This window comes from Sceloporus occidentalis, unplaced genomic scaffold (genome assembly GCF_023333645.1).
Source record: "Sceloporus occidentalis isolate IW3139 unplaced genomic scaffold, rSceOcc1.0.p SCAF_7, whole genome shotgun sequence".
Lineage (NCBI taxonomy): Eukaryota > Metazoa > Chordata > Lepidosauria > Squamata > Phrynosomatidae > Sceloporus > Sceloporus occidentalis.
Genome location: NW_028316987.1, coordinates 36,996,842 through 37,068,930, shown reverse-complemented (window position 1 = coordinate 37,068,930; position 72,089 = coordinate 36,996,842). Strand labels below are relative to the sequence as shown.

The 72,089-nt window shown below is 41.0% G+C and overlaps 1 protein-coding gene across 1 annotated transcript; it reads right to left on the bottom strand.

Annotated features, from left to right (window-relative positions):
* Positions 1–14,455: 14,455 nt before the first annotated feature.
* LOC149309520 (T-box transcription factor TBX20) lies at positions 14,456–66,189 on the bottom strand. Its single transcript, XM_089531277.1, has 8 exons — positions 66,060–66,189; positions 60,077–60,317; positions 55,689–55,853; positions 45,057–45,165; positions 41,238–41,396; positions 33,538–33,614; positions 19,149–19,261; positions 14,456–17,556 (listed from the first exon to the last, which is right to left on the bottom strand). Exons 1-8 carry the CDS (start codon positions 66,187–66,189, stop codon positions 17,216–17,218), a joined length of 1,335 nt encoding a protein of 444 aa, XP_089387403.1. The 3' UTR covers positions 14,456–17,215.
* Between the last annotated feature and the right edge of the window lie 5,900 nt (positions 66,190–72,089).

Below are 72,089 nucleotides of genomic sequence, written 5' to 3'. Positions count from 1 at the left end.
AGATTTTGCTCCAGTGACACAATTGCATTGTACTGATGTTTTATTTGCTGTCATTAAAATCTAGGTGGTTAAACCAAATACCTTTAATCAGCTGACAGGCTTACTTTTTTGTTATTTTGTAGTTAAAACAAATGTCTGTCTTTCAGACAGTTACAAAAGTGGCAGATATTGCTGCCAGTAACATTTAATGGATGTACGTGAAAATAACACCAACAGATGGCACTGAATGCTCAAAACCACCCAGAAATGCAGCCAGCCCTCCCTGTCCACGCATTCTGCATCCATGGCTTGAAAGATGCCTTTAAACAAAGATCCAAAGAGCAAACCTTGATTTTGCCATTCTGTATAAGGGACACCATTTTACTGTGCTATTGTATATCATGGGACTTGGTCTGTATGGGGAGTCCTGGAACAAACTCCCAGTGGATACTAAAGGCCTACTGTATGCACTTAATTTCTTTCATTGTTCTTCCTCTAGTAAGTCTAAGGAACTATTATTTTTAAAACATTTTTATTTTAAGCAATACCTTGGATTATGAAGAGCAATCAATACTTCATACACTTTTGTGCTACATTTTATACATAGATCTTGTAGCACCTCTGAGACCAACTGAAGGAAAGAAATTGGCAGCATGAACTTTTATAGTCTACTTCCTCAGATGCATTTGGTGGAGAAGAAGTAGACTGAAGTCCACGAAAGCTCATGCTGCCACTTTCTTTTGGTTAATCTCAAAGGTGCTACACGATCTCTCTGTACTGATTCTACAGACTAGCATGGCTATATATCTTTGAATTCATGACACATTTAAGTTACTAGTGTGTTTATTTATATTATTCTTATTTATTATATCAATTTATTTATTTATTATATTTTTAAAAAATCATCACAACACACAAAGTACTAGGAAAGCTGAAGGAGTATCTCTGACAGGTTTATGTTGTTGTGGAAAGAAGTGAAATAAGAAAAATATGTACTTTCTGCCTCTCAGAATATTAGCAATTGGAACTAATCATTTCTTCTGACAGTGAACACAAGTCACTAAGTGCCTATCATTTTGGAAATAAGACACGTTTTGATGTGTTAGCATACATGACACCCCCGCATTATGTATGGGATTTCACATTTTCCTGTTTTCATATCTGGAGCTAGACATATTTTGAAGAGGTCATGATGACCTTTGGAACACCAGGAAGCTTCCTCATGGGAAGAGCACTTGAAGACATGTGAAGGACCCAGGTAATATCAAGATAAAGGTTCAATGGGTTTCTGATTGATCTGTCCTAGTGCAAGAGGATATGCTTTCATTGCACTAAGGTGAGGAAGATCATATCCTCTACCTGCCCCTTGCCATGTTCCAATCCAACTTCCCTATCCATTTTGGAGTTGTCCTACATCCAAGCACTGTTTTGTAGAACTGAAGTTAAGACCATTTCATAATAGTCTGACCATTGGACTCTCTCAGCCTCAGAGGATAGCAATGACAAACCCGCTCTAAAGAAACATGCCAGGAAGACCCTATGATAGGGTCACCTTAGGGTTGCCATAAGTCAGAAACAGCTTGAAGACACACAACAACCACTGAAATTACCCTTTTTGTCAGTTCCGTGAGAAAGCACTCAGACTCTTTGTACTTGGTGTGAGAATGTTAAGTTCCTTTTAAGGCAAGGATATCAGCTATAATATCAGCCCCAGCTCTAGCCTTGTTTGTGCACAAAGAACCTCTTCCACTCACTGTGTTGCCCTGAGATGCCATCTGAGCCACATCCCACTTTCTGTGGATTCCTCTTCAGGGCTGGTAAATATCAGCTCTTCCTCACTCCTAAACCTCTGCTATCAAGTTTCCATACCTCTATTTTGTTAACTTTGAATGGTGTTTTCGTTGGGATTGCTATTGTGGGTTTGGTTGCACTCTTTCTTGCAGATTTCTAAATAAAAACCTTCATTATATTTATTTTATTATTATTTTATTCACGTTATTTATACCCTGCCCTTCAGCCCTAATGGCTCTCAGAGCGGCTTACAATTATTTTTAATAAGACGGTTCCCTGCCCTCAGGCTTACAATCTAAAAGACACGACACAAAAGGAGCCGGGAATGGTGGTGGGAAAGGGGATAAAGTCCAGTGGTTCTTCTCTCCCTCTGATGCCTGGACCAAGGCAGATGGACTAGAGGGAGGGCTCTTCTTCTTCAGGCTAGCCCTGGTGGAGCTGGGCCAGCCTATTCTCTCCCTCCCAGGCCGATGGATGACAGTTATGGAGGTAGGAGCCTCTATATTCAGGCTAGCCCCGATGGAGCTGGGCCAGCCTATTCTCTCCCTCACAGGCCGAAAGATGACAGTTATGGAGGGAGGAGCCTCTTTCTTTAGGCCAGCCCCGATGGAGCTGGGCCAGCTCTCCCTCACAGGCCAAAGAATGACAGTTATGGAGGGAGGAGCCTCTTTCTTCAGGCTAGCCTCAATGGAGCTGGGCCAGCCTATTCTCTCCCTCACAGGCCGAAAGATGTCAGTTATGGAGGGAGGAGCCTCTTTCTTTAGGCCAGCCCCGATGGAGCTGGGCCAGCTCTCCCTCACAGGCCAAAGAATGACAGTTATGGAGGGAGGAGCCTCTTTCTTCAGGCTAGCCCCAATGGAGCTGGGCCAGCCTATTCTCTCCCTCACAGGCTGATAGATATCAGTTATGGAGGGAGGAGCCTCTTTCTTCAGGCTAGCTCCGATGGAGCTGGGCCAGCCTATTCTCTCCCTCACAGGCCGATGGATGACAGTTATGGAGGTAGGAGCCTCTTTCTTCAGGCTAGCCCCGATGGAGCTGGGCCAGCCTATTCTCTCCCTCACAGGCCGAAAGATGACAGTTATGGAGGGAGGAGCCTCTTTCTTTAGGCCAGCCCCGATGGAGCTGGGCCAGCTCTCCCTCACAGGCCAAAGAATGACAGTTATGGAGGGAGGAGCCTCTTTCTTCAGGCTAGCCTCAATGGAGCTGGGCCAGCCTATTCTCTCCCTCACAGGCCGAAAGATGTCAGTTATGGAGGGAGGAGCCTCTTTCTTTAGGCCAGCCCCAATGGAGCTGGGCCAGCTCTCCCTCACAGGCCAAAGAATGACAGTTATGGAGGGAGGAGCCTCTTTCTTCAGGCTAGCCCCAATGGAGCTGGGCCAGCCTATTCTCTCCCTCACAGGCTGATAGATATCAGTTATGGAGGGAGGAGCCTCTTTCTTCAGGCTAGCTCCGATGGAGCTGGGCCAGCCTATTCTCTCCCTCACAGGCCAAAGGATGACAGTTATGGAGGGAGGAGCCTCTTTCTTCAGGCTAGCCCCGATGGACTAAACCTGAAGTCCTCCTACAGTTGGTACTGGTATACATAGAAAAAACAATCCCTTAGGTTACCCAACCTCTCTCAGGCTCCCTTGAGCCAAACAATTCCTCCACAACATTAAAGGATACACTTACATAGTTGGTGGGGACCCATTTCTGGGTAACAGATGGAAAACGTCCTTAGAGTCATATGTATTTCATTTGTTGAATTATTCAAATAATGGAAGGTTTCTTCACCACCACTACTTACAATTTATACCAATTATCCTAAAGCTAGGATTAGGGCTTGGACATGTGTAATTTCCCCCATGCTATACAGCAGGATGGGGAGCCCTGGAGAGTCTGGAGGATGCGTCTAGAATCATAGAATCGTAGAGTTGGAAGAGACCACAAGGGCCATCCAGTCCAACCCCCTGCCATGCAGGAAATCACAATCAAAGCATCCCTGACAGATGGCCATCCAACCTTTTTTAAAAGAACTCCAAAGAAGGAGACTCCACTACACTCCAAGGAAGTGTGTTCCACTGTCATACAGCTCTTACTGTCAGGAAATTCCTCCTAATGTTGAGGTGGAATTTCATTTCCTGGAGCTTGCATCCATTGTTCCCGGTCCTGTTCTCTGGAGCAGCAGAAAACAAGCTTGCTCCCTCCTCAATATGACATCCCTTCAAATATTTAAACAGGGCTATCATATCACCTATCTACTTTTTTTTTTTCATTTCCCTGGGCCCCCAAGGGCCAAATTTCAAAATCTTGAAAGATAGCTATTTGAGAGAGACCAAAAAATGTGGAGGTTGCAATGGTCATAAAATGGAAAATCACAACCCTTGGCACCTTCTGTAGGCATGATTTTCTATTTTGGGACCAAAATCGGTTTTGGCAACAAGGGTTTCTAGGGCCACTCTGCAGGTCCTGATGGGCCACATCTGGCCCAACAGGTCACACTGTTCTTACTCCTGGAACGTTTCAAAAGAAAAGAATGAAAGGACACCTTTTCTCTTTCCTCTTGAAGAACGCTGCTATATTGCTCTGGTCTGAAAATCCTGTAGTGCTATAGAGTCAGGTCAGAGGAAGAAGAGGTTCCTTTTCTCCTTATCCCCTCTTGAAGCCACCACCCAAACACTGAAGCCAACTGGTGACCAGGTGTTCTCCTTTGAGGAACTGAGGATACAATTATACAATTATTGAATTTTGACAGTTTCTTTGGATGAAAAGTTTTTAAAACGTTGTTGCTAGTCCCTTAGCTAGTTACATATATTGTTAGCCATGACAACTAAAGGTTAAATCTCTATATTCAGAAGCTGTTTTTGCGTTTACTAAATACAGTGGCAAAGCAATGGTGGATGCTTTGCTGCATCTTGCCTTATTTCTGAGCATTCTGGCCTGTTGGGGGAAGAATGTGGGCTAAATGGTCCTTTGATTTCATTTGCTAAGCTAATTCTTGTATTCTTGTATAAAGCCTTTGTTCAAAACAATACGTTTGAGATCCTCATATGTGGGGTGATTGGGGTAAATTGCAGGGGTGATGAAGAAATATGATGTATACATTTACCTCCGTTATATCTATTTAATGTAGTATTGACTATTGTATTTATATTCTTATACGTTTCATTTTTCTTTAACCTTTCATATAGAATTTTTATATAGAGTTGTATTTACCTTTGTGGTATTTTGAGACAGCCCATGGGCTAATCAATAAACATTGACTGATATATAACACTTTTGTTGAACACTCATTTTTTTGGAAAACGTTATATTCTGATGGAAAGGGCGCATTGGTTGAATGCTAGACCTCTGGTTAGCTGTGCATCTCCTGTGATGCAGCATTGCCACCATGTGGTTATTTTAAAGAAAAGCAGCTCCTTTATAGGTATTAAAATCATGCTGAATTACAGGGAGGTATGGAACATGACAAAAACAGATGTAATGTTCTTGTCAGGAGTGCAAATGTGTGTCTGAAAAAATGGGATCCGGTGAGATTTGATGGGACCTAGAGTGGTTTTAAAGGCAATGCAACAAGGTTATTGAAATACTATTCTGATTAAAAGCCTGTGTCTCCTCTCCTCAGTCTGTTTTCTTCGCAGGCAGTGTCTAGCATAGTAAGAACAGAGAATGCTCTGAACCAAACCACATGGGAAATGGAATCTGGCTGAGTTAATGCAAAATCCAGCTGGGATAACAGTGGAAGTATGGACCAGGGGGTAACATCTACAGTACACTCACCTTGGAAAAGTAGGGTTTTTTGGGGGGGAGGGGGGTACCATCTCTCCCAGATGGGGATTCTGAAACCTTTGGTCCAAAAAGTGACGGTTTTAAGCTATGGCCATACTACAACACAATATGAGTGGCAAAACCAGCTCCACATCATCTTACTACCATATTTATTCAAATATACACAGAAAATATCCGGCCAGAGAGAGGAGAAGAAGAGGAGCTGCTTGGCAGCCATTTTGAGACCGTGTGCTTGAGACCGTGTGCTCGTTGCTGAAGGGGCGGAGCTTCTGTGAGTCACATCTGTGAGTCACAAGGGGGCGGAGCTAGCAGACTAGCTTTATATACCACCTTCCAGAGCCTTCCAGAACAGTCTGGCCAGAGAGAGGAGAAGGAGAGGAGCTGCTTGGCAGCCATTTTGAGACCGTGTGCTCGTTGCTGAAGGGGCGGAGCTTCTGTGAGTCACATCTGTGAGTCACAAGGGGGCGGAGCTAGCAGACTAGCTTTATATACCACCTTCCAGAATTTTCATTTTCTTTAACTCAACAACTCTGCTCAAATGGCATCAGGTTAGAATCAGATATTGAAACAGAACCTTCCCTTTAAGTGTAAGATAGCAGCCAGTACTTACCTTTAAAGAAGTATTCCCAGTAGATTGACTCTTATATTTATTACTAAAGACTTTGCAGTATGGACAACGAGGGATCTGCCGCAGTCACCTGCAACTCTTGTGGGATGTTTCTCTTCTTGCCTACAGAAGTGGAGAACTTCACATGCACCAAGTGCAAGTTGGTAGCACTCTTGGAGGAGAAAGTGCAGCAGCTGGAGTCCAGAGTAGCTACACTTCAGCATATTAGGGAACAAGAGGATTTCCTGGACACAATAGAACTAACCATCTTGGATGAGTACCACGCAGAGGAAGATGCTCGGGTGGAAGAGGTCACTTGCCAAACAGAGGAGGCAGACAGCTGGATGAATGTCACAAAGAGAAGTAAGCCAAGAAGGAATTGTTCGGGGAGCTTGCAGCTAGAGAATCGATTCAAAGCTCTTTCCCTTATCAAGGAGGATGAAGAAGAGCAGCATGGACAGACTTCAGGGACAGAGCAGGGGAGCCTGAGAGTCCCACCCGAGGGAACAGTCGCTGCTAAGCCTCGGAGGAGGCATGTGGTCGTAGTGGGGGACTCCTTGCTGAGGGGTACAGAAGCAGTGATTTGTAGGCATGACAAGATGTCTCGAGAGGTGTGTTGTCTTCCAGGTGCAAAGATCCGTGATGTGACAGAGAGGCTGACAAGACTGGTCAAGCCTACTGACCAATACCCCTTCCTTTTGGTCCACGTGGGAACTAATGATACTGCAAGACACAGCATTCAGAACATCAAAAGGGATTACGAGGCGCTTGGTAGGAAGCTGAAAGGAATGGATGTACAGGTTGTCATCTCGTCTCTTCTGCCAGTTGAAGGGCATGGTCCAGGAAGGGAGAGGAAAATAGCAGATGTGAACAACTGGCTTCGCAGATGGTGCCGCCGAGAAGGATTTGGATTCTTCGATCATGGGCTGCGGTTCCATGAGGAGGGACTTCTTGCAACAGACGGGTTGCATCTCACGCCAGTTGGAAGAAATGTTTTTGCCAACAGTCTCAAGAACTTGATCAGGAGAGCTTTAAACTGAGTTCCGAGGGGAAGGGAGACAATATTAAGGAAGGCGAAAGGGATGGCGAAAATAGTCAAACTGACATAGAGGAAACAAGGCAAACAGTGCAAGGACCCAGCAGTGGGAGGCAAAAAAACTTGCACAGGCAGCAAGTAAAAGGGAACCATGGTCTGCGATGTCTCTACACTAATGCACAGAGCATGGGAAATAAGCAAGATGAACTCAAACTCCTAGTACAACAAAGCAAATATGATATAATAGGCATCACTGAAACCTGGTGGGATGAGTCTCATGATTGGAATGTGGAAATAGAGGGGTATAACTTTATTAAGAGAAATAGGCCAAACAGGAAAGTAGGAGGAATAGCACTATATGTCAGAGATATTTACACCAGTGAAGAGATCCTGGACATCAATCATGGAAGCCAGGTGGAGAGCATCTGGATAAGAATCAAAGGGGAGGGAAACAACAAGGGTGTTACGGTGGGAGTCTACTACAGACCCCCAAGTCAGACTGAGGAATTGGATGATATCTTTCTAGAACAGATGACCACACACTCAGAAAAGAGAGATGTAGTAGTGATGGGCGATTTCAACTATCCTGATATTTGCTGGAAGTCAAACTCAGCAAAATCCTCAAGGTCTAGCAAATTCCTCACTTGCCTGGAAGACAATTTCATGGTCCAAAAGGTGGAAGAGGCAACAAGGGGGTCAGCTATTTTAGATCTGATCCTAACCAACAAGGATGACTTGGTTAATGAGGTGCAAGTGGTGGGATCATTAGGTGGAAGTGACCATGTTCTCCTGGAGTTTGTAATACAGTGGAAAGGAGAAGCCAGGCAGAGTCAGACACGCATCCTAGACTTTAGGAGAGCGGTTTTCAGTAAACTTAGAGAAGTATTGAGGGCGATTCCATGGTCAGAAATACTAAAAGATAAAGGAGTTCAGGACGGATGGGACTTTCTCAAAAGGGAGATACTGAAGGCACAATTTCAAACAGTTCCAGTGAGAAAGAAAAACGGGAGGTGTCTCAAGAAACCAGGATGGATGACTAAGGAACTTTCAACTGAGCTAAGTTTGAAACGGAACATGTATAAGAAATGGAAAAAGGGGGAAATCACGAAAAAGGAATTCAAATAAATAGCAGGCATGTGTAGGGGTAAAGTCAGAAAAGCTAAAGCACAGAATGAACTCAGGCTTGCTAGAAAGGTTAAGAACAATAAAAAGGGCTTTTTTAGATATGTCCGCAGCAAGAGGAAGAAGAAGGAAACGGTAGGGCCACTGCGTGGAGAAGATGGCAAAATGCTAACAGGAGATAGAGAAAAGGCAGAATTACTCAACACCTTCTTTGCCTCAGTCTTCTCAGAAAAGGCAAAGGGTGCTCAACCTGAGGATAATGGAGCAGAGGACAGAATAGGGGAATTTCAGCACAGAATAAGTAAAGAGATAGTAGAGGAACACCTTGTTAATCTAAATGAATTTAAGTCTCCAGGACCAGATGAACTCCATCCAAGGGTATTAAAAGAACTGGCAAAAGTAATATCGGAGCCATTGGCAATCATATTTGAAAACTCCTGCAAAACAGGAGAGATCCCAGCAGACTGGAGGAGGGCAAACGTTGTCCCCATCTTCAAAAAGGGAAAAAAAGAGGATCCCAACAATTATAGTCCAGTTAGTCTGACATCAGTTCTAGGAAAGATTCTGGAGCAGATCATTAAACAGAGAGTCTGTGAACATCTAGAAGGCAATGTCATAATCACAAAAAGTCAACATGGGTTTCAGAGAAACAAATCATGCCAGACAAATCTAATCTCTTTCTTTGATAAAATTACCAGCTTGGTAGATGAAGGGAATGCTGTGGATATAGTATATCTTGATTTCAGTAAGGCCTTTGACAAGGTTTCCCATGAAATTCTTGCAAACAAGCTTGTAAAATGTGGGCTAGACAAAGGAACTGTTAAATGGATATGTAATTGGTTGACCGGCCGAACCCAAAGGGTGCTCAACAATGGCTCCTTTTCATCCTGGAGAGAAGTGACCAGTGGGGTCCCACAGGGCTCTGTCCTGGGCCCAGTGCTATTCAACATCTTTATCAATGACCTGGATGACAGAATTGGGAGCATACTTATCAAATTTGCAGATGACACCAAATCAGGGGGAATAGCTAATACCCCAGAGGACAGGATCAAGATTCAAAATGACCTGAATAGACTAGAAAGCTGGGCCAAAGCTAACAAAATGAAATTCAACACAGAGAAATGTAAGGTATTGCACTTAGGGCGGAAAAATAAAATGCACAGATATAGGATGGGTGACACCTGGCTGAATGAAACTACGTGTGAAAGGGATCTAGGAGTCCAAGTAGACCACAAATTGAACATGAGTGAACAGTGTGATGCGGCAGCTAAAAAGGCCAATGCTATTTTAGGCTGCATCAATAGAAGTTTAGTGTCTAGATCAAGAGAAGTAATAGTGCCACTGTATTCTGCTTTGGTCAGGCCCCACCTAGAATATTGTGTCCAGTTCTGGGCGCCACAATTCAGAAAGGACATTGAGAAACTGGAACGTGTCCAAAGGAGGGCGACAAAAATGGTGAAGGGTCTGGAAACCATGCCCTATGAGGAATGACTTAGGGAGCTGGGGATGTTTAGCCTGGAGAAAAGAAGGTTAAGAGGTGATATGATAGCCCTGTTTAAATATTTGAAAGGATGTCATATTGAGGAGGGAGCAAGCTTATTTTCTGCTGCTCCAGAGAACAGGACCCGGAACAATGGATGCAAGCTACAGGAAAAGAGATTCCACCTGAACATTAGGAGGAACTTCCTGACAGTAAGGGCTGTTCGACAGTGGAATGCACTTCCTCGGAAGGTGATAGAGTCTCCTTCCTTGGAGGTCTTTAAACAGAGGCTGGATGGCCATCTGTCAGGGATGCTTTGATTTGGATTTCCTGCATGGCAGGGGGTTGGACTGGATGGCCCTAGTGGTCTCTTCCAACTCTATGATTCTATGATTCTATGATTCTATGATTCTAATATCATATGCAAAGCAGGCTTAGATTTGGAGGAAGGAGTAAATATTGGAAGAAGAAATATCAACAACCTAAGATATGCAGATGAAACAATAATACTAGCAGAAAACAAGAAAGACTTGGAACAGCTACTAAGAAAAGTCAAAGAAGAATGTGCAAAGGCAGGTTTAATGTTGACCATTAAGAAAATGAAAATAACGGCCATGGAGGAGATTTACAAATTCAGTATGGATGATGAGGACACTAAAATAGTCAAAGACTACCCACATCTTGGATAAATCATTGTCCAAAATGGAAACTGTAGTCAAGTAATCAGGGGAAGACTAGGACTAGGAAGGGCAGCTATGAAAGAATTAGGCAAGATTCTAAACTGAAAAGATACATGGCCTAACACTAAAGTGATGATTGTTCATGCCACCATATTTCCCATCACTATGTATGTGTGCTAGAGCTGGATGGTGTTGAAAGCTGATAGAAATAAAATCTACTCATTTGAGATGTGTTGCTGGAGAAAAGTTCTGCGGATACCATGGAGGGCTTAAAAAACAAACAAATGGGTATAAGATCAAATCAGACTTTTCCTAGAAGGGGCTGTACAGACCGGCAAGAAATGCTAGTGTCATGGTGGAGTGAGAGCGTGGTGACCAGCTGCTGGCTGCTCCGACTCTGCCCCCAAAGCAGCATCACACCAGCTGCCCAACCAGACAGCGGGTGGAGTCATGACATTTCTGTGGTGCAATGTTTACACACACTGTGCTGAAGAAACATGGAGTTCTTGCCGCTACTGCGGCAAGGGCAACTTTTTTCCACCCCCCAAAAAAGTAGCATTTTGTCACTTCTTTGGGGGGCTGAAAAAATGCCAGATTGGAGCCGCGGCGTGTGGTTGCCGCGACCCTGATCCAACAAGCAAAGAGGCGGGACAGCAGAGCAGCTTCTTTAGGGCCATCTTTTTTTTTTGGCCTAAGACAACTAAATTGAGGCTATCATACTTTGGGCACATCATTTGAAAATATGATCCACTAGCTAATGCTTGGAAAGACAGAGGACAGTAGAAAGAGAGGAAAACCACACACCAGAGGGATAGACTCAATCAAAGAGGATACAGCCTAAGTCTGCAGGAACTGAGCGATGTTGTTGAGGATGGGGTGTCTTGGAGATGCCACATTCACAGATTTGCCAGAGGTTAAAGTCAGCTTGAGGGCAGTTAACAGCAACAAATGTGGTTGATGATTTAAAAAAAAAAAAAGAAATTTACTCAGTCTGTTTTGAAACAAACAGCTCAATGAGCTTACAAAAAGCAAAAATACATTTTAAAAACTGTTGTTGGTTGTTTAATGTTGGCAATACATTTAATTCTCTTTTTGTCATGGCACTGTCCCCTACAGCAACACTCAGCTTAGTATGTTAAAGTTTAACCAAGATAAATCATAATGAAATGACAATATATTTGAGGAAAGGATAGTTTTTGCTTGTTTTGCCAGCAATCTGATTATATTCAGGAGCATAGCATAAGGAAGTAGACAAGAAGATACTCTATCATCAGTGGTGCAATTGATGAATTCCTCCCACTCTCACTTAAGGCATTTAATAATAATAATAATAATAATAATAATAATAATAATAATAATAAATTGTTTATTTGTTAACCGCTTTTCCTGCGATCAATTTAGTGTCCTGAACTGATATTGGAAACATTCTCCTCATGTCCTAATACTCTCCCCCCACCCCTCCATTCCATCTTCTGAAGTTGACTAAGGACCTTTGTGCTGCCATCTGGGAAGCCTTGGAGTGCTGCGTTTTGAAGCTGCCTGGAAGCTGGCTTCAAGCTGCTCGGCTGCCCAGATGTGGGCCACCTTCCAGGCGCTCTGAGGGTGTGGCGTTTACATGGTCGCACACTTCTGGAGCGCCATGAAACTGGCCGTGGTGTGGGTGGCAAAGATGGGTGTTTGCTGGCCAAAAAAGGAGCGACTCTTTGCCGCTCCTTTTTTTAGCCAGCTTCAAGGTGGATTTGGGCCACAGCATGTCTTTGCCGCAGCCCCAATTCAGATCATCTTTATTTATTTTTCAAATACATAAAACAAGCTAGTACACAGTGCACATAATATTAATTTTAAAATCATATTAAAGTCTTGGCTAGTATATATGACCAGCTTCAGAAGGGGTGGTTTCAAGTTGGCCCTTCCTCCGGTCTGTTTCCCCCCTAGGTCTCCTGTGGTGGAGACAGGGCTGAGACATCCTGCTGCCATCATCCTTTGCTCCTACCTTACAGCTCTTGCCCCACTTTGCAAGGACTTGTCTTCCACCTCTGTCCTCAGTGAGGCCCATTTGTGTTGCTCTGAAAACATAAGAGATTCAATTGTCCTTCAATACAACACAAAGTAGTGCAGTCAAGAAAAGCAAATGAACATTATGTACATGTAAATCAGAAGTGGGCAGGTGTGATGTCCTAAAACATATTTTGTATCGAAAACTTTAACTTTTTCTACAAGCGCTATGGTTTCATGTTACAAAAGGTCGATTCCAAAAATAATGAAACCAGAAGTAGACATACAGGCATTTCCAGCTTGAGTGGGGAGTGGATTTTGGTGAATTTCTGGACCTGGTGCATCATATCACAAGTCCTCAGGGCAAGATAACGGAACACAGACCCTCCCACACTGGTTACCTTTGGATCTTAATATCAGGCTGCTAACACCTGGTCAATGTATTGTACCATAACTCTTTTCTTTTAAAGGGCCATCCCCTTCTCTGAATAGGGTGATAAAAGATGAGACCTTATCCTGGAAGATCCTAAAAGAAGCATCCACTCCCTCTACTCTCTTCACCATTGCTCTGCTTCTAGCCTTTTTGAATCCCTGACAGGAAAAATAGCAAGTCTTTGGTGTTCTCCATCAAAGTAGCACTTTTGTAAGTTGTTTGGGATTGTTTTCCTTAGCTTCAACCTTTAAATGCTTTATTACATGCACCTATGTTTTACCCTTGACGTAACCATGGGTCACGTGCAAAAAACATAATTTTTTGCACGTGACTTATTTATACACAAGTACATACTTGTACTTATGCACGAGAGTTACTTATACACAAGTACATACTGTATGTCTGAATATGTTTTTCCAGACCAGGGTGGCTAGTTTGTAAATCACATGAAAAGCTCAGGGCTGAATAAATTTATGAAAGCAAATTCACAGGTTCAACTTAGATGGTGGGAAATGTGAATTGGGTAATCTCACATTGAAATTAAAACCAAATGAATTTCTCACTCACTCCCATTCAGATGTATTAAGTTTTAAAACATAATGAGATGAACTTATGTTTCCAGTCCCTATGGGTTAAAATCCTCATTGCAAAAAGACCAGCTCTGCCAGTTTTTTCTCTCTTCATTCCCCACCCCTTCTTTCTGCCCTAACTTCTTTGAAGGACAGACAGGCTGTCTCATGACGTAATTGACAAGCTCTGGAAAACTGATTTGTCCAGGTGTTTTCCCATTAATGTTTGTTGTTGTTATATGCCTTCAAATTGACTCTGTCTTATATTGGTGACGTCTCCTTCTTTGGAGGTTTTTAAACAGAGGCTTGATGGTGATGTTGAGGATGCTTTCACTGTGTATTCCTGCATGGCAAGGGGTTGGACGGGACAGTACTTGGAGTCTCTTCCAGCTCTAGGATTCTAGGATTCTATGATTAACTTTCAACTAATAAATACATACATTTAAAAATTCCAATATTTTAATGAAAGAAAATGAATGTCCATATTTGCACTTATGTACAACTTTGTGATATATATATAATTATTTTAAGCTGTTTACAAATCACATTTAGTGCTTCAAATGTCACATAATGTTGATATTATATTTCTGGCAGAAATAAATATATTGCACTTAAAAAGATTTTTTTAATTGGATGGTTTTTCCTAATTTATCCACTCCTTTTCTCATAAAACATTTTGCCTTCCCCTCCCCATACGTACACACATCATTACATGGTGAATGTGCTCACACAATTCATTAAAACAATTTACACAGCAAACAAGAGAACAGCAATACATTCTGTTAAGAGAGACTATGTCCAGTTTTGTGTTTCCCTATACTTAAAGAAACACTATCTTCTTATTTCTTCAGTTGTTAAAGACAATAAATGCTTATTTTAAATGTGCCAGAGCTAAAATACAGGAACCTGTATTTCTTGTCCAAAATCCTTTTTAAAAAGTTATTTATAAGTTACCATCTTTATTTTCTGCTTTGGTTTTTTAAAAAAGTCCAACATTTAAAACCAGAAATTGAAATCACTGACAGTTTATCACTACTGTAAATAAAATCCTTATTTCCTTATTAGGAAATGGGAAATATCAAAACCATACTTACTGCAATAAGCAGAGGAAAACAAAACAACAACAAAATGAATTCACAATACAAAGAAGTTTGAATAACTGAAACGAAAGCATTTGTCTGCCCCAAACAATAAACACATTAATCATGATGCAATGGTTTCAGTGCTTGGATATGTACATGTAACACTGCTTGAGGAATGGCTTCACCATGTTCTTTAGTTAGATAATGTTCAGCATAAGCAATACAAATGAAGCGCATAAGACTTCTGAAGCAACAAGGCAACCACCATTTAGATGGAGTTCAAAATATGCATTGTACCCACAAAGTCTTCAGCTGCAGATCTTATTTTGACTAACCTAGTGTTGATTTCCATACAGTGGTCTTACTCCAGAACAAATCAAGTGCACCTAAGTTCTACATAAATAATTAGGTATTACATTTAGGATGAAACCATTCAACAGTGGCAGCTCTGATGCAGCAGATAACCACCAACTGCATTTATCTGATGAAAATATAGACACACTTATTTCACTGAACTACTTCCAAATGAGTGGGCTTAGGATCACCATCAAATGTTACTGTTCCTCTGGTGATCCAGACAATTTGATGAACATTTTGATTTTGTTTCTGTTTAGTTATTATGGAGTGATGATCCTCAAATACGTAAATATGATCGGTCCATTAAACAAGTACTAAACCTTGTGAGAACTGAATGTACAGATTCTTTTGAAATGTTGCTTCAATTATTTATTTTAAATCTGGCCTTTTCCTTACACCAGTTGTTTCTGAAACCATAGGAAGCTAGAAACTTGTCTCCTCTTTCTGTGACTAAAAGCTGCAGTGGTCAGAAGTCTAACAAGTGTGTGCAACTTGTGACCCTCCAGGTGGTGAACTGCAATTCTCCTTATCCCTCACGTTGGCTATGCTGGCTAAAGCTGATGTTACAGTCCAACAACACTGTAGCACCACACATTCCCTAGCCCCATTGAAGGCTACAATTTAAATAACAGTGTAGGCAGCATTGATTCATCTTTGTTATATACAGTAGCTTTCTATTCTTTGGGATCTTTCCATATTAAAAGTGCATCTTATGTTTCCATTTGGTGGTTTTAATTGGCTATTGCTAGTTGGCTTCTATTATCCTTCTGTGTCAGAGGTGGACCTCTCATGTTGTTGAACTGCTGTTTCCATCAGTCCTTATCACTGGCTCTGCTATTGAGGACTGACAGAAACTGCAGTCTTGCAAGAGCTGGAAGGCCACAAGTTGTTTGTCTTAACCCTCAATCTTCTAACCTTAAGCAAATACAGTGAGCCCTTCACATTTGCTGGAGTAAGGGGTGGAGGACCCCCATGAAAGTGTAAAAAACTCAAATAATTAAAAAAAAGTTTATTTTAAAAAAATGAGAGAACAACTCTCTAGGAATTTCTAGGTCATCCAATGCTACTCTATGGTTACCATCTTGCAGAAGATGAGCGTAGAATTGTGCTGAAGAGACGTGTTTGCTCTAGGAATCTCTAGGTTCTCCAGTGTGACTCTATGGCAGAGTTGTGCTGGAGCATCTAAAGATTCCTAGAGATAATATATTAACCAAATCTGTAAATAATTCCATCAAAGTCAAAGCTGCAAATGTGGAAGAACAACTGCATGTGTCATTTTGTTGTTGTTATAGAACCTACTATGTTGAATGTGTAAGAATGGCACATGGAGCTTTTTCATATTTCAAATTAACAAGTCATTGCAAGCAATTTGAAAACCAGTTTTTAAATTGCTACTCCAAAGAATATAGGGAACATTTATCAAAAAACATTATGGTGTGATTTTCTAATGGCACTTCTTAATTTCATATCTAAAGGATACAAAAAAAGGGGCATTTTGCTTTCTGGCTGAGATCAAAGAAATGTTGGTGTGGGACTATCTTCTCCACAAACAATGAAAAAGTTGTCCAAGAGCAGGTATTCTTCTTTTCCGTCTGGCACTCTTTTCCACAAGAACTGAGCAGGAGAAATGCCAGTGCATTGTGTCCAGTGTTCTTGGTGAACTGGGGACAGTACTTAAAATAAATGAATTAAATAGTGGGGAGGAAAGGATGGATAGTATTTTCCCATTATTTTCATAGTGAACTTAATGCTGAAGTAGCTCAAACATGCTCAAAACCAAACACTTTCCCCCATTATTGATATAAAGCAATGAAGTTATTTGCACAATATTGTCTCTTTTGCCTTTGTAGGGAGTGGAAATTTGGAGCCTGGACAAGTTGCCTTTTGAACTACGACTCTTGGAATCCCTCAGCCCTAATGGCTGCAGGAATTCTGAAGTTGCAGTTAACGTTCCCAGGCTCTGGGAACTTTCTCAAGTAACTTTCCCAAGCTCTGGAGAAATCTATACACAGTACAACTATACACAGCTATGTGAACACAGCCTCTTAGCTAGTGGTTATGATGCACCTTCCAAGTATTCAATATTTAATTACAGACTTTTCAACATCTGGAGTTCCTTTGGCTGTATCATACTAAAACCTCTGAGACACTCCATGCTTCACGTAATTCCTGATCCTTCAGAGGAGAAATCTAACTCCAAAGTTTTATGCAAGATGGTTTTCTTAGGATTTACTCTACTGTTCCTCTATTCATTTTTTTCATCAAGTCTGTCATTGCTTCTGTTCCAAGTCTTGGCTCCTCTCATCTAAGGGTCAGTCATACAAAAGGCGTCATTACCGCTGAGGAGTGACGCAGTCCCTGGATTGCTGCATAAGGCCCCTGCTGAAAGTAATGGTGGTACCGAGGCATGTGAAATGAAGGGAATGTTGGGCCAGTTCCCTGCATTGAAGTGGCAATGGCAGAAGGTGTCAGTGGCATCCCCAGGCGGCTGTATGGAGGCAGAGATCCTTGCATTGGGTGTGGAATAGGAGTGGCTATGGATGTAGTGCTGGAACCAAGGGCAGTCAAAGACTGTGGATGCTGGAATCCAGGAAAACTGGATGATGATGAAACCCAGGAACTGAGGGACAAGTTGTCAGATGTGGTAAAAGCAGATCCTGAAAAACAGGTCAAGAGAAGAAAAAAGAAAAAAAATGAAACTTTTACCATTAGGAGGAAAAAAGGTCTTAAAAAGCTAGTGAGGTTCCATGGTTGGAGAAAGAATGGGTAATTTCCATACCATTGAACATTTCACAGATAACAACCATGAAACATCTGGCTAAGTAACATCAGACTGTGGCCAAAATTGCAAAAGGTATTTATGAGAAGGTATTTATGAGAAGGTATTTATGAGAAATAACAGAGAAGCTAGGAGAGGCTGCAGCAGTTTGCTTTCACCTGACTCTCCAGGGAAGGGCAAGATTTGGGGGGTGGGATTTTGGGATGAGATTGTATTGTTTTAATGTTTAAGCTACCCCGGTTGTGTTGCACAGAGAGACAGGATATAAATAATAATAATTATTATTATTATTATTATTATTATTATTATTCTGCCCTTCCCCTCCCCCTTGCTGACTCAATTAAGTGCAAATGATCTTTACACTTTGAACTCCATTTTCAGCAAGTGTAGTAAGCTGAGGATAAAGAGGGAAAGGAGAAAGAGAAGGAAACTGGGACATTTTAAAAATAGCTGAAAATGTGGGATGACAGAGGATTAACATAGAATATCTCTGCTGAATTGATACATCTAGGTCAGTGAGGTCCAAACTCTGGCCCTCCGGGTGTTTTGGACTTCAGCTCCCAGAAGCCTCAGCCACCTTGGCCAATGGTTTGGGATTTTGGGAGCTGACGTCCAAAACACCTGGAGGGCCAGAGTTTGGACATCACTGATCTAGAAGATATAAACTTCTAGCCCTCCAAATGCTGTTGGATCCCAACTCTCATTATCACTCCCCATTGACTATGCTAGCTAAAGCTGGCAGAAGCTGAATTTCAAATTCTCAGATTAGCCAACCCCAAATGTTAGCCATGGGTTTGGGAAAGCCAGATTCTAATTTCCACTGAATTATGAAACTTGCTAGGTCACCTTGGGCCAGTCACTCTCATTGAGTCCAACCTATTTCACAGAGTTGTCACAAGAATGAAGTGGATACAGATGAGAACTCTATGCTACCATAAGCAAACTGGACGAAAGGCAGGCTCTAAATGTTATTGGAACAAACAAAAGCAAGTAAATCCAGACAACTAGTAGATAGAATTGACACATCTATAATAGCAACATGGAATGAGGTTAGAGGGCAAAGGCAGGTTATTTTCAGATGTGTAGCAAATGGAACAAATCTTTGTCACATGACTGTATGTCCTGCAAGCCAGAAAAGGAAAATAATGCAATATAACATCAGTGAAAATGTCCCTGTAGGAATAATCAAAGGACTATTTTGAACAATGCTGTCAAACCCAGCTTGTCTATGCAGCAGCTATCTGATTGGCAATTTTGGACACCTGTTCTAGGTTGTGAACAGCAAAAGTGAAAAATGTTTGAACACAAAAGGGCCAGAGTTCATGGGCTCATTTTCAAGCATTCCACTAAAAGGTGTCATCATCACTGAGGACTGACACAGTCCCAGAATTGCCACAGAAGTTGCATATGTGTTTGGATTGGCACTGCAGGTTTCAATGCTGGCACTTTCCAGACCAGACCATCACTTACCCCTGCTTTGTGTTGTTTGGCTTTCATCTCCAAGAACTTCATCTTCAGCCCCATAGGTTCTGATGGGAGATCGTGCATAAGAATGCTTTTGAATAAGGCTCTCGACACTTTCTCTATATAAAAAAAATAACAACATGCAGCATCAGCAACCACCTGAAAGATAGCTATACTGCAGCCACTCACTCACAAACCACAAGGTTGTGAGTTCAATCCCAGCCAGGGGCTCCAGGTCAACGCAGCCTTGCATCCTTCTGAATTGCTAAAATGAGTACCTAGCTTGATGGGGTAATTAGCTTACAGTTGTAAAACACTTAGAGACTGCTCAGTGCAGTATGAAGAGCTATATAAATGAAGCTGCTATATATCTACACCACAAAGTAGTACCTCTGTGATCTTCCAATCTGCTGTAATCCTCGTGGCTGGAGTAAAATGGTAACATGGGCATGACCCTTTGGGACTACTGGCACTTTCATATGTTCCTTTTAATTTTCTTTCAAGTTGTAAAGGTTGACAACAACAACAACCAGATAACTATATTCTCAGAAAGTTTCACTCTTATAAACAGAAGCCATTATTATTATTATTATTATATCATCAAATGTACTTCCAGGTTGAAACCAAATAAATCAGTAACAAACTTCGTGTCAAACAAAACATGACAATAATGGGATTAGTGAAACCATCATGAGTTTAAAAAAATGAAATACCACATAGGGAAGGGGCATTGTACTCCAGAATTCAGTAGACAAGGAAGATAAATGTAAGCCTTCTTTCCCCAGCCATGATATTGGTGAAAATCCACTACTGCATACACACACACACACACACACACACACACACACAGAGAGAGAGAGAGAGAGAGAGAGAGAGAGAGATCTGTGCAGCATTGGAGGGAAGAACATGTATTGGAGGGCTCACCAATAATTTAGGGCCTATACAGATTGAGAAAAAGGGGTGGACAGAGGCCGCCCCTTTCTCCCCCAGATCGTGGCCACACCAACCAAATGGTGCGGCAACCATGCCCTGGAACGGCGCTGTGACATCCCTCAAGCACACTGTTTTGACACAGCACATGAGCCACATCACCATCGTACATGCCGTGTAAATGGTGGCACGCCAAAATGGCACCTGTGGTGCATGGAAGGGCTTGGGAGTGTGCGGACGCTCCGCTCTCCCAAGCCCTACTTTCGGCCCCAGGCTGGTGCAAAGCGCTGGTCTGTATTGGGCCTTAGATAGGATGGAGAGGATTAGAAGTGCATACATGTACACACAGTAGCATTCCTGAGGAGAATGGGCCTATGAGGTACTGGTATTTAATTTTTGAGCAAGCACACTTGCTAATGACATCATGAACACAAGATTTATTTAAGTCCTTATCAATCCAATTTCAAGTTTGCAGAGAGTGAGGGTGATTGATGGATTTACGTCTTACAGGTATCAAAGCTTCTTTCAGTTTTAAAGTCACTCCTTTGACATCTGCTCCAAACTGTACAGAGTGCAGACAAAATGGCTACATCGTGACTTGATCTAGCATTTGGATAAGGGCACTTCAGACAGCAAAAGAACAAAAATATTTGTCCCTCCCTATTCGCTAGGGTTAGGGGCACAAGACCCCCGTGAATATGGAAAAAACGCAAATAACAAAAACACCATGTTTTGACCTGAGAGGACACCTCTCTAGGAATCTCTAGGTCCTCCAGTGAAACTCTGTGGTCAATGTCCAACATACACTGACCATAGAATGGCGCTGGAGGAGCTACAAATGCCTAGTAGAGTATTCTCTCTAGGAATCTCTAGGTCTTTCAGAGCAACTTTTAGTTAAAGTTGACCACAGAGTTGCACTGGAGGACCTTTGGGGTTGTCTATTCATTTCTTTTGTGACTGTAGTCCTGGTGATTTCTGCAGGGCCGACCGGTGTGCAACTTTTAAACTGTAATAACTCATCCACTTTGAAACCAAAACCTGATTTCGACTTATACATGAGGTTGACTTATACCTTATATAGGTTTCCAAGCTAGTAGCATCAGACATTGTTATCAGTTAGATAACAACGCCAAAAATAAGTCAAGTGCTCTACAGTGTTTCCTAAGACCTGTGTAACTGGCCTCTGGTGATCCTCTTCAAAGTGAGAGTTCTATAAAACTGGGGCCACCACTAAAAAGCCTCCCCTCTTTTTAGAAAAAAAAAAAGCCTAGCTAGCTTTGCAGAATTGGTGGGTGTCCACTCTGGATGAATTTTCTTACCAAATAAATTCTTATTGCGAAAAGCGTTTTCTCATGTATGCAGGTCAGAGACCAATGAATCTCTAGGTCAAAGAAATGGACTCTGGAAAGAGTTCTCTGAATGAAATACTGTGTGTCAAATGGGAAACAAACACCTTTTCACAAATACAGCTTCTACGAAGCAGAAGTGAGTTGGACCTATTTAGTGATCTCATCTATTTAAGAACAAAGCCATTTTAGCTAGCAGAATTCCCCCAAGACCAATCTGACCTGATGCACTGCCAAATGGGCTGTATGACCTTGCTCACATAGAAAATCCTGTTAACTGAAGCTGTTTAAACCAAGCATTTTGTAGGGATCCCTTCTGGACATGTCTTTTGGTAATTCGGATTAGCTAAAAGTGAACTGTATTTCAGTAATGCAGAGCATTGTTTTAAAAAAGGATAAAGGGAATGACCAAAAAATACAAAAAAGCATCACAACAATCTCCCCCTTTTTCATACTAAAGGACTGAGAATTGTTTTGTCCTTGGAATATCACTGGTATCATAACATATTAGTGTCTTGGGGGGAAATGAGGGTAAGGAGTGGGGGGATTTTATCAAAGTAATTTACTTGTGGGGACTGGAAGTGGACAGAAAGCAATGGCAGTTGCTACTGAGAGGAGAATATAATTGAATTATTGCCTTTTAAGTGATTGAAGACAGTGGCCATATCAGAGTTATCTCCCAGAAAATCTTACAAGGGAAGAGGAGATGGAGGAGGAGGGGGAAGACAGAGAGGAGAAAAAGGAGAGGGATGGAGAGAGAGAGAGAGAGAGAGAGAGAGAGAGAGAGAGAGAGCTCACATTGGTTACAATTATGGATTTGAATGCCTCTTTCCTCTAATCTGGCAAAAGGAGAAATGCAAAAAAAAAAAAAAAAAAAAAAAGAGCATTATTTTGTGTAAATGAACAAGAGTAGAAGCAAGACAACATGATAAATTAAGCTCATATTGGCCAAGGGTTTTAGAGTGCAGCAGTCTTAGCAATTTGTAACCCTGACATAAGATAGACTGCAAAAAGCCTGAACTCAAGATGAGGGGATATTTCTTAAGAAATTATAATCTATTTTATTATTATACATAGAACCTGAATAATAGTTATAGCTTCCGAACACTATTCAAGGTAGACCTACACAGATTGCATTGCATAGTCTAATTGGAAAGTAATCAAGATATGAAATGCTGTTTCGAGATCTGCCTTCGCTAGGAAAGGTCACAGCTGGTGCACCATCCAAGGCAGGACAAGACACTCCTGGCCACAGCATCTGCCTTGCCTTCCAAAGGTATTGCTGGGTCCAAGAGTACTCTCAAACAGAACTGTGCTAACATTTAGCAAAGGGCTAGTAAACTATGGCCTATTGTTGGACTTCAGCTACCAGAGTCTCCTACCCATTGCCCATGCTGTCTAGGGTTGACATCAGTCCAACAACATCTGATGAGCCACAGTTGCTCACTTTGATCTCATGCCTGTGGGGCCTCCACTTACCATTCTCTAATCTAGGACAGACTTCAGAACTTTATCCCAAACCTACCTCTGCTCATTTCCAAAAGGCCTGAGTAGGAACTTTGTGCCATCCCCATGGAGGAAGAAATGGGAACATCTGTCAGGAAATGCTCATTGGCTCATTCTAATTTTAAATGCAACTTCAACATTTCTTTTTTCCCAGCCTCCAAGCTAGGGGAGCATTTAGAGCATTCTGTCTGCAAGACTAAAAACTCTTCCTTGTGAATCATCATTAGCATGACTGAGGCAAAGACAGCCCAACTTGCAACCTGCCAGAAGCAGGACCAGCCTCACCTGGACCCTCATATGCCGTTGATATTTCCCTGTTTCTCAAGCCTCAAAAGTATCCATTGGGCATGGAAAGATGATCATTGTACATTGAACTAGGAAAAGTAACCTTCGGGGACTACAGCTCCCTAAATCTTCCAGCCAACATGGCTAGGAATTCTAGGATTCTCTAAAGCAGAAATGAAACAGGAGACATCACTTTCCTGCTGGGTTTTATGGGACTTATCATTTTCTGTTAAGAAAAGCGACCTGGAAAAAACTCATTGGCTTAAATTCCCTAAAGACACCAGATCCTGTGTGATCTTGGAAGCTAGCCAGGTCAGCTATGGTTACTACTTGGATGGAAGACTGCCAATGAATACCAGGTCTATAGGCTATATATCAGATGAAGGAACTGTCACAACCACCTGTGAGTATTCCTTGCCTAAGAAAATTCAGATTCATGTGGTTGCCATAAGTTAACAAGTGACTTGAAGACACATACAGTCATAAAGTAAATTTCAGGCTTTGGGGCAAGGAATGGGGCGGATGGGTAAAGTACACAAGTGCCATCTGGTCTGTTTTCTGGCCCTCTCCTGGTCCTGATCTGCATATACTTTCCATTAATTCTGCTTGGTCTATAATTGTTTGTAGTTTTTTTGGGCTATGTGGCCATGTTCTAGAAGAGTTTGTTTCTGATGCTTTGCCAGCATCTGTGGCTGGTATCTTCAGAGAATGCTGGCATAGAAGTGAGTGGGATACACACACACAAACACACTGTGTGACCCTGGGTTGGGAGGAGTGATTTCCATGTTAATCTGTGTATTGTTCTGTTGTGGAATGGCAGGGCCTCAGGGTGGGAGGATATGCAAAGAGGATTTGTGTCTGTTTAATTAGAGATGCTAGAAAAATCCCTGGCCCTGGGTGGTTTTCATTTGCATTTACTGGGTCTTGATTTTAATGTTTTTCAGGTAGCCAAACTTTGCTAACTTTAAGGCATTCTTCTTTCCTGTTGAAGTTGTCCAGGTGCTTGTGGATTTCAATGACTTCCTTGTGCATTCTGACCTGATAGTTGTTGGCATGGTTCAGAATTTTATGCCTAGGATGATTTATAACATGTTCTGTTACTGCTGATTTTTCTGGCTGATCCAGTCTGCAGTGTCTCTCATGTTTCTTGGTTCATGTTTGCACACTGCATTTGGTAGTACCTATGTAGACTTGTCCACAGCTGCATGGTATGTGGTAAACTCCTATAGCTGTGAGAGGGTCTCTCCTGTCCTTCACTGAGAGCAGCATTTGCTGGATTTTCTTGGTCAGTTTGTAAACCATTTGGGGGTTGTGTTTCCTCACCAGTTTCCCTATTCTGTCTGTGACTCCTTTGATATATGGTAAAATACCTCCCCTTTGGGTGGTTGTTTGTCTTCACTCCTCTGGGTTTTTCTGGGTCTGGCAGCCCTTCTGATGTCTGAGCTGGAATAACCATTAGCCTCTAGAGCCCAGCCTAGGTCCTTCAATTCAACTTCTAGGAAGTGGGGTTCACAGATCTTTTTTGCCTGATCCACCAATGTTTTTATTGTGCTTCTTTTTCGCTCTGGGTGATGGTTGGAGTTCTTGTGCAGGTATCTGTCTGTGTGTGTAGGTTTTCTGTATACTGTGAGGCCCAAATTTTGGTTCAATTTGCACATGACCAGAACATCCAAGAATGGCAACGTTCCTTCCTCTTCTTTTTCCAGGTGGCTGTGGAGGCTGAGGGATCCAGTGTTAAGAAATATAAATTTGCTGAGTTTTAATTTGAACTTCCAAATAGTTTCAGTCCCTTGCACAACTCCGTTAAAGCCCAGATTAAAATTCAGAGCATATTCATCTTTCTACCGATCTCAGAGCCATCAGCCTTGACTGACCACAGACCTGTCCTATCCCCCTTTTGACTGGCTGCCATCAGGTGTCAGAGGTGTGTGTTAGACACTTTCCTATTGCCAGCATTCAATTGGCAGCCTAGTTCACAGTTGTAAGCAGAATGGGGAAGGTGGCACTATTTTTGTCTCCTCTGTAGACTCCTTGGGCTGGCCCTGCTCTCATATTCCATACTGAGAATATGGCAGTTTGTGTGAAATTGTTTCAAAATGTTGCCCAAAGGAGCTGTACATTGAGCTGACACTTGCGAAGCAGTCTCTCAAATTGTATGTTGGTAGTCCAACTCATACAGTCAGCAACAATCTCAATCAGCTTGCTCATAGAGCATGGAAAGGATACCTCTTGGACTTTAACACCTAGAATCCGCCAGCATGGCAACTGTTTGGAGAATTCTGGGAGCTGTAACCCAAAAGACAAACTTTTCTGAGACTGGGCTGTTCACTTCCAAAAGGGAACTAAATCCAGCTTCCCTTCCAAATAGCTGATCAACACCAGCACTGATTATATCTGACCATAGTTATGAACAGAAGCATTGCTATCAGTTTTGGTGAAGCAAGATATCTTTTTGAACATTTCGAGATAGGACCTTTAGCTAAAAGATGCAGTTGTTAACTGGCAGCCCTTGCCATGGTCTTTTCTCTAAGCTGATAGAGATAATTCTATAAATTACCAACAGACAGATCAATATATTTCCTATTACAATTCTCCCCTATAAAAATATGTCAGTGGCAATTTGAGACAGCAATTCAATTTGGGGTGTTTCTATACAGGATATATGCCCATTTTTTTAAATGATACCTATTGAGCCAGTCATTTTGTGCATAATGACACAGTTCTGCTTTAATCTCAGAAAAGCTTTGAGACTGCTTACCATCAGATATCCCTTGCCTCTGATAATTAATTCTGTTTTTCTCAGAACATAAACTCTGATAATGTCATCTAGTATAAACAATTGTGAAGGTCAGTCACAATGGCTACAGAATTTTCTTCTCATTTTTGCTAGAAATCTTTGTTTTTGAGCCAGAGCCCCACATGCATCCTGGTACAAACATGCAGCTCCTGCACAAGCAGATTTTCAATTCACTCTAGGCATTTATTTCTATGAATAAACAGCATTTTTACTCCTTTAAAATTAGTTGAGAATTTTTTGCAGACAACGGTACTTGATATACACTGGTGCTTCTGCACCCACCAGGAATCACTGACTGAGATAATTACCTTGCCATCTCATCTTTCAGATTTTTCTCTGAATGCCATGTTACAACTATCCACAGCAGTCTTTCCCAAACCAATTATGTTGGAGTACAGTTCCCAGCCAACATATCCACTGGCCACACTAGCTGGAGATGATGGAAACAGGTATCCAACACATTCTCCTGGATGCAGAATGCTGATCCACTTGCTTCTTTTCTCAATCTAATGTTAAAACCTATCCCCCAGCACCTGGGAATCAACTGGGAGAGGCCCAGAAAAGGAAAGGGAGGGATGGAAGTGGTATTGCCCCCTTTCCATCCTTCCTTATAGCCCTCTAAGTTTTACCCTTGACTTACCCACGGGTCATATCAAAATCCAGGATTTTGACTCCGAAACCTTCCCTTGACTTATACATGAGGTCGACTTGTACATAAGTATTGGTAATTCCAATTTGTTTAGCAATTCAGTGCCCAGCAAAGGGAAACAGGTATAAAGATATGATTTGGCAGTTGTTGGCCTAGAAATTGAGGAATGGCCAGCTTCTTATTCATTGCTAGGCAGTGTTTCGCCTAGGAAATGTGTTTCATAACATGGGGGAAGGGGGCAGTAATATCTTACTAAATCCCCAGTTTCATATTCACACCTGTTGGCAGAACTGCCCAATTGCAAAAAGCATCAGAGACAAGTTACTTGAACAGCCTTAGAAGAGGACATAACAATAAATCTAGTCAGTCCTCAAATATTGACATTCCTATTTGTCTACCATTCCCCTCTTACCACCTTCCAGATGTGGTGGTTGACATTTCCACCGTGGGCTATGATGACACATCTGCAAGATACTAGGGTCGATAAGGCTGCTAAATATAGCGAACAAAGCTTTAAATGTTGAAGACCAGAGGTACTGGGCTAGACCTTCAGTGGAGGCCATGCTGTCGGATCTGGCCTATAAAGCCAAGATGTTCATCTACAAGTTATAAGTTACTCAGTGATGAAAGTAAAGGACTTTGTAAATTCAGGAGCAGTCTCATTATTACTTAATGTGCTTTAGGACTCTGTTGTTAAACAGACTAAGTTCACAGACTCTGGATTTGAGCCTCAGTTCACGTTACGTCCTGACAGAGACTGTAAATCTGAAATGGGAATTTCAAAATTGTTAGAGTCATGTATTCATAAAAACTATATTCAATTAGGGTAGGAAAGTGCAATGTCTGTCATCATATCATAAAAATATGTGTTTTTCTCTCAGTTATACTGTAAGGAAGCCCAGCCTATATGATTGCAGAAAGAAGCTGTTACAAGGAGCAATCCAATTACTAGGTGGTTTAGTGCAGTAACTGACTCCAGCCTAATTTAATTTCTTTAGGTCTCTAAAGATCAATTGATCTGATTTGCTTCCCTCCCTAAAGGCTAGTTAGGGCGGGGGAAAGGAAACTTAAATATCTGAAAATTAAATCCAAAGCTTTGTCCCACATTCTCACTATTTAGGTCACTCCAGAGACTCACAGTCTGTGGTGAAAAAGAGTTTGCTTGCATGCTTTACAAAGGATGGCTGAGCATGTTAATGTCTCAAACCATTCACACACAAAATTATGTCTGCCTTAGGAAGCCTATTCATAAAATGGATTATATGATTACAAGGGCTAATCAAATATACACCTTTCAAGAAGGTGTGAATGTGCACTGGCAAGCAATATGCAGTGAGGCATGTAAATAGAACCGATAATATTGTTTGTTTCCAGGAGTGGCATTTGAGACTCTATTATATTTGTGAGTTTGTCTTCAAGCTCCACCGTTCAATGAAATTACTGATATTGCAGGCTTTTGATGCATATAAAATATACTGTACACTGAAAATACCTTTTCTACCACTTTGCATCTCCCAGGCTGACATATTTATCTTTATAGCAGACTTATTATTATTATTATTATTATTATTATTATTATTATTGGTGGAATAATTTGATTTTCTAACCTTCAGAATCTCTACAGAGCATTATAGTTGCCCACAAGAAGCCAATGTTGTTACTGGGAAGATTAGGAAAGTCAGCATGTATACATGTCCAATTTAATTAATCTATCACTTGAAAAAAATCCTCACAGATTTTCTGAAAAGCTTTACTAACATATTTTGAAGATGCATCTAACAAATGGGTGAAAACAGTCACTTACTGAGTGGTAACCCCTCAACATTCTAACAATACGAGTAGGATGTTTCATTTAGAGGAAACTGCTCAATTTACCAGCTGAACTGGCATACAAAATGGACTTCCAAAGTCATGTAACATAACCTTAAATTGTAATTTAGTGGTTCACTGAAAATAGGTGTTAATGAATTCATAGGGTTTTCTTTCCAGTCTGAAATCCCACCAATGATACTAGCTTTCTGTTACACTAGGGTTGTGTGCTCCTGTGAGGCAAGAGGCTATGCTGACTGCAGGAATGCTGCTGGTAGGGTCTCTCATGTCAGACAGGCTTTTGCTGAGGAACCAGACTAAATGTGCCAAGCAGCTACTAGGCAGTAGCAGCAATAGGAGGCAACACTGGCAGAGGATATCTTAGAGATAATGACAATGGCACCATACCTAATGCTTGTTAGTACTGTACTCCTCAAAGGGAGGCACAGCAGACCTCCTTTTACCATGAAAACCCTATGATGAAACAATAGTGCCAAAGATGAAGCTCACAGGTTGGATGGCACTCAATGAGCTACAGAGGATAACCATGAGTAGAGCTGTGGCTGATAACACAACCAGATTCAAGCCAAAAGGATGCTCAGCTTTTGACATGCTCAGAGATGAAAGGAAAGTCCAAAGCTGCATAACACATATTATAGGAACGTGGAAAGTGCTAAGCACGAATCTGTAGAAGTTAGAAATAGTAAAAAAAAAAAAAAAAAAAAAAAGAAGAAAGAAAGAAAGAAAGAAAGAAAGAAAGAAAGAAATGGAATGTATAAATATTGCAGTACTTGGGATACTGTTTTACTCAGGAAATGAAAATCTAAGAAAAAATGGGGTGGCATTTGATGTAGTGAAAAAGCAGTCAAAGGATATACTGCAAAGTCTGACCAAATCATGTCAATAAGACTTCAGAGAAAACCCATCAATGTAACCTTAATCCAAATTTATGCTCCTACTAAAGAGGCAGAAGAAAAAGAAATTGAAAGATTCTATGCTGGAGTCCACGGGAAAGTGATGAATAATTGGAATGCAAAAATAGGAAACAGAGCAGAATCAGACGGTAGGAAAATTTGGCCTAGGATCAAGAAATGAAGCAATAGACTGACTGATGGTCATTGACCACTAAATTACGATTGTCCATGCCATTTCTATGTATAGTTGTGAAAGCTGGACAGTAAAGAAAACTGATAGGAAGAAAATCAACACAATTGAAATGTGATGCTGGAGAAAAGTTCAATGGATAGAGCAAATTAAGCCTGAACTCTCCTTAGAAGCCATGATGACTAAACTGACACTTTTGTACTTTTGACATATCATGAGAAGACATGACTTCCTAGAAAAGACAATAATGCTTGGTAAGGTAGAAGGCAATAGAAAAAGAGAAAGACTGCATTCCATATGGATAGACTCAATCAAACAAGCCACAGCCCTCAGTCTGCAAGACCTGAGCAGGGCTATTGATGACAGGTTAACTTGGAGGTCTCTCATTCATAGAGTCGCCATAAATTGAAGCTGATTTGATGGCAGTTGACAACAAGTTAAGTTCTGGAAAATAATAAATAACATGGTGTAGTCTTTTCAAATACAGTTAAGGTGATTGCCTAGGACATGGGTGGGGAACTTTCTGGGATCTGGAGGCTACTATGATCCCTCAGTGCCCATCTGAGACTGCACCACTGCTAAATTTGCCATAGGTGTTGCAAGTGCCACCAAATTTCAGGAGTAATTGTGGCAGCTCTCTGTGTTGATATTCTCTGCATTGATAACCTCAATGGTGGAAGAAGAGAAGACAGAGAATGTTAGAGGGAGGAAAGAGAAAACAACTGATAGCATGGTTTTGTGTAGTGCCATTGACTTTTGTTATTGACATTTTAATAGAAGGCGGGTAACACAGTGACACCAGCAAAAAAGCCTTGGGGGAACCATATAGGATCCACAAGGATTCTGTTACCCATTCTTGCCTTAACTGGGAAATTGGGTTGGAGGAGCAAATGGGATCTGCTCTTGGCACAGAAATGGCTGGTTAAAAGGATGGTACTAAGCCAGTTGCCAGATATTATTCTGCTTATAAGGAAGCTTTTCTGCACATCTAAGACCTGTGATAAAAGGGTTGCCTTCAGTCACTCATTATAAATGCAGAAAGGCATGCCAAGAAAAAAATTCCAATAAACATATTCTCATTCCAAGTACATAGGGTACATCATAACAGTGATCTTACACCTACACCAGCTTCCTATCAGCTTCCAGTTGCAATTCATCATATACATTGTTATGTATCATATCCTAGGAGCCATCATGGTGTAGTGGTTTGCAGTGGTGTCCCGCACCAATGTGTCACCCAGTGCGGGGGGTGGGTGGGTGGGGCTTGGGGGCAGAGCCAAAAGAGCCCACTCCCAACTCCCTGCTCCACATGCCTTTACTTCAGAGTAAAGCCATGCAGGGCAGAGGGTACTAGGCCCTCTTCCTCCCTGTCCCACGTGGCTTTACTCTAAAGTAAAGCCATGCACAGCAAGGATGGAGGGATCCAGGCCCTGTTCCTTCCTGCCACGTGAGCTGGGAGGTGCTCACCATGTGTCATCCCTCCCCCTGTTCTGTGGTTTCACCTGGTGTGATCTGGGACCCCCCCCCCCCACACACACACACCCAGTGACACTACTGGTGGTTTGAGCGTTGGACTAGAGATCAGTGTTTAAATCCCAGCTCAGCCATGAAAAACCAGTTAGTGACCTTGGGCAACTCACCTTCTCTCAGCCTCAGGGGTGGCAATGACATCCCCTCCCCCCAAAGAAACTTGCCAAGAAAACCCCATGATCTTAGGGCCACCATAAGTCTAAAACAGCTTGCAGGCACTCAACAACAATCATATCCTAAAGGGCTTGAATCTTTATTTCACGGAATCCTTCTTCCGCTCCACTTTTATGATATGATGGGAAATAGTTGGCACTTTTCATTCTTTAGAGGTAATTAATTTAGATGTACAGGAATGAATAACTATTTTCAGTAAGCCTATCCTGCAATGTATTTATTTGTTCTTATGTATGAAATGACAGCTCAAATTCTTTTATGTCCATAGAAATAGACCAAAATCCAATTGGTATTCAAGGTTGAGTAGGCCCATTATTTACATGTATTAATTTGCCATTTAGCAATTAATGTAATGAATTTACTTTAGTTGAGTCTAACCATTCATTTTAGACCATATTGTATATTACATATATACAGTATCTGAACACCAAGTCATTCCTCTAAGAAAAATATGGGGCTCTCCTCTGTTGCTGAGTTTTCAAAGTTTGAGCCTGTGACTATAGGACATTATTTTTTTCAAGCCCCACTTTAAAGACAAGGATTCAGGGTTGGAAGCTGCTGATTTAAATCCACCCAAAGAGTAAAATCAAGATGTGATGTGAACCCAGCTCTCCATAATCAAAGAACTAATCCATACTTATAAGTGAGTAGATAATGCAGTCCTGCCATCACTACTCAAACATACATGGGATGGAACACTTGTTTGAAAGTATCTCTATGAGAACTTGAAAAGCATGCACATAAAGGGAAAAGGCTAGGCTTTGGGAAACTGCCAAGCTTTTATTTTCCTAACCTCCTCCTCCTCCTCTTCCTCTTCCTCCTCCTCACTTCCATGGAAGTGCATCCCATAGAAGACTTCCACATGAATGAAATCTTTACTGCAGAGGTGGGCAACTTCTTAGAGCAATGTGACTATGCTGGAATCTTACACTCATACACACACACCAGGAGCTTCATCACTGCCTAATTTATGCTGCAGTTGCTGCTGGAAATTGAGGGCAGCTACCAAATGGAGTTGTCATCCAAATGCTGCAGTAGAAAAGTGTATGGTGTAAGAAGGTACCAGACTGCCTTGCTTTGACCAGGGTGCCGGCAGCAGGGTAACCACTGGAGCTGAAAAACAGACTTTAAAGCCCATATGCACGTCAAATGCCACATACCACTCCCCTTACATATTGGAACTTTAAGACAAAACAGACATGTATGAGTTCCAAGATCACAGAGGCTGCATCTGCACTGCAGAAATAATCCAGTTTGACACCATTTTGACTGCCATGGCTCAATACTATGGAATTCTAGGATTTGTAGTTGATTGTGGAACTAGAGCCCTCTGGCAGAAAAGGCTAAATGTCTCACAAAACTTCAGTCCACAGAATTCAATAGCATGGAGCCATGACAGTTAGTGTCAAACTGGATAATTTCTGCAATATAGATGTAGCGCAGAGTGTACTGAAGGCTGTCCTGCATGACCCTACTGAATATTTGAATCAATAGTTGAATATTGCAGTGGACTTGGACCAAAGACACATGGACTATTAGGATGGACATACTCAAGGCTTTAAAATGGTGAAAAGAAAAGAAAAACATAGAAACCATGGTGCCATTTATTTCCTACAAAAACTTGCATGTATATTTGAAGAGTCATGAATAACCAATTTGAAAAGGTAGGGAAGGAAGATAAGCATAATTAGAGTAATCTGGAAGCATAATTAATACTCTGAAGTAGCTCTAGCTCCAAACTGTTTATAAAGAACTTGAGGCCTCTTAGATATAACATACCGTATATATTCAACTATAAGTTGACTTCATGTACAGTATAAGTTGAGGGCAGGTTTGGGGGCTAAAATTATGGATTTTGATATGACCCATGTATAAGTCGAGGGTAAAATTTAGGGACATGTGACAAAGAATCTATATGATGAAGCAAAGGAAAATGATGCCAAAGAACTTAACATAATTCTATCCGCTAAAGGCTGGATGGATGAGAGAGCAGAGAGGGGTCAGTGCTTTCACGATGATTACACTTTTGTTTTTCACCAGGGGATGGTTCCCTTTTGATAAGAGTTAAAGTACAGTACTTACAATGACCCGTGATAAGTCGATTCATGTTTTTTGGTTAATTTTTTGACTATAATTTCTAGACTTATACATGAGTATATACAGTAACTGTCAAATCCACAGCTACACAAGAACTAAAAGAAAGCTTTCCAAGCCAATTCCCCATTATCTTATCTGAACAAAAAAATAAACAAAAAGTCCAATTACCTCTCTATATCAGTGAGTCTAGAAGAGTCCCTGAATCCTTTAGCAAAAGGGTTACTGTCAATTTTCAGCTTGGTTATCTGGAAACAAAGAAGATGAGAAAGTCATACAACTTATAATGTGAGATTCAAATTAATCCATATGTACCAAGTCTCCCAATGAGTTTCTGCAAAATTAATCTCATTTCAGAAGTAGATTGGCAATTTATACCACTTCCTTCCTGCTAGTGTTGTGATAAGGTTTGACTGTCACTATTAGCTTGGAGACTCCAGAAATACAGCTGATTGATTACATTCCTTGATTATATCTCGCTTGGATTACTGTACTGCACTCTAAACGGGGCTGACTTTGGAAACTGTTCCAGAAATTCAGCAGGTCCAAAATCCTACAGGTGGATGGCTCACCAGGGCTAGTTATAACAAGCATATAACTCTCTTGCTGAAACAGTTTCACTAACTACCAGTGCATTTCCAGGCATAATTTGAAGGGCTGGTTATTACTTCCAAAGCCAAATACAATCTAGGTCCAGACTATCTGAAAGCCATTACCTACATTTATGACTCTGTTGGAATCACAGGGGCAGTACATACGGGAGGCTCCGTGCCACCCCTTTAAGCATCCCCATGCTGCAGCACAGATGAACTGCAAAAAAAGAGCTGCCTAAAGTGGCTTCTTTTTTGCAACACAGAAGTAGGAAAGGGCGCTGCCATGTTGCCACTTCCTGCCAGCAATGCCTGGTCGCTGTACAGTGGCGGCGGCATCATGGTGGCCCCTGTATGGATGAGAGGCCACCATGATGCCACCACAATCACATGCTAGGGTTCCAAAGCATGCGGATGCCAGGCATCTGCTGTAATCTGCCTCTTTTCACCTGTCTGTTTCGCCCCATAGTTATTAAAATAATATAGTTAAAAATAACATGGTTAAGAGATCATACATGTCTGTGTGCCTAATTTTTAATTTCAAGTATCTTAATAAGTGCAATGGTTACAGAAATCTTGGTTTCTTTTAGTCCTATTTTAGAGTATGATAGTCCAATATTTTAAACCAACAAGCTGTAGAAACAACTGTCTTATAGTTGATACTACATAAAGGTTCCTCATTGGTTTCAGAAAACTGAGTTCTGAATCTTATAATCTTGTGACTGGAATCCAGTGAAAATCAATAAACTAAAAAAAGGGGGAGTGTATGGAGATGAAATTATAAAAGAAGAGAGAAATGGAAAGCAAAAAGGGACCACCCCCCCAGGGGTGTAGATGTCTTATTCTCACAAAAGTAAATACAGAGATGATGGGGTAGTAACCATAGAAAGGATCTCTCACCTTTATTTGGGTGAGGCTTTTATGTAGTAATGTACCATTAAGCTCTTTTTATAATTAGCATAATTGTTCAAAATCCTTTTTGAATGTAAATTTAATTCAATTCGATTTTAGCATATTAACATGTTAATCCTTTCCTGCTAACTTTCCCATCTCCAGTTCATAGGTCCTGTGAAAAATTCTGCTCAAGAAAAACATTCATGGAATTTCAAGCAAAGCTGAAAGTCTCAATAAGTCTGTAAACAAATGTTCTCAAGCTGCTTTCCTTTTTTTTAAAAAAAAGAATACTCAGTATTGTACAGTCTAAAATAGCCAAGGGGTATTATAAAGCTTTTAAAGTTTAAAGCAGAGGTTGGTAAAGTAATTTTTTGAATGATAACTCCCAGAATTTCCCACCCAGAATGGGGAATACTGGCCATGCTGTCTTAGAGATTCTAGCATCCAAAAAGTAATATTTGTCATCCAAAAAGTAACTTTTTCAAGCTCTCAAATAACAACAACGCTTTCTTCCTTCTGCTACGATCCTGGATATAACATAACAGAAACTTGAGCTACTCAAATACAGTAAAGCACGGTTAGTCTCCAACATCTCTGTGACAATAAGAAATGAAATCAGGTTAACAAATCCAAAATGGCCAGATATGGTTTTTCTGTGGTGATGTTAACAGAATGATGGGTTGAAATATCTTGTCCAATAAAAATGGAATAAAACTGTAATATCCTCATTTTTAAGACCACTTATATATGGAACACCCATTCCTAAAGTAGTTTCAAGAAGCATTTCCAAATGTGCTCCCCATTGGTATTAAAGGCCTGAGACAGATGGGCCGAAAGGGGCATGGCGGCAGCGATACTAGGGTTAGGGACCGTGCACCAACCACATGGTCCCTAACCCTAGTACGAAGTGGCGGCGGACTAATGACAGCATCCCATGTACACAGGTGCCGCCATTGTGACGTAAGCAACACGCAGCATCTGACATCGCCACACATCGCTTATGTCGCGAGTGTGCCAGTGGTGCACTCATGACATCACTCTGGTGCCTTAAAAAGAACCCAGAAACACCGGGTTCTTTTTTCTCTGGAGGGAAGCTGCACAGTTTGATGGCTGCAGCTTCCCTCCAGAGGGAAATAGGCTGCCGCCAGCCCGGTCATTCCTAAAGGTATGTACCAGGCCAAAGAAATAATTCATTCTGCAATGGGACATTTTAATAATCATCCAGAAGACAGCCAGTGTGGGAAATGATTTGAATGGCTGTCAGCAATTTGATATTTACGAACATTTCAACAGCTGCCCAATTATTAGATTAGCTCTAAAGAGGGGCAAAATGAAGTGTTACGAAATAAAAATTCCTACCAATTTACTGTGGAAAATTAAATACAGTTTTATTTTTATAATGATATCCAGTGTGACATCATAATGGGAAACAGGTTTGATAAGTATTGTTGAGTAATGCTGAAATCCACCTTTTTAAATAGTCAACATAACCCCCAAATTATATCTTATACTGGCTCCTGAATGAATCATAAGGGCATCTCCAAGAAAGCTCGTCAAAATGAAATGCGACCTACAATTCAACTCTCTTGCAGTGGCTTGACTGTTTAAACAAATGCATGACCTTTAAATCTTAAATGTGAGATAGTTTGTTGAAAGTGTAATGTATTTAGCCCTTATCTAATAACCTGCAGAAATGTAATCATCCTCCTTAAAACCAGCACTGAAAGAAATGGTAAAAATAAAAGCAGTTCCATTTTCATTAGTCATACGTAATACGACAGCATCCATCTCTAGGATTTCTAGAAAAGTTCCACTGGGAAATTCAGCACAATTTACAGTATGTGCTGGAGAATCAGATCAGTGCTTTCTAAAATTGCTTTATCAAAGCAAACAGCATTAGTCTGAATAGGCCAAATGCCTGATTCCATATATAGAAATTAATCTGAACTGGGAAATCAGTGTGCATAGCTACTGGGTAGATCAGTGCTATTTTTAATTTGAACAATTAATTTATATACTACTGATTTAGAGAAATTTAGATGAATTAATTTCTCCATATCTTTAGCATATGAATTCATTGATCTGAGGATTTTTGAATCCTACTTTGCAAAGGAATTTACTACATGGAAATACTACCATATAGTAAGTTTCCTTTAAAAATAAAATTCAAGAACCTTTTTGTTATTATTATTTATTCGTTAAAATCTTGCCATGTTCCCAAAACTGGGAATCAAGGTGAACATTTTGAGCTATGGGTAGTATATGTTAAAATATATATTCATTCCAATCTACTACAGGATAAATCAAAATGTGGAGTCAAGCTTCTGTTCTTATATCAACCCTCTAGATGTAATCCATATGCCCAAAATAACACTGCATAAAGAAAATGTTTCCTTACTGATTACTGATGATTGACATGGTTTGAAAAAATTATCATTTGATTTGTTTTTAATTAAACATGTTAATTAGCCAACTTGTGTGCGGTCTTTTTTAGTGGTAAAGTGGGATTTTTTAAAAGTAAGAGCCAGTGTGACATAGAGGTTTGAGTGTTGGACTCTGGAAACCAAGGTTCAAATCCCTGCTCAGCCTGAGAAACCCACTGGGTTAATATGGGCAAGTCAAATCTTGCCAAGAACACTCCATGATAGTTTACCTTAGGGTCACCAAACATTGGAAACTGTTTGAAGGCATACAACTGCAACAAAAGCAAGTAAATACGTACACGCACACACACGCACTCTCACACACACCTATCTTTGATAGCAGGGCAGACCCTAACATCAGAGTGAGGAAGCCACCTCAAGTAGTAAACTCTGCAGAGTAGTGGCAGCAGCATTCCTGTGACTTTTGGCCATCCCTGTCAGACTCTAGAAATAGTGTACAAAAGACCCAGAAATCGGCCTTCCCCTAGTGGCACCGAGTGATACCACTCACCTGCACCAGTGTGCCAAACATGCTGTCATGGTTGCAAACCCCCCCCCCCCCCCCAACATGCAGCTTAGTTTGGATCACACATGCTAGCTTTCTGTTTCATCAGAAAACTCAGACTTGTCTGTATTTCCATAGTGTTGGGAAAGTGGGCCTCTTTCAGATAAAAGCAGTGCTCTTGTGAGTCTCCAGTAACACCTTCCCAAATGGCAGGGATCTATGCACTTTGTCCAGGATGAGAGAAAGATTTTTCTGACATGGATTAAGAAGGCTGTCAGAAAGATATTTTGAGGTTTTACAAAAGGAAAAGTTCTTCATCCAAAGGCTGTCACTGAGATGTTATAAAACCATGCTGTTATACAACTGTAAAAGTGTTTCCTGGTTAGAAAGCTTCTTAAAATGTTGAGAAGCAAACAAGCAAACAAACAAACAAAAACCTACCCTATCCACTTTGAAAAACAATGGTATTCACCACTTGTCTACTTCTAATTTTGGGGAGGGGGAGATATTGTGGGTCTCACATCCCATTTTAAGGGGGAAGTGCCACTAGTTGAGGCCTCTAGGAGAACATCTCAATCCGCCCCCCCCCCCCAGAAGCCTTTTTGCAAAGGAGGTCTGGGGAGTGAAGGACCACAGAAATGTATAGGAAGGGGTTGCCTATAATAGGTAGGGTATGTTTTGACTACCTCTCTTCTAACCACTCAGCTTCTTGTTTGCTACTGGGCCATTGAGGCATTGATCTGACTCATTATAAGGCAAGTCTATATGGTTAATTTTAATGGTAGTAAACCAATATGAAATATGGATATTTTGGAGAAAATAATTGCATGATTAATATGCTATTGAGACTTTCCCATTTGGTTAGAACTGCATCCTTTGAAGGTGAGATGTTGGATGCTGTCAAAATTCATGTTTCAGACATGTTTCTAACCCTGTTTCTGACAGTTAAGCCACATACTTCCAAATTACAGTTGGAGACACAATTTTCACTTATAACTCTTCCCACAAAGGTTTAATATGAGTAAAAATGCACAGGCAACCTATGGTTCTTCATATACTGTTGGACTATAGTTTAAAAGTTTGCAGATTGTGCAGGTTGGGACAGGTGAGCGATGGAGCCTGGGAACTGCCAAAGAGCCACTGGTTGCCTTTGTTGTTGAATGCCTTCATGTCATTTCTGACTTTTGGCAACCCTAAGGCAAACCTATCATGGGGTTTTCTTGGCATGATTTATTCAGAGGTTGTTTACCTTTGCCTTCCCCTGAGGCAGAGTGACTTGCCCAACGTCACCTAGTGGGTTTCATGGCCAAGCAGAGAATCCAACCCTGGTCTCCAGAACCATAGTCCTACTCCTCTTTGTGTGTGTGTGTGTGTGTGTGCGCGCGCGCACGAGCATTTTGAAGAAAAAATGGCCTGCCACCTGATGCTTTTCATCATGGATAGGTAGTCTGGGTGTCCCTCTGGCCTGAAGAGAAGATACTCAGAGCAATGGTTAAGGTTGAGTTGCAGTAGGCAGCTTCCCCCAAGGCTGAGTCATTCTCCTATGACTCAACAGTGGAAATAATTGGTGCTTCCAGACAAACCCAATGAAGGAAAGTTGAGAGATCCAAAGCAGGCAAAGCCAGAACAGTGGCCAGAATTCCCCCCAATGTCCCAGAACCCGCTGGTTTGCATGGCTTCTGGAAAACAACAAGGGGAAATCTAATCCAAAGCATAACCCCACTCCAAAGAGGGGCCTGTTCCAATTTCCTGCCAAAATGCACCCCTAGCAACTGCTACTTGCAACCAAAAGCAGCAGAGGGGTGATTTTCAGCAAGAAACTGTTGAAGGGCTCCAATAGGATTAGGAGCATATCTCATATATGGTTGTTGTGGTCATTTCTCTTTAAAATAAAGGCAGCCTGTTAGCGAGCAATTTTAACAGATTAATAATGGTATATACAGTACTAGTTTCAGTGCTATCTATTAGTATACAAGGTGGTTCTGAAACCTATTCTTCCTGTTTTAATATCAAAATCATAATATGATAGGTGACCCTACCATGGCCCTGAATGTGGCAGCCATTACTACAGGACAGATCTAGCACGTAGCAGACAGGAGCTGCCATGGTTGCCTGTTTGCCAGACATATCAGAAGGAGGTGGGTGTGAAAACATATCAAAGCCAATGTGACCCATTTGAAAGACCCTTTTGGTCAGATCAAACTCATTGCATTTCCCACAATGAAGAACTTTGTGTATAAATAGTGAGTCATTTTGCCCACCCCATTAGCTTATTCCATTTGCATCCCGAATCTTGGCTAGTTGGAGAAGCTCCTCTAACACTTGCCAGTCACAAGGGTGAAGAGAGTTGTTGAGCCATCTTTCTCTCTCTGACATTCCCTCAATATGGACTAGAACCAGGATCCATGCAATTGCAGTATTTCCGTTAGAACAGCCTCAATTATATTCCATGCTAACGCCTTTTATATTACTAGGTGTGTGTGTGTGTGTGTGTGTGTGTGTGTGTGTGTGTGTGTGTTTTCCTGCTTTTACATAAAACTGTTTAATCTGGAAACCCACCTCTGAAGTTCTGTTTGACCTTGGAACATGTATACATAGAGAAAATATTCCCCACAGCTTAGTCACCACACCTACCTGGCTCTTACCTGTGAGCATAATCTAATTCCCTAACCCATGAGTGTCTATTTTGGACACATACACCTCTATAAAGTGTGTTCACCCATTAGCTGTACTGTGACAAATTGCCAACAATGTTCAAAGTATGGATGGGGAAAGACAGAGAGATCCTTTAAAGAAACTCACAATTCCATCCCTGGCTTCCCTGCTCTTAGCTGTATTAGCCCAATTTTGGATCTCATTTTCTGAGGGGAAAGCAGGGAATAATAATAATAACAATAACAATAATAATAATAATATCCTCACACCCACTCAATTTCCAAAACAAAACAAAAAAGAGCTTGGAAAAGTTACCCTTTGGAGAACGGTTCCCAAAATTCCAGAGCCAGCTGGATGGCTGATTTCATGAGTTGTTCTTGTTGTTGTGTGCCTTCAAGTTGTTTCCAACTTATTGTGATCCTAAAGTGAATCTATCTTGAGTTGTTTTTGGATATATATATATTGCAAGATGTATTCGGGTGGGTTTCAAGATGTATTCAGAGAGGGGGTTTGCTTTTCCCTTCCTCTGAGGCTGAGCAAGTATGACTTGCACAAGGTCACCCAGTTAGTTTCCATGACTCAGCGGGGATTCATGCCCTTGTCTCCAAAGTCATAACTCAACATTCAAACCACTGCACCACATTGGATCTCTGGTAGTCCAAATGGTAACTTTTCTAAGCCCCCTCACTCACTCCAAGCCCTAAGTTCCATGACTTGGTCACTGTATTCATGCTTCACCGCATTGCCTTTATAAAAGGACAAATTGACTTGACAAGACTTATCAAATTGTCTGCAAACACTCACCAATTGGTTCTGGTAGGCAGTGACAGCAGTAAACACAGTCTCTGGAAAAATAAATGTCCTGAATTCTTCAGATTTCAGGTTAAGCAGAGAGGCTGTATGGTCTTTCTTCTTGATGATATGCACCCTTGGCTGGTATTTGTGCATTGAATTCAAGATTATCTGGAGGGGAGAATGGGGAGGAGAAAGACTGTCAGTTCTCACTTTTAGCCAACAGCATTCCTACCAACCTTTCTGGCATTCTTGGTATCTCTCAGCTGTTTTCACAATGAGTTCTGTGCATTAAGTATATACGTTCTTCTACAGCAACACCCTATAATCTCATCTATATTAATAAAGGAGAGAGTGGGTAGAGGTCTGCATATGTATCTATGTCTGTCATAACTCAATGCAGCTTAAGCACCTGAAACCTGGCATGGATACTAAGGAAATACTAAGAGTTTCGCATCCCAAAGTTGTTTGTTAGTTAAACAAAATTAATTAGTTTTAATTAGTTTTAATCTGTCTGTAGCTTGCAGTATCATTTCCAGTCAATATTTGTCAGAGTTCTCTATCCATGCTAGAGGAATCTGTAGTCAGGCTTGGCATATTAATTTCACCAGGAAGGAGGGGAAATGGCATGCCAAGCAAATTGCTACTTTCTTCTATAGACAGAGTTCCCAAACTCTTCAGAAAATTCAAGAGACAGAGTAGATTGGGGAGAGGTCCAGGAGAGGTAAAGGAAGGGAAGAAGAAACAGGGAAAGACAAAACAAGCACCAGGGTAGATGGAGCAAAAGATCAGTGAGAACACAAAAGAGAAGACCAAAATGGAAACCATGCCCTATGAGGAGCGGCTTAGGGAGCTGGGCATGTTTAACCTGGAGAAGAGAAGGTTAAGGGGTGACTTGATGATCATGTTTAAATATCTGAAGGGATATCATTTTGAGGATGGAGTTTGTTTTCTGCTGCTCCAGAGACTAGGACATGGAGCAACGGATTCAAACTATATAGGAAAAGTGATTCTACCTAAACATTAGGAAGAACTTTCTGATGGTAAGAACTGTTCAACACACTGGAACACACTGTCTCAGAAAGTGGTGGAACCTCCTTTTTTGGAGGTTTTTAAACAGAGACTGGATGGCTGTCTGTTGGGGGTGCTTTGGTTGTGTATTCCTGCATGGAAGGGGGGTTGGACTGGATAGCCCTTGTGGTCTCTTCCAACTCTGTGATTGTACGAGTGGAGGGAGGGAGGGATGAGAAAGAGCCAAGTGAAAGACCACTGGAGTGGGTGAATGTTGGAAGAGAAAAAATACCTGAATGGGAAAGAAGAGAAAAAGAACACTTTGCTCCATGAGAGAGTGAGGTGAATGTAGGGGGCAAAAAATGGAATTTGTAATGGTGGGTGAGCGGAAGAAAAGGCCACTGAGGTGGGTCTGGGGGGGGAGTACAAGGCAAGGACAAAGAGGTTTCAGAGTGGTGAAAGCTGAGTACTTCTGCTTGTAAAAAGTAAATGACAATAATCTAAGCAAAATAAAACAAAATACAAAATAAACAAAATTGGACAACTAAAATGTACAAAATACATCATGCAAGCTTTTGAAGCCCCACTGCCTTCTTTATCTGGCAAAAGGTATTTTAAAATCATACAGGAGAAGAGAAGTAATATTAGATTCAAAGTCCTACATTTTTTAACAGATCTTTCTGTTGTAGTTCACTTGGTTTAGAGGGATCTCAATTCAGGCAGAAACCACTCACGTCATGTTGGGATAGTAAAATTTAAACTCCATTAGCAGCAGTAATGTAACTCCTCTTTTGAAGTGGTGTCATACTGAGGATGGAGCAAGCTTGTTTTCTCCTGCTCCAGAGACTATGACAATGGAGGAAAACTACAGGAAAAAAGATTCTACCTTAACATTAGGAAGAATTTCCTGACAATAAGAGCTATTTGACAGCGGAATGCACTGCCTCGGAGTATGGTGCAGTCCCCTTCTTTTGAGGTTTTTAAACAAAGACTGGATGGTCATCTATCAGGAGTGCTTAGATTGTGTATTCCTTCATGGAATGGGCTGGATGGCCCTGCATCTTGTGGTCTGTATGAATCTATGATACCCTTGTGATCCAGGAAGTCTCTGTCCTTTGTGAAGCCACAGGCCCCTTTCTGTGGTAGACAAGCCCTGTGTCTTATCAGATCTCTCAGAGAGGTGAAATACACAACAGGGACTCTGTTGAAGGTCTCAAATTCCAAGAAGGTGCATATGTAAGGAGCTACTACTGCAGGTATGTTGACCAAAAGCTACTTTAAGGTTTTGTAGACCAAAACCAGCACTAGTACTATCATCACAGCAACAGTAGATGGATTTCATGGAGAGCACATTACTGAAATTCTTCCGTAGCTTTTTGTTTGTTTCTGAACATATTTTTAGAGTCTTTAAGGATGGGGGTAGGTTGTCTTTATATGCTACTTTTTATAGTCTTATAGGCCTGTTACAGACAGCCAAAATAAAGCTGCTTCGAGTCGCAGTGGAGGTATGGCGTTTCAATGATGCATGCGTCCTAAGAGTCCAGAAGTTGCACCAAAGCCACGCTCCAGACAGGAGTGTGGCTTTGGTGTTGCTTCTGGACTCTTAGGACGCATGCATCATTGAAACGCCATACCTCCACTGCGACTCGAAGCAGCTTTATTTTGGCTGTCTGTAACAGGCCATAGTAATCCTAATCAAAGCCTATGGATGACTGTAGAAAATAATGCATCATAAACACAACAATCAAAACCAAAATGCCACACTTTATAGTGAATCCTCTGCCCTGGGCCATTTGGTTAGCTTCTACCGGCTGGAGAACAACAATACAGTACATCTTTTGTCCTATTACTGTCTTCATGACAGGCTTGTTCAGCTATTGCTACTATTTTAACTAAACAAAATAAAACACTTTTATCCATGTCTTAGAAATAAAAGTTTTACATCCATCACACAGATGCCATGGTAAAATTAACTACCAATGGGATTTAAAGCCTTATTTGGAGCTGCAAAATAAAAACATGGTGTATCACACACATGCCATGTACACTTTTTCCCCCATTATGACACTAGGCAGAAATTAATTTTCATTTATGTATGTGTGTGCACATATGCATATGTATACACCAAGTCACAGTTCTGTCTAAAAATAATGGAACTATAGGAATCGTGACAATTTTTAATCATATTCAGTGGGACACAAATCCAACTAACCTGATCTGGGCCTCTCTCTCTCTCACACACACACACACACACTGTTATACAGTGATGGTGAACCTTTTAGATGCCAAGTGCCCAAACTGCAACCCAAAACCCATTTACTTATTGCAAAGTGCCATGTCCCTCTGGCTTTCTAGTAACAAACTCTGGCAAACTCTGTGCTGGGGCAATGGCACATGTGCCCACAGAGAGGGCTCTGAGTGCCACCTCTGGCACGCGTGCCATAGGTTCGCCATCACTGCAGTTATATTTTGTATCAGAAGTGAACTTTTAACTGAGTAGATTTATTTTTACAAAATATAAAAATAAAATCAGATCCCAGAAACCTAGAGACTAGAGTCCAAACTATCTGTAGGGCTTAGTTTTGCAATACCTACTTCCACTGTTCAAGAAGCAGGATGCTTCTTTCAAGCTCGGGATAACACCCCACCCTACCAATGAAATTTCACTAGCTTTTAACTGTTATCTAAAAATAACAGCAACATCCCAACAGAAATTGAGGCTTTGGGCATACTATATCCAGTTCAAACAGGTGTCCCAGCAGGTGTCATTTCCTAAGAGAGTTAACATTGTTTTCCCTTCCCACAGGGCCGGCTACTCACATGACCGTGCTGATCAAGCTCGTTGTTTGTTAGCTTCACTTTTTCAAAGGACACCATCTGCTTCAGCAATTGTTCCCCTGTAAATGGAGAGTCCGGATGCACGTACAGCCTGGAAAGCCAACAGACACAGGGTCCATCAGTGTCAATCAATCCGTAACCATGGGTTTTCCTTTTCTACCAAAGTAGCCAGACAACTTCAGCAGCTGAAACTGTCAGGCACAGCCCAGTTTGTATTGCTGTTTGGCCCACTAAATTTAGGCAATCCAAAATGTCTAATCTACAGTGGAGCAGGAGAAGAGACCAAGAACCGATCAGAAAACTTTATAGTTTGGTTCATGCCATATCAAATTTTTGCATATTTTTTCCTTTAAATGTGTCATGTGTCTGGGCATTGTTACGTGCCTTTAAGTCAACTCATAATATGCAGATAACTTGGCTTTATTTTGTGAACAGGAGACAGCCATGTCTTGCTACTGCTTCAGCCCAAATAAGAAGCTTATCACACACATTATTTTCCCCATTATGGGAACGGGAAGAGGATGCTCAGGGCTGCGCGTGACTGAGAAAAAATGCAGTTTATTGCACAGCAAATCATCCTCAAAATGGCCCCGTTCTGTCCCCCGGCGCCAAGCCGTCCCAATTCAGTGCTGAGGCTCATCATTTTGCTTGGCTGGAAGTCTTCCGACCCGAAAATTTGATGTACTGAATGGGGCCAGCTTGGGGCCAGGGGACGGAACAGGGCCATTTTGAGGATGATTTGCTGTGCGATAAAATCTGTTTTTTTCTCGGTTGTATGCTGCCCCAAGCATCCCCTTCCCGTTCCCATAATGGGGAAAATAATGTGTGTGATAAGCTTCTCTGTTAGTTACAACTAGAACTTGTTACCTTTCTATTTCAGTACATTTCTCTTAATAAAGATGACTTCTTTAATAACTTTCTTATTTAAACAAAAAGCAGGCACAGTATGATTTTTTTCCCCAGGAAACGAAAGCTTTTAAAATAATCTGATATTACAGAAGGGGCCAAATATGCATACATGGAGCTGCCAAAGAATACTTTGCTAATACTCTTGACAACTATTAGTGGAGCCATTTCCTTTGCTGTCTCCTGGTCCTTCTTGACTCCATTTTATACTTTCCCTGTCCTTGATGTACACATATGCGTGTGCACATACACATAGAACAGCTAGTTCAACCTCTTCTCCAAACTTCAGGCAAAGAATTTCATACCAAAACTGAGTTAGTAAGAGATAATTTCTTCTTGGACCAAAACCTTATGTTTTAACTCCTGCCCCTAAGACAGTGGTTCCCAACCTGTGGGTCGGGATCCCTTTGGGGGTCGAATGACCCTTTCATGGGGGTCGCCTAAGACCATTGGAAAACACCTATTTAATTACAATTATGAAGTAGCAACGAAAATATTTTCATGGGTTTGGGTCACCACAACATGAGGAACTGTATTAAGGGGTCACGGCATTAGGAAGGTTGGGAACCACTGCCCTAAGAGAATATGATTTCCAGTTCCTCAATTGTGAAATTAGAGGAAAGCTCCAAAAAAAGACATTTCACAATGTGAGGGCCTCATAAACCTCTTTCACCTACAATTATACCTCACTGCACTAGTAATTATGATCACCATGATTAAAAGTCATAGCCTGCTTGAAGTTTAAGAATGTTGAAATAAAAAAGTATACAAATTAAGTCAATATATTAATGATAAAATTAATTGTAATAATACCAATTAAATAGTTTCAGCCATGTTAGCATGGCTAGGTTAACACAATGTAGTTAAAAACCCTCTTTTTTTTCCTTTTCTTTTGCCAGCAGGCCTTTAAGAATTGCTTCTTCAGAGGAAACAGGCCTATATGCTGTGCTGGGCTTTTCATTGTTGTTATTTTATAAAGGTTTGATTGCTTTTTAACTTTTGTATGCTGTTAATTTTTAACTATGTTTGCTGTAAGTAATGTAAGTTGCCTTTAGTCCCAAATTGAGAAAAAGGCAGTATATAAATAAATAAGATGATGATTGTGATGATGATGATGATGATGATGATGATGATGATGATGATGATGTAAGTTTGTCCTGTGCAGAATTATAGCATCCATATCTACAGCGAAGGTGTTAACCTTGTGCATCCTTATCTGTGGGGAGGTATCCAGTTCATTATGCATGCATGAAATGAAGAAATGACATAACCCCAGGCAAACCTGCTTAAAAGTAAATGCTGCCAGAATCAGTGGATAGTACCAAATAAATATGATTGACATACGAGATATCTAAACCAGATACGTCACTTACTGGCCTGTATCATGAATAAATGTTTATTTTTATTTTCTGGGCCTGCCATCTCTTCTGTAACCTCAAGCACAATTTTATTTCATTAGCTGATGCTTAACATTTCCATTGTAGATTAGTAATAAGCAGGTTGCTACCTCTTTGTCAGAATGAAATGCAGTGACAGCCTGTCCTAGCAGCTATCCTGAGCAGAGTTTAAAATAACAAAGACTGGCTCATATAAATATGCCTTGAAAGTCAATGTCATCTAGTGGTTAGGACAAAATGTAGGCTTAAACCCCACTGCTCTATCCAATAATCAGGGATCTGGGCAGCACAAAGTTGGGAAAGCTGAATCCTGGAGGTACAATGAGGGGTTCCAGGTGCAAAGCCCCACCCAGCCATGAAGCTTGATGTACAAATCTGGAACAATCACACTCTCTCACTGTACCCTACCTCACAAGAGTCTTGCGAGCATAAATATGAGAGTACAAAGTGTACATCACTTTGAGCTTTTTGGATCAAAGGCAGTATAAATATAAAATGCATAATAGACACCTACAAAAACATGCATATAACAGAATGAAAACAGTAGGACAGAGTAAATGTCCTTTTACCTACCACTGATCACATAGGTATTTCACACTCTGCTGGAATTTTGCACACTATCAAACCAGATGTTCAGAATGATATTTGGGAACCGCTGAATAGCAAAGCATGTTTCATATTGTTACAGGAGCTAATCAACACTCGGTACCAATGTTAAAGAAACAAAAATGTGCTCCACAGCCAGAAGATTTATCAACAAGCTAGAACTCACAAGGCTTGTGTGTCTTTCAAACTTTTGGTCTGGTTAGTAAAGCCATTTAAACTAAACAGTATTCTGTTCCTGGGAACTCTTGAAAAGTTTGAGAATAGGGATTTTTTTTCCTTACCCAAGGAATGTTGCTGTGTGCATTCATGGCAAGAAAAAAAAAACGTTGCTTTGCACTGACAACAGGAAAGGAAGGTTTATGAATGGAAATACTTTCAAATGATATTGGCTAATCCTCATTAATTTCAGCTGCAGCAGTAGTAGTGCTGAAAGTTGTTTCTGTATAGAAATGACGTGGGGAGAGCTTGAGGGTATAAATGTCACCAAGGCTTATCTATATCCATGATTTCCCCACCCTCCATTTTTCTCTCTTTCTCTCTCCCTTTCTTTCTTTCTGAAAATCACTTACATAAGTGTATGTGTATGCTTTTTTGAGATCAACAATTTAGTGTCATTTGACTCAGTCTTGCAAAACACATGACATATATATCATCATTTCAACACCTACTTTTAAACATACATACGGATATGTAGCTTGACTATCAGGGACTTACAAACCAGATGTTGGTTATGAAAAGATCTAAAATCACTAGAGCTTATTATTAGAACTCCATACTTACTGTTTAAGCCACCGAGAGAGTTCCCATTTAGTCTGCAAGAGACCCTCCTAGTAGAAGATTTATTTCCCTTCTAACAAAAGTGGCTTAATGTATCTGTGCAGTTTTTAAAGACCATTCTTTGTCTGTTTAGGGATGAAATCCTATATATGCTTACCAGGGAGTGAGCCTCATTTGGTCATTCTATTGTATTTCTGAGTAAATATGTATTGTGAGGATGATGGGTGTGGGGTTCAGAGCACATGAAGAGGTAAACATTTTCCTTTCAGTCCCTGCCCCCACCCCATGCACCCCATGTAAAAATCAAGCTGGGGGGGGGATCTTGTTGGTATGAAAGGAAATGTTTTTTCCAACCTAATTATTCCAGAGGATAGTAAACCAGGGTGGTCTGCTTGGCTTCCCTGGTCTCAGTGTATAGGGTTTTATTCTAAAGGTACTTAGGATTGAAACTGCCATATCCCCTGCAAGAATTATTGCATCTTGTACTCTTTTTTTTTGGGGGGGGGGGGGGGAAGGCAGGTTACATACCGCCGTGAAGCAGCGCTGTCCTGCCGCCGCCGCTTGTGGCGTCTGGGAGCCGCAGCTGCCACACCGCGGGGCTCCCAGACGCTCAGAGGAAGGAGCGCGGAAATCGCGCTCCTTCTTGGGCCCCAGAAGAGGCGCCGCAAGTGCCAAAGGGCGCACTCGCGGCGTCACTTCCGGTGCACCACATGCAGACGCAGAGTGTCCATTACGTCAATATGGCGGCGGCCATGTGGAACGGCCGCCGCCATATTGTACGTATTGAATACGTATTAGGGTTAGGGGGGTGCGGAACCCGCCGAAGTCAGCCTATTTAAGGCTGGTGGCCTCAAGATGAATTAGGCTGCAACCTCCATCATCCCCAGTCATTCCCCAGTCATTCTGGCCTTTTATTCTTTGACATGCCACATTCACATACTGGTACTGATAAGGCCAAAGGGTGTTTCACTTTGTTTTAGATATCATTGGAGCCATCATCATCATCCATTTCTCAATAATGGGACTACGGGCAGCCTAGAGAATTTTAAAACCAGGCCAGATTTAAAGCATACAAAATCATCAAGTAAAAATACATAAGTTATTTTAAAAAGCAATTAAACCATCTATTAAAACATTTAAAACATTCAACAGAACATAGGACATAAAACACAACAAAACAGCACACTATTAAAATTCCATTACAGTCAGTTCCTAAAAGCTGGAGTTTATCAGACAAGGGAAATTGGAAGTATAATACAATGGCAATCCGAATGCAATCATGGGGTTTAACATTACTGCATGATAGACTACCACATGCAATTTCAGGCAATGGGAAGTTAGTCTGAAAGCAATCATGGGGTTTCATGTTATTGCATGATAGACTACCACACACAATTTCGGGCAATGGCAAGCTATTTTCAGGCAATAGGAAGTCAGTTCGAATGCAATTCGAATTCACGTGAATGCATTCTCACCCCACTTTCTTTTCCTTCGAAATTAAGAGAAATTCCTCCTGTGTGATAAACTCCGCTGTTTGGAATAGGCAAGTTTTCAGTTGTTGGCAGAAGGAGAGTAAGGAGGGAGCCATCCTAGATTCCTAGCCATCTTTCAAAGTCTGTTGTTTGGATGTTACTGTTCTTGAATTTTGGTATTAATGTTCTATTACATACTTTTGAAGGTACATTGTACATGTACACTGAGGTTTTATATGATGGATAATAACAACAACAACGTGTTCAGATTTTTTTTTTAACATAGACAAGAATGCATTTTCCCCTAACTTTGCTATGAACTGCTTTGAACAGAATGTAAATGAAAAATGAGCATGTGTATAAAGTGGATTAACTATGTCTCTTAGACCGTAAATCATTACTAGGAAATGTGGACTACTTTGAGTGCATCAGCAGAAAAAAAGCTATATCTAAATCTGAGAAATATATTTTTAAAAACTGCATTATACTCATCTGTAATTATATTTAGTTGTCACTTTTTATTTTAATTACAAGGTGGTTTATATACGATTAACTCACATATTTCAAACAGAAAGGTTCAAACTAAAAACTAAACTAGCAGAGCACACTGAAACAAAGCAATTCTTCAAAATGCCAGTAAATTATAACAAAATGCAGAACTCTTTTTTAAAAAAAATCTTAAAGAAAATAGCCTTCATTGCCTTACAGGTAAACATCTCTCCAGTGAACATTCAAATTTCTGGGAGCCACAACCAAGAAGGTCCATTCCAAGATACCAATCCAATGCGTCTCACGTGAATAATTTTTAAAGCAAAGTGACTCATTTTATCCTGTCCTGAATCTTGTATAGATCATGCTAGAACAACTACTGTGTTAAATGTTCACCCTCATTTTGAATGCATTCCTCCACCTCTGACTATTATTTTACTATTCTCTAATATATTGAGAATTTTATTGGCATACTGCCTGGTATGCACTAAATAAGAGGGGGATCCATGTATACATATAATTGTAAACACACCTCACATTTTCACAATATTTGAAGATGTATGGAAATCCATAGAAATTAAGGCTGCATCCACACTACATAAATAATCCATCTTGACACCGCTTTAACTGCCATGGCTCAATGCTATGGAAATCTGGGAGCTGTAGATTTGTGAGACATTTAGTCTACTCTACCAAAAAGCTTTGGTGCCGCCACAAACTACAATTCCCAGAATTTCATAGCATTGAACCACAGCAATTAAAGTAATGTCAAACTGGATTATTTCTGCAGTGTTGATGCAGCCTTTGTCACAATGAACTTAAACCCCAAGGATTTCCATAAGTCATTTCCTCAATATGATGAAATCTGAACTGGAACTTAACTGTTGTTCAACAGGGCTGGATCCAGAATGACCTTACTGCAGTAAGAGACTATAGATAAATGAAAAGACATATATTCACCATCCATTCTTCAGTGTTCAGAGGATCTTTCTGTTTAATCTGATGAACAACTACAGATGACAATTCTAAGGGAAAATTTATTGGACATACAGTCAGTTTATATTAATTTATATGCCTGACTCACAATGATATCATATCTCTTTCCCCTCTCACTCTTTTTTCTCTTTTAAAGTATATATCATTTTAAAATCTTATGATTTTAACAGTATAACTGAATTTGGATTCAACTGAAGAAAGCCATAAAATTCAAGTGCTTCATCTGGAAAGATACATCAAAAGTAGATGCAAGGTAGAAGCAGTCAGAACCAATTCACAGAATCCTAATTAACATGAACCTGAGCATGTTAAATCCAGTGCAGAATGCTTTATTTCATCACCAAATTACATCCCCAGAGAACAATGAGGGGAATAGGAAAATGGCTGCTCACTTCATTCACTTCACTGAAAATAGATTTGCATGACATAACAATCAGATGATCACTTCATTACAGAGCAAACAGGAGTGCAAAAAGAGATTTTTTTTTAGTCAGGTGAATCAGTCCACAGATATTGCTTTATGTAGAGTTGTTATCTTATTTGACAATAGTATTTTTCAAGTAGCTTCTGAAACATCACCAACATTTAAGGTGTTTTTAAGGGGAATATAAATCTCTTAAATCGAAAGCCTGATTTTTTGTTATATGCCCTCAAGTGGACTTATAGTAACCCTATCATAGGGTTTTCCAGGCAAGATTTATTCACAGGTTTGTCATGATTTCCACTTAAACTGAGAGAGTGTCTTGCCCAAAATCACCCATTGAGTTTTCAGGGCTGAGCGGGATTTGAACACCGGTCCCACCGAGTTCTAGTCTAACCTTCAAGCCACTGTACCAGTAGTTCTTAAACAATGGGGAAGGACCCCCAGAGGGAGAGCCCAAGATATACTTGAGGAGAGATGTAAGACATAGAAGTTTATCACATTAGCAAGATCCCACGGGAAAATGGGATTTAAATGAGAGTTAAATTAGAGAAAACATAGAAATGCCTGAAGTTTATCACACGACATTGCTGTTAATGTGAAATAACGTGAAGTTAAACTGAAGTTAAACCAGAGAAAAATGGCAGCTTTTTACTTTCAGGAAATTCTGAAAGTAAAAAGATGGTGTTTTTCTCCACTTTCACTTCAGTTTAACTTCACGTCATTTCACTTTAGCAGCAATTCGGTGTGATAAACTTCCCGAATTTGCGGGTTCTGTTTAAATTCGAATTTAATTTAACTCTCGTTTTAATCCCGTTTTTCTACAGGATCTCGCTAGTCTGATAAACCTCTTACAGGCCCTAATCACTACTACTCCTCTTCCTCCCAAACGTTATGTATGTGTTGATTTAAATATTGATTCTTAATTACAGTTTTGTTGTAACTTTCTCTCTTCTCTGAACTTTGGGTAGGATACTTTTAAACAATGAGAATATAATATTTAAAATAAACTGAAATTGTGAGTTTACAAATGCAACTTTATTATTACATGAAGGTTTACGGTGGCATAAGTGAAGATTTTCTCAAAATATTTTTTATTAATTTTTTTTCTCAAAATAATTTTTATTAAATGAACACTACATACATTGCACTTAAAACTGGTTATAAGAGGAATAGATTCCCACTACCACCCTCTTCTTTCCGAGGAGAGAAACATTGGCAGTTCACAAATCCCATTTTCACCTTGATGCATCTCAGTATGTCTGGCACTTACCAACTAGGACCTATGAATGGTCAATTTAAGGGTCTTCCTTGAGGCTAGCCTCGGTACTCAGCCTGCACTGGTGTCAAGACTCATTGGAGATGGTACAGTCCTCTCTGTGAATCCTCAATAACTAAGCAGGGCATCCAAGGAAATGAGAAGGGATGTAGTTCACTGAGTGGGTTGTGCGAATGTCAGAGCCCTCCTGACTCTTCCATCTCTCATTCTTGAGCAAAAGGGAAGAGATGCCAGAGTCAGGACAGAATGTAGGCTACATAAGTTGGGGAGGGGATTCATGGTATGTCAGAGTTGCAGGGTCTGGGAGCTAGGAAAGTAACATTTGGACTGCATAGTGTTCCTGGCATCAACACTAGGAGGATGGAGAGACCTAAAACTGGAATTGGTCTTGGAGAAAATAGCATTTTTTTCCTGGGGGGAGGGGAGATGCTTTGCTGAATGTAATTCCAAACTCAGCTAACAGGAAATAACCAATCTAAGCAATATTATCTATGTCTCCCTCCCCTCATGTATTATACAGATGTTGTGATAGCACTGAAGCTGAAAAGCATGCGCCTCCAGCTGACATCATCTTGCATTGCAAATCAACCATTAATCGACTATGGTGGGTAAACAAAAATCATGGGTTAGCTGTCAGTTGACAAAGTTATGTTGTTTTATAAATGACATCAAGTTGTAATCTAATATTTTTTTTTTTGGCTTGCACTTGGCTAAACATGTTTGGATTTCTCTGAAATGAGAAAACGGAAAGAACTGCAGCAAGAAGTAGAAATGTATGCATTTTAAAAAACTTCTGTTTAAACCCTGGGTGGAGAATGTGTGGCCCTTTAGATGTTAGTCTGCAAAAGGATCTTGTAGCATCTTTGAGAGAAACTGAAAGAAAATGATATCATAAGCGTCCATAGGCTTAAGTCTGCTTCATTAGATACATGGAGCGAAGGGCCTAGGAAGAAACCTTTATAGCTATGAATGAGCAGGTTCTATGTGCAATTAGCAAGAGAAATGCAAAACTTGTGGGTATGGTGATGAGATGACAAGATATTGTTAGACTATATATGTTGTTAGACTGCAACTGCCATCAGCCTTAGGCAGCATAACCGGTGGTGAGGGATGATGGGAGATGCAATCCATTAACATTTGGAGGGCCATACATTTCCCGTCCCTGCTTTAGATGCAAAAGACATGCAAAGATGTATATATAATGGGAGAAGAAGCAAATTCTTCAGTTTTCTGAACAAACATGGGGATGGAGAACTTATGGCCCTCCAAATGTTTTCAACTACAGTTCCCACAAATCCTTACCCATGTTGGTTTGGGCTTCTGGGAGATGAAGTCCAAAACATCAGAGAAGCGAAGATTCCCTATGCTTCTTCTAGTTAAAGATCTGTTTAAGTGTGGCTGTGTCATGACCAGAGAGTTTCAAAATATGTATAACTTTCCCATTAAAACCTACTTATATTTGGCTGCGCCATGCTCATTGCTATTCAGCCGGCCCTTCTTATACACAGTTTTTTTATACACGGGTTTAAGCATCCACCATTTGAAAATGTTCAAAAAAGTATACATTTCAAATATCAAATCTTGATTTTCCAATTTTTATAAGGGACACCATTTGGTGATGTCATTATATTTAATGGGACTTGAGCATCCACAGATTTTGTTATCCATGGGGAATCTTGGAACCAAACCCCAGCGGATAACAAGGGTCCACTGTATACAAAACTAGAGTTTGGAACATCATTTTTACTAAGTAATTAGTTGCAGTTATCACTCCAACTTCCCCAACAATAGTTAGTTACCATTATTATTTCATTTTTAAAAGTAATTATTTTTTTATTTGCTCATAAAAAAAAAACAAAATTGCTTTTATTAAAAACAACTTGAGTTCTAGAAGCCACTGGACTATGATTTAAAATGCATTCATCTTGCACCCACCACATTTTCATCTCCACTCTCACAACAAGACAGCAGCACAAGGAACAACATAAGCCAGTCAGTGGTTGAACCATGCCAACATAAGCTTACACACACTTACACACACACCCATAAATATAAAAGTTGCAGTTAAACTGAAATAGTTATTCCTTACTAGCAGTCATAATGTAATGCATTTATACCTTCAATTGGGGGAACTAGTCACTTCCAAGTTCTGCACAAATCTTTAGGTTGTTTTCCTGTCAGTTTGTACTATGTGGTATGAAAGACTGGAGGCAGATATTTTGTGGATTAGTGCAATAGAGCTCTGTGGATGTTGCTTGCAAATGTACTGACCTTGCAGGCAGAGGTGGGTCGGCTTTGCCAGCGACCAGCCACGAAGATCTGTGGTAGGCATATCTGTATCTCTTATTGTCTACTGGAACTATATCCATAAGCACAATGAACTTTGCTTCTGGATCCACTCCCGAAAAGGAAACCCTGATGGTTGGAAACATTCTTCTGAAAGAGACAGAAGCAAACGAGATGATGAATATATAAATACGAGACCAGAGAAAATAGCCCTTTTGAACCTGATCAGAAACAGACATTTAGTAGAGCCACCAGAGGAAGACAGGGAAATTCCAAACATGCCTGTATTTCTCTGTTTGGGGATATTTAAAACAAGCCATATCTCCCTATCATACACACTGGCTGAAACCACTCTGTATTTTAAACATTTTTAAGTGTATAATAGAGAGGGTGGGTGTTCCCACTGTGGATTAATTGCCATATGTGGTTCTCAGGGAATCCAGGGAGAATGTTGCATGACATCAAAACTCCTAAGCATGGGTCTCCAGATGTTGGTGAGCTACAACTCCCAGAATCCCCACCTAACATGGCCCATGATCAAGATTTCTGGGAACTATAGTGGCACATGGGTAGCCATAGGCATACTTGGGTTCTCCACTATGACTGCATGGGAGTCACTATATAGATATGCTCCAATGAGAACAGCTTGCTATGTGAGAGGCCATTCATACTACCTTTTAACCCAGTTTTGAAATCGATTCTTCCACATGAAGTTCATATTGGGCCCGATTCTGTCACAATCCATGTCGAGGCTTGAACAAGGAAATGCCCCTTAGCACGGGCTATCGAGATTCGGGCTAAAATCCATCTTTTCTGAAAAGACCTGGGTTCCGTGAAATATAAACTTGCCCTCGACCATGATCGGGTCAAATTGAGGGAGGGATTAAGGTCAGAGGGCGGGCAGAGGTCAGAGCATCCCCTCCCCTCATCGGAGGGGAGGAGGAGGAGGAGGAGGAGGAGGAGGAAAGAGCCAAAGGAAAAAGGGGAATCTGCAGGAAAGGGTGACAGGAGGCAAAAAGGGGAAATCAGGGTGATGAGGGCTGCAAAGGTCTGTCAGAGGGATGGCGGGGGGGGGGGGGGAGTGGAGAAAGTCATGGAGGAGGAGGAGGAAGGAGCCAGGGCAGCTCCCAGAGGGAGGGGAGTGTTGGAAGGAAAGAGGAGGAGGAGAGATTCGGGAGCCCCCCCCCCCCCCCCAAATCTTCCCATTTCCTTCAGGAGCAAACCTGCCAGTGGGAATGGGGCCTGAGTCAAATGGCACTATCCTGATATTCTTGACTACAGTTCCCACTATCTCCTAGCCAGCTGGGGTGATGGAAGTTGAAGTCCAGCATATCTGCATGTCATAAGTCAGTCAGGACTGTAACAGAGAAATGAAACACCCTTGCTACTGTTCATTACTATATGTTTTAAAAATATTTACATTTTCCTATGTTTAAGTGAGACAACTGAGAAGAACAATAAAATTATTACAATCACAATGCAATGCTGGAAAGGATTTTAATCTCTCCTCACTAATGATTTACAGCACCATTCAGTAATTGGTTATGACAGTTTCCTAACCATCTTAACATGTGACACACACACAGAGTGCAAGAGGTTGTAGGATAAACCCCAGCATCTTCCAACTGACAAAATATTTATTCTTATGTGCTGCAAAAATGCAGTTTTTCCATGTCAGAAGTGTACTTTTCAGGAGAGTTATCTGGATCTCATGTATCTATTAAGCAACAATTGGGTATTTACTATAACAATTTATTGATTTTGTCCATGTATATATATTTGTTGCTGTTGTTGTTATGTGCCTGCAAGTCATTTTCAGCTTATCAAACCCTGGTCTCCAGAGTCATAGTTCAATACTCAAACCACTACATTATGCTGGTTCATCACATTGTATCATCATATACCTATTATGCTTTAATATTGAATCAGAACATGATAAATCTCTGTACGTAAGCCTCTGTCTCATGTTTCCATTTGTTAGGGCTCTCCACTGAGTTTGATAACCCTATGGCAAACCCAGCTTTCCTGTGTGTAAAACAGCATAGGAAAGCCTGGATCTGGAAGCGCCCAGTTGCAAAACTTACTTTGAAGCATTTCTAAATAGAGCAATGGCTTCAAAGTAGCACCCATTTTTTTTCAGCTTCTCCTTTCATTACTTGGCGTTTAGACTTTCTTGTAGTTCTCCGCTCACAGTAAGATATGGATCGTGCCATTCCCAATAGTCAGTGTCATCATCCAACACACCTTGTGACTCTGTTTAGATCACAAGAATATCTGCCAGACAACTTTGCAAACAGCTTCCATAATTAGTATCTAAGAAGGCACTGCCCTTTTGCCATGAACAACTCATGATCAGCAGCAGAGCAATGAGGGGGCATGAGACTTGCCAAGAGATTTTGTAAGGATCTTGCAGGCAACCTCCCCAAAATAAAAATAAAAACATCATGTGTCTGCCAAATAATAATTGACATGTTCATTCCAGCAGTATTGGAAGGGGGAGAGGGATGCAATAAAAGTAGGTAACTCCTGAGAATCATTATGAAACTGTAGGAGGGACCCCTTTCTTTTTGCTTTTTTCATTAGTGACTATTAAAAAGTCAACCAGATTATCTGCCTCACAGGGGAGTTTATCAGACAAGGGAAATTGGAAGTATAATCTAATGGCAATCCAAACACAATCATGTGGTTTCACGTTATTGCGTGATAGACGGCCACACGCAAATTCAGGCAATGGCATGCTATTTTCAGGCAATGGGAAGCCAGTTCGAACGCAATGGCATTCATGTAACTGTGCTAAACTAGCGACTTTAAGTGAATGCGTTCTGGCCCCACTTTCTTTTAATTCGAATTTAAGAGAAATTCCTCCCGTTTGATAAACTCCAGGGTTGTTAGGAGGTTTATGAAGCCTCCCATTCCTCCAGCACACCGATATTGAGTGAACATTATTGTGCACTGTGCTTGCACAGAGGAAACGTTTCACGGAAAATGGACTTTGGTCCACAAAAGCTTATGCTGTAATAAATGCATTAATGTTGAATGCCACAGCACTTTTGTTGCTTTTCTTCCAACATTTCTTGTGCGGTGGCCTCTGCTATGCCTCACATACCTCACCTATTTCATAAATCACTTGGATTTATATAAAAATAATGGTTGCTTTTGCTATGATTTTCAGTTCTTACAGATGCTCATTAGTTAAAATAAAAAAAAATTCTTCTGTCCCAGGCTGGTTAAATACTCCTAACTAAAAATAAGTATTAAAACATCCAAATCAATGGTCAAAAGCTACTCTTTGGAATCAAAGAGATTCACCCCACAGCTGTACTGGACAGCTATGTTATGTTACAGAAAAATCGTGAGAATGATATCTACAAGTATATGCTTAGAGTCATGCGCTATGAGTTGTAAGGGCAAATAACATACAATATAAACATGTGTTGCAATAAGCAAATAGCATCGGCACCCCCCAAATCTATGCAGTACACGCAGATACGCAGTGCATGTTCATCATCCAGAGAACATCAAGCATTCTCATACATTTGTGAAACAGTGGCCATATACATCAACAGCTGCCATACAACAACAACAAAGACAAAACGTGTTGGTATCATCTCACAATACCTCAAACATAATGCTTTCCAATAGTGACAGTTCACACATTCAGTTATGTGTTATCTTGTATCCTGGTATAAGGAGGTGATAAGACACTGACTGGAGACAAACAGAATCCAGATGTTTAAAACATGAGGTGGATGAATCTTGCTCATGGTAAAATCTTCCTTTTCCAGATTTTTAAAATTCAGTTAATGCCATAAAATTATGTTTTCACTCCTTCTCTCTAAGTTTCCGTTAGAAAACAATTTAAGGTTACATAAACAGACTCTAAAGCGTAAGCCCCATTGACACCACTTTCTTTTCAGAGGATGCACTGTTAATAACTATGGGCTGAAACAGACTGCAGAAATAGTCCAACTTGAAACCGCTTCAACTGCCCTGGCTCAATGCTAGAGGATTTTGGGAACTAGAGTTCTCTGAGACATCTTAACCTTTTCTGTCAGAGAGCTCTGGTGCCACAATAAACTATAGTCCCCCAAATTCCCTAGCACTGAGCCAGGGCAGTTAAAGCGGTTTCAAACTGGATTATTTCTGCAGTCTGTGCCGGCCCTATATCTTGCGTCCCTTGTCAAATACTCCTAACTATACATACACACCCCTCAGACACATATCTTTTAGACTACATCTCCTAGAATACTCCAGCCATCATGGACACTGGCCATACTTCCTGGGGGATTCTGGGAGTTGTAGTTCAACAAGTGGGTGCATAGCAATGGATATATACTAAAGACTTTCCATCCAGTTATGTTCTAGCATCTTACCGTCCTGATTTTGTGATGATCATCTCAGTGCCCAGTTCATGGAATTTGTCCCAAAGCTCCTTGGTCTCCAGACTGCATGAGATCTTGGCCATCTCTTCGCTGGGGATGACAGGAGTGGTGGGGATGAGGGGCTCTGTACACAAGGAGGAAGGGCTGCTGCTACTGCCGAAATCTCCATGGGTCTCTAAACCCGACAATTCATTTAGGGGCTGAGAACAAGACGACTTCTCCACAAATTGCTCTGAAAGGAGGACAAAGAGGGGGGAAAAATAACCCCATAAAGAAGCAAGTTATCACATCAGAGAAAAAAGAAAAGAAAGAGACCACCCAAAAGGCAGTAAAGAAGGAATCCAGGACAAAGCCAATAACCAGAAGTGACTTTGACAGTCTCAAAGAAAGCTCTGCCTCTCCCAGACGTGAAATTGATCAACTATGGCATTGACAACTTCTTTATGGCCGAAGAGCAAGACATTCAAAGGAGAGCTGGATGATTGGGCATTTTCTCTCTCTTTCCCACTTTATTTAAGGGCCTGAACAGACAGGCCAAAATAAAGCTGTTTCGGGTCACTTTGGAGGTATGCTGTTTAAATGGCACATGCATCTTAAGAGGCCAGAAGCTGCGCCAAAGCTGCGCTCCAGTCCTTAGGACTCAAGTGTGGCTTTGGCATGGCTTCCAGCCTCTTAGGACACATGCATCATTTAAATAGCATACCTCCAAAGTGACCCAAAGCAGCTTTATTTTGGCCTGTCTGTTCAGGCCCTAAGTAAGCATTCACCCTTTGGAAAAGAAGTCTGCCTCCCTCCCCCCCAAAAATGGCAGTCATCTAGATTCAGGAAAGCTATGCCTCCAGTCCTGAACAAAGTGTGAAAGCGAAGCACCTTCTATCTGTTTTACACAGCAAGGAAACATATGCTTCCAGGCCACACAGACCCTTCTAGTTACTGGAAATTAAAAACAATTAAAAGGGAAAAGGGGGAAAAAATCAAACATCACTTCCATGTCCAATTTTTTTTGTTCAATTTTGCTTTTTCTGTTTTTGGTTCTGTCCTATCCATAAATCGGCAAGCAACTTGAAGGCAAACAAGGACATACATGTACTGTATATATTCACATATACATATATACACACATATCTATCCTCCAGCTTTTAGTTCATACAGAAGTGAAACCTGAGCACATTCCCTTCTTTTCCAGAATCCGGAGCCCTTCAATTGAAGAGCAAAATGGCTTTTGATTTGTTCAGAACATCTCTTTAGCAAAACAGGAGGACTAGTCCGGTTTTGGGTGATTTGACTTTTTACTCCAGGAGCCTTGTCTAAATGAACCCTCATTCTGCCTTCTCTCTTTCTCCGCTTTCTAAACTTCAGTTCCTTCCCAAAGCCTAGAGGCATGGCAGTCGAAGTGGTGTCAAACCGGGTTATTTCTGCAGTCTGGATGCAGCTTGGGGCTTCGCAGCCTTACAAAGAACTAGCCCCTTGGGAAGTGATGGGCCCCGTCCACACTGCAGAAATAACCCACTTTGACACGGCTTTAACTGCCCTGGCTCAAGGCTATGGCATTCTAGGGACTGGAGAGTGTTGTGGCTCCACAACCAACTACAACTGACGGTCTCCCACCCAAACACTAACCAAGGCTGTCCCTGCTTAGCTTCCAAGATCAGACCGGCTCAGGGTGCGAAAGCTGGACTCTTCTCGGAAGGAATAAAAATGTGGGGCCCAATAATCCTTCCCCCCCCCCTCCAATTTTTCCCCAGCTTTGTCACTTTTCCTCCATGGCCCAGACCCTGTCTCTCTATCTTGTCTGACAGGACCTTTCATTCAATTTGCCTATAAGCAACCCACTTCATTTTAATCCCTGGATCAATGAGAAAAGAAGAGGTCTCATGGTCGGGATTTCCCCTTCTTTGACCAGGAAATCTTGGTATGCCAGGGCTGAAGGCTATGGAATTCTGGGAAGTGCAGACTGAGGTCTGCCATTCCAGATAGGACTGAAAAGAAACTGACAGCCTTTCAGTGGTATTCAGTTTTATTAATGATTGATTGATTGATTGATTGATGAGCTCCAGTTGTACTCCTCTTGAGACCACAGCTTCTCTTTCTTGCTTTCCAGTTTGTTTATTTATTTAAGAAATAATAATAATAATAATAATAATAATAATTAAGAAATAAATAAACCGGAAAACAAGAAAGAGAAGAGAAGAAAGAGAAGAGGAGTACAACTGGCCCTCATAGCCACGGATCCCACAGATCCACAGCTGAAAACTACACTTCCCAGAATTCCATAGCCCTGGAATCAAACCGGATCATTCCTGCACGGCTTCTTTTACAAAAACCGCAGCTTTCCCGACAAAGGCATTTTAACAGGGTTATTTTCATGGTTTTTAAGATTATTATTATTATTATTATTATTATTATTATTATTATTATTATTAAATCATCTTGTGAGCCGCCGCCTTGGGTTCCCTTTCGGGGAGAAAGGCGGCATCACAAAATGAAGTGTGGCTTCGAAAGCTTGCGAGGTGTCCTTTCGCCTTTTGGTTACGGCCCCAGAAAGAGCTCATGCTTTGGATGATTAAGGCGCTTTGGTTTTGTAAATCTTGTGAGGCGCCTTGGGTCCCTTTTGGGGAGAAAGGCGGCGTCCAAATGAAATCCATACATACATAAAACGTGCTAAATACAAACAGTGGAAAGGCGATAAAAGTCCCTGCCAGTCTTGAAAAAGGGGGGAGTTACAGCTGTCCAATGAAAGCATGGCCTCAAAAATAAGAACCGGGCCAACTCCGACTCCCAGAATTCCATAGCCTTGAGCCAGGGCAGTTAAAGCGGTCTCAAACTGGATTATTTCCGCAGTGTGTTTTGGACCTCGATCCAAGCGCAACCATCCTCCCTCCCTCCCTCCCCCGAATGCAGACCTTCTCAGCCTGCCATCCGCACTGCAGAACTAACCCGGTTTGACACCACTTTGGCTGCTGTCAGCATTGGATCACGGACTAAACATATAAATTTGGGCAACGACCCTAAATCAGAGGCCACTGAAGAGCCTCAACTCACTTGAATGGTTCTTACATCTGAAGTGTTAACGCACTTCCCAAAAACGAGACACATTTTTAAAACCGGGATCAAACCGGATCAATTGCCTCGGAGCTCCTGGAGCTCGGAAAGAGAGAGAGAGAGAGAGAGAGAGAAGAAGGGCTGCCCTTCTCCAGTCTATAAGTCCGATCTGTATATGTTCATCTCCAAAGCCAGGCTGACAAAGAGGGAGGCCAAAGGGCTTCTTCCTTAAGACAGCCCTTGAGGGAACGGGAACTTTCGTTCCTCCAGAGGAACTTTCGTTCCTCCATTCCCTTAAGGAGAGCATCAGCGAGAGTCGTTACTCAAAAGTTCCTTCATCGCGAAGGAGTTACATCTGTTAGACTCTGACACTTAAAACTCTGAGGATTAAAGTCTTGAGGGAGAGGAAGCGAGGAACAAATGGATAATTAATTTTACAATTAACTTTATAATTTCAACGAGTTTATAACTCGCTTTAAAACGGATTTGACCCAACGGCCCACAATAAACGACAAATCCCTGATTCCCTTCGCACAGGGCGGTTAAAGCGGTCTCAAACTGGATTATTTCCGCAGTGTGTTTTGGACCAAGCGTAACCTTCTCGGCCTCTGCATCCGCACTGCAGAACTAACCCGGTTTAGTGACGTCGGGTCAAATCCGTTTTAAAGCTTAATCATAAGTCTGTTGTTGAAATGGTCAGGTTTTTCACAACGTGTTTCAAGGGGAAACTGCCTTGAACCGAAAGGAAAAACGACGTTAGACTCATTGTTTTTATTTACTTGGTTTCAAAGGAAACAGAGAGTAGAAATGTCCAGGAATGGCTCATAAATGGTTTTAATAATAATAATAATAACAATAGCAACAACAATTATAACAATAATAATCCTAAAGGAAATTGCTCCCAAATTGCTTATAAAATTGCTTGAGGAACTGCTCATAAATGGCGGCTGGTTTTAATAATTTCATTTGAATAAATAAATTGATATATTATTCATAAAATATATAAATGTATATATTAAGTTACGTAAAATGTATAAATTTTGTTTTATTTTATTCGTATGAAATGTATAAATGTAGATATTATTTATATTATTCATATAAAATATTATTTATATAAAATATATATAACATAAATAAATTTTATTTTATTGATATAAAATGTATAAATGTATATATTATTTATATCATATATATAAATATATTTTATATATATATATATAAATAATATATATATATATGATATATATTATATAATATATATATAATATAAAATAAATTTTATATAAAATATAATATATATAATAAAATGTATAAATGTATATATAAATTTATATAAAATATATAAATGTATTATATATATATATAATATATATAGTATAATATAATATATATAATATAAAATATAAATTTTATATAAAATATAATATATATATATATATACACATAATAAAATGTATAAATGTATATATAAATTTATATAAAATATATAAATGTATTATATATATATATTATATATATATATAATATAATATAATATATATAATATAAAATATAAATTTTATATAAAATATAATATATATGTATACATAATAAAATGTATAAATGTATATATAAATTTATATAAAATATATAAATGTATTTTATATATATATATAAAGTATATATATATATATATTATATTAAATATAAAAATTATATATAATATAAAATGTATATTTATATATAAATTTATATAAAATAGATTTTTATTTATATAAAATAAATAATAAAATAATAGTTTATTTAATAATAATAATAATAATAATAATCCTAAAAGAGCCCAAAGGAAGTCATTCAAATTCAGAGCTACGAAGTTTGCAGAAGATGGCCTTTGAAAGGCCTTGAAGTTACAAACCATGAAAACAATAGGATTTTAAGACAAATGGACTGGGATTAACTTCCACACTTTTCTGATCAAATCCCAGCAATTTCTTACTCCTGGGTGCCTTTTCTTTTCTTACATCTCTCTCTCTGTCTCCCTTTTACTCAGAGATGATTTATCCTCTTTGTGCCCCATTCAGAATGAAACCCTTACCTTTAAACCTTCTCTTCTGGAAATGTAGGCACATTTTCCTAAGAGCAATGGGACATTTTTCCCCCAAGGAAAACCTGGGCATGAGGAGTGAATCCCATTTGTAATCATAGGAAGAGGAATTAACTTTTGGAACTGGGGGGAAAGTTCTTTTAGGGGGGAATGGGGTTTATTTCCAAACTGTCCCTAGATAGTGAATGGAAGAGAGAAGCCCTAACGTTTTAAAGAGAGTGAAAAGATCACTGAGCGAAAGTAAAAGAATCGCCGTTTCCCAGCAATGGAGAAGAGAGGAGATGGACCTGGATTTTTGGTGGCTGTCTTTTTCAGATCGGATTTTGATTCAGGTCCAAATTCTTTCTCCTCCAGTTCCATCTTCAATTTATTGCAAATTTATGTATTTATCACTTATTGCTAATTGTAGATTGCAAATTGGTCAATTGATTTATTGTAACTCACTCCTCTCTCCCCGTTTTGTGTTAACTTCTCTTCTATACTAAGGATATACTAAAGATTGCTTTCTCTAAAGGAGTCTAATTCCATACATTCAGGATTGCAGCCTTAAACTGGAGCTGGAAACCGGAGTGACGCCTGAACATTGTTTTAAGGGGAATGGGGTTGATTCCCATGAATCCCAGTGGCTTCAAAGCCCTTGTGAGCAAAATCCTTCCCAAGAAAAGACGGATCTATCTAGTTCACAACGAACTCCAACTCCCAGAATTCCATAGCGAAGAGTTAAAGCGGTACCAAACCGGGTTATTTCTCCTATCTAGGGAAATGTAGGACACGACCCAAGGGAAAGCTAAGCTATAGAAGGTAGGAAGACCCCAATGGACCGGGAAAGGAGGAGGCTGACTCGCTCACCCAGGGGCTTGATGGTGCTCTCCGCCGCGCCCTCCTTGGCCTTGGGGCCCCCGCTGGCCATGAGCGCCGCGATGGAGAAGGCGTTGGCCCGGGAGGAGAGCTGGGGCTTCGGGGAGGCTGTGTACTCCATGGCTGCGGCCGGAGAGGCTCCTAGCAGCCCTCGCCCTCCGTCGCCAGGGCGCCTCTGGCTCTGCTTTGGAGCTGCCCCGGCTCTGGGCCAAGGGTCTCCCGCCCGAGGAGACCTCCCCCGCTTTCATTGGCTGGACGGACGGAGGCTGCCTGGGACTGGCCAATCAGCGCTGGGCTACGTCAGGCCTCGGGGGGGGGCAGGAGAGGGCCAAGGCTCAGCAGCACACTCTCGCCCAGGTAGCCTTCCTCCTGGGAGGAGGAGGAAGGAAGGAAGGAAGGAAGGGTCTCCCCTGAAGAAGACCCTTCTCTCTCCCTTAACTGCCTTCTGCCTCCCCTGAAACCCCTTCTTTCCCCCCTTAAGCCCCTTCTGACTCTTCTTGTCCTTCTTTCTCCTCTTAAGTCCTGTCTCCCCTTAAGTCCCTTCTTTCTCCCGTTATGTCCCTTGTGTCTCCTCTCAAGTCCCTTCTATCCCCCTTAAGTCCCTTCAGTCCCGTGTTTCCCCCCTTAAGTCCTCTTAGGTCTTTTTTGTCTACCATTAAGTTTCTTCTTTCTCCCCTTAAGTCCCTTGTTCCCCTCCCCCCTTAAACCCCTTCTGTCTTTTCTTGTCACTTCTTTCTCCCCTTAAGTCCCTTCTTCCCCCCTTATGTCCCCTTAAGTCCCTTCAGTCCCATGTTTCTCCCCTTAAGTCCCTTCCTTCTCCTCTTAGGTCCTTTCTGTCTTCCCTTCAGTCTCTTCTTTCTCCTCTTAAGCCCCTTCTGGCTCCTCTTCTCCTCCTCCCCTTCAGTCCCTTCTTTCTCCCCCATCTGAGGCCAGGACCCCATTCGGGGAGAGGGAACCTGTTTCTGTCTCCACCGAGAAGAAGCCACGGCTGGAAAACCTCTCCTCTTCCCGCCTAAAATAATCAAAGACACCCCTCCCCCCCCCCAAAAAAAAGGGCCATTTTGGTTCCTCGCTTGGCGGGCTTGGACTGCTCTGGAGGAGGCCACAAAACAGACTCCAACTCCCAGAATTCCATAGCCTTGAGCCAGGGCAGTTAAAGCGGTGCCAAACGGGGTTATTTCTCCAATGTGGATGCAGGCTTACTCTCCGGAGCTCCCGAAGTCCTGGGACAAATGTGCCTCATTATTATTATTATTATCACGTATTATTATTATTATTATTAGGAGCAATTGGTTTCGTTCAGATTTTTCTTTACTGGGGAACTATTTGGATCCATTTCCGCGGATGCTTTCAATTCGCAATCTGTCTTGAGTCCAATTCAGGTTATTCTTCAAATAGAAACGGTTTTCTTTCTTTTAAAACACACACCACTTTTCAAAGGCACCCCTTTTAACATTTTAGCAGTCCATTTTGATGTAATTTTACACTGTTTCTGGGCTATTTTAATTGTGTTAAATTTTATTGTAATGTTGCATAAAAAACATCTCTCTGTAAGCCGCCTTGGGTCCCTTCTGGGAGAAAGGCGGCATATCAACGAAATCCGTGACTATGAAATAACCCTGTTTGCGACCTTCGTGGGGCTTTCCTTGTTTTCCCCCGCTTCGCTCTGGATGCCGCAGACCAACCAGAGTTCCATAGCCTCGAGCCGTGGCAGTTAAATTGGTGTCAAACCGGATTATTTCTGCAGTGTGGATAGGTTTTTAGTCTAATTCAGTGCCACGGAGCTTTATTCCCCCAGGATTGTAACCACGGCTCGTTTTAGAAGGACCCCATCATCCCACCTACAAGTTATTCTTCTGCTGTAACGAATTATGATTGAGAACGAACTAAAGCTGCATCCACTCTGGAGAAATAACCCGCTTTGGCACCGCTTTGACTCTTTCTGGCTGAAGGCTATGGAATCCTGGGATGTGTAATTTGCTGTGGCGCCAGGCCTCGCTGACAGAGGCCCAAAACGCACTGTGACTGCAGAAACAACCGCGGTTTGAGACCAGTGCTAGGGAGTCCTGGGAACGGTGGTTTTGCGAGACATTTGGCCTTCTCTCTGTCAGACAGAGCTCTGGTGGCTACAATAAACTACAATTCCCAGGATTCCCTGGGCAGGGCAGTTAAAGTAGTGTCAAACCAGGTGATTTCTTCAGTGTGTTTTGGACCAGAAGAGAAGGCTACATGTCTCACAAAACCACAACTCCCAGAATTCCATAGCCTTGAGCCATGGCAGTGAAAGCAGTCTCGAACTGGATTATCTCTGCAGTGCGGACGCAGGGCCCCTCCGAGGCTCTAGCTCTCACTTTAGACGTTTAGGGATTTCATATGGTTTTAAAGAGAGAACATGCTGCGTTTCTTCAGCTCTCTTTTAGGATCCCAGAGACCGAGACCGGCCTCCAAACACCTTAAGACTTCATCCGCATTCAGAAACAATCCGGTTCGAACCCACTTTGACTGCCATGGCTGAAGGCTATGGGATTCTGGGGATACCTCTTGTTGTTGTTGTTGTTGTTGTGTGCCTCCAAGTCATTTTGGACTTATGGCAACCCTAAGGCGACCCTTTGCATGGGGTTTTCTTGGCAAGTTTCTTCAGAGGGGTTTTGTCAGCGCCATCCTCTGAGGCTGAGAGAGTGTGACTTGCCCAAAAGTCACCCAGTGGGTTTCATGGCTGAGCCAGGATTCGAACCCCGGTCTCCAGAGTCACAGTCCAACACTCAAACCAGGCTGGCTTGCCTCCCCATTGCAATAATAATAATAATCATAATAATAATAGAAAACATGCAGGGGTAAGCTGTATTGGCCATTTAGTAAATGCACACAAAAATCCACCAAACAGTGATATCTTTATTGCCCAACCAAAATGCACAATATACTTGCTCAAGCTTTCGAAAGCTTGCAACAAGTATATTGTGCACTTCGGTTGGCCAAGAAAGGTATCACTGTTATTATTATTATTTAATATAATATTTATATGTAATATAATGTCATTTAATGTAATATTTATGTTTAATAATAATTATTTGATATAATACTTATATTTAATAACATTATTTAATATAATATTTATATTTAATAATAATTATTTAATGTGATAATTATTTAATACAATATTATTATCTAATAATAATAATAATAATACCTTGCTGCAATGGATGGGACTGAAGGGCTCCTAATACCCTCCATTAAAAAAAATGTGAAAACTGCACTAGAGAATAAATTTCATGGCTACAAACTGGGAGAAGAAGAAGAAAAAAACCTACAGTCCAAAACACACTGAAGAAAGAACCCAGTCTGAGACTGTCCTGGCTCAGTACTAGGGAATCCTGGGAATTGTAGTTCCCTGTGGCCCAGAGCTCTCTGACAAGGGAAGGCTAAATGTCTCACAAACACTACAGTCCCCAGAATTCCCCAGCAGACTGGATCAATTCTGCAGTGTGTCTTGGACATAATTGTATTTTATTTTTTAAAATTATATATGATTTCAAGGCTTTTAGGGAGAAGATGGGGCTTGGAAGCCTGTCTCCCGAAGCCCTTTGGGCTTTCAAATTCCTAAGCTTAGCCTTCTGATAGCAGAAGGACCTCTCAGAGGCAGACAGTTCCCTTTCTGCTCTCATTCCTAGATAAGAGAGAGAGCCAGGCACAAAGCAAGGGAGGCTGAAGAAATAGAGGAGGAGGAGGAGGAGGGAAAGAGATCCCATCACAGCAAGAAAGTTAGGGTTATTAGGAACCCACTACAGCAAGAAAGTTAGGGACCTTGATGGACTACAGGGGAAACCCCCATCTAGAAGAAAATTGGAAACTAAGGGCTTGGATCCAGCCTTCATCAGGAGTTTAGAAATGGAAGTGCTATTGCTACTGGGATAAGGGAGACCCACCCAAAGGAAGGCATGTTGAGTCCCATTGAGCTCAGCATCCTTGCTCTAAATAGGATTATACCTAGAGCAACCCAGGCTGTAGCCACAATGCAGCTGGACAAACCTAGATCAACCCAGGCTCTAGCCACAATGCAGCTGGACAAACCTAGATCAACCCAGGCTGTAGCCACAATGCAGCTGGACAAACCTAGATCAACCCAGGCTCTAGCCACAATGCAGCTGGACAAACCTAGATCAACCCAGGCTGTAGCCACAATGCAGCTGGACAAACCTAGATCAACCCAGGCTCTAGCCACAATGCAGCTGGACAAACCTAGATCAACCCAGGCTCTAGCCACAATGCAGCTGGACAAACCTAGATCAACCCAGGCTCTAGCCACAATGCAGCTGGACACCACTGTCGACTGCCATGAGTCTAGCCTACAAGATGTGGTCTGTCTGGCTGCATCCACACTGGAGGAATAATCTGGTTTTGACCCCACTTTAACTGGCAGGGCTCCCTGCTATGGCATTCTGGGAGTTTTGTTTGTTGGGGCCCCAGAGCAATGAGGAAGGGAAAGATTAGCAAAGAAGAGCCTGGATCTTTGGCAAGGCTTAATTTCTGAGTGCAGATACCAGAAGAGCTGAAACAGACACTATTGACTTCTACTTGGAATTAAAAGTTTGGCTCTTTTAAATAAATAAATAAATATATATATATATATATATATATATATATATATAAAATATTCTTTTGATTCCTCTCTTCCGGTGGGCATATCCACCTGATTCTGTAAAAGACCATGATAAATGCTTCACCCGGATGACAATTATAGGATTCTTGATGATTAGATATTTTAAGGAACTAAAAGGAATTCAGTATTAGAATTTTAAAGTTTGTATCTTTATTACTATTGTGTTTTTAATGATGGAATCCTGCTTCGATCCTTGAGAGAAATCGGAAATATAAATTATTATTATTATTATTATTATTATTATTATCACCACTATTCTATGGGTGCTTATTTTTCGCTCAGGGCATCCTCTCTGATGCCTGATTTCATTTCCATTATACAAAACGGTTGGCCGCACACACTGTGGCTGTATCCGCATTGCCAAAATAATCCGGTTTGACATCACTTTAAAGGCCAAGGCAGAGCTCTGGTGCTACAACCAACTACAGTCCAACTACAGTCCCCAGAAATCCATAACACTGAGCCATGGCAGTGAAAGTGGTGTCAAACTGGATTATTCTAGTAGTGTGTGTATGTGAAAGTAACCTTCCTTAGGCTGCTGGTTCAGAGGATTTTTCTCTGGACTCTTCCTTTCCTCTCCAAAGAAAGCAGTCTGTCCTTGTGTAAGGGAATCAAAGTTATGGTAAGGCCTGCACAACATATGGCCTGAGGGCCTCATATGGCCCACCAAAGGATTTCAGGTAGCCTGTGAGAATGTGGAGCGACTTCAAGGCCTCTGCTTGGCCTCCTTCTGAGGAGAGGGCCATGTGGAGGAGGAGGCGGAGGAAGGGTAAACACTTGTCCTACAAGGCTCCTCTGCCACCACCTGGCTTTCTCCTAAGAAAGCTGGGCAGTGGAGGAGGAGGAGGACAGGCAAACACTTGCCTTAGTTGCAAGGCTCCTCTGCTGTGCTGCTCTTCTGTTGCTGGGCCTTCTCCCAAGGAGAAATCTGGGCAGCAGCAGAGAAGGACAGGCAAGCTTCCTCTGCCACCCAACTTTCTCTTGAGGAGGGCCGGCCAGAGGTGGAGGAGGACATAATTAATATTAATAATTATTAATACTATAAATAATAAGTAATTGATATTTAATTCAAACCTATCTGCAGCCCAAAGTGTAGCCTACTGTATATACTCATGTGTAAGTCTAGAAATTTTAGTCAAAAATTTGACCCAAAAAACCTGGTTCGACTTATCCACGGGCCAATGTACTGTACTTTAATTCATATATATATATATATATATATATATATATATATGGAGCTATCCCCTGTCTCTGAATAGAATGGTAAAAGGTGAGATCTTAGTCCATCCTGGGAGCATGGAAAAGAAGCATGGTTCCCTTCTACTATCTCAGCCAGCCAGCCTTTAGGATGAGCACAAATAGTT

Coding starts and splice junctions, on each gene's coding strand:
- LOC149309520 (XM_089531277.1), bottom strand. CDS start 66,189: ATGGAGTACACAGCCTCCCCGAAGCCCCAGCTCTCCTCCCGGGCCAAC. Junction 33,615..41,237: donor CTGCCTACCAGAACCAATTG/GTGAGTGTTTGC, acceptor CTTTGTTTCCAG/ATAACCAAGCTGAAAATTGA. Junction 19,262..33,537: donor AGACTCACTGATATAGAGAG/GTAATTGGACTT, acceptor TTTTTTATATAG/AGAAAGTGTCGAGAGCCTTA.